This window comes from Vulpes vulpes, chromosome 14 (genome assembly GCF_048418805.1).
Source record: "Vulpes vulpes isolate BD-2025 chromosome 14, VulVul3, whole genome shotgun sequence".
Classification (NCBI taxonomy): domain Eukaryota; kingdom Metazoa; phylum Chordata; class Mammalia; order Carnivora; family Canidae; genus Vulpes; species Vulpes vulpes.
Window position 1 is genome coordinate 90736675 of NC_132793.1, and position 72089 is coordinate 90808763.

Genomic DNA, 72089 nt, shown 5'->3' on the forward strand with positions numbered 1-72089 from the left:
GAGGAAGGAGAGGCCACGGGGATGGGGGGCAGGTGGAGACTGGACCCGCTTGTAGGGCTGGCCTCCTCACGAGACCCAGTCCAAACCCCAGTGGCCAAAGGGGCCTGAGCATTCCAGACCCCATGCATGTGTCCTTGTTCATTTCAGGGAAACACTTCTCATGGGGAGTCTTGGGTGACAGCAGGAGGATTTTGGTGCTAGAGCCTCAGACACAAGTGACAGTAACTCCATGAAGGCCTACAGCTGGTGTGCTTGGGGTTTGAAGAGCAGAGCAGGCTTGCCCTTGATGAGGAGGTGGTAAGGGTAGGGTGACCAAATGTACCAATCTGTCTGGGAAGGGACCACAGGGCATGGGCAAATATGACAATTTGGTTCCCCTGGATGAGGGCAGGTAATAATCACTGAGCAGGGCACCAAGGCCCTGGCTAGGTAGGAGGAAGTAAGTCTCCATCTCTGGGATTATCTGGGTTTAAGCATATAAATTTCCTTCACAAAAATCAGGTAAAAAATAAATGCTCCCAAAGCACAAACACCAACACAGACACTTTTCCTCTTAGTGAGTTTATCTGGTATATGGGAACTCTCATTTTTTGCTGAGAGCAGCCACTTCTGATTTACTCTTCAGTTTAAAGAATTTCTTGCTCCTTTCTCTTCCTGGAGAATCGTGGTGTTAGAGCTGAGGTTCTAGGTCTCAACTAGGAAAGCAGCTGTCTGGGGAAGGACCCTGTCCCAGGATCTGGCCAGTGCTATGTGTGGGTCACACGACCAGTGAGAGGTGATGGCTGAGCAAGGCAGGTGCTTACGTGCCTGACTCAGACCAGACTTGAAACAATGAGCCATAGTCCAGCTCACACCAGCATCTACCTTGGAGCCAGCTGGGGCACTTATCTTGGAACCAGGCAGGCTCATTCTTCTAAAGGGTCAAAGACCTGCTATCTATAGCCAGGTGAAGCTGGAGAAAGATGAAGGTTAACATGCAGGTTGTCAGGCTCCCACCAACTCAGCTCTTCTCTGTGAGACTTCTGTATTGTGATCAGAAGCACATACAAGACCACCAGTGAGCCCCTTGTTCAATGTGGACACTCTTTAAGACATCTCTCCCTGGCAGCGGGAATTATTCTTATTTTCATTTGTCAGGGGATTGTTATGGGGCTGGTTGTTCAAAGATGGCCTCAAGCACAATGCAGTTCATTGTCTTAAAAACTCCACTATCATGTGGCAGGATCCCACCACTCTCTTAGGGGAACAGCTCTTGGTGTCTGCAGCCAGCCTTGTGTGTTGAAGATAAGTTATCTACTGACATCATTACTGAGGTTTTCTGTAATGTCAGATAAGATAAAGGGAGGTATTTGTTGCTACAATTTTCCCCAGCACCAGCATTGTGTGTTTACCCAAAAGAACCAGATGTTGAATTAAGGATGGAATAACAAACACTGAGATTTGCTTTTAAATCCACCTCTGTGGAAGTGGGTTCTATTAAGAGGTTTACAGAGAGGTTTTGACTTTAGCCTCTCCCAAAAAATATAAAGGAAATGAGAGACTTGCTTAATACCTGTAAATACACATACACAGACTTCTTAAATTTGTTTTGATTTAGGCAGGACAAGAACATTATAAAGGTGCTTAGGTAATTAAGCGGTTTTTCCACAATCTTAGTTCTCTTGGGACTGTAAAACCTGGTTTGCAATGATGCTGTCAGGCAGTGAATATTCAGCATACTTTCTTGTATGGACTCTTATGGACATCTAGAATTTTCATAATCATGCCATGAACTCCTATGGTTCAACATTAGGGTTTTGCTTTCAACTTGCTGGACTGTAGTGACTCAGGGGCTACATAAAATATGGAATTGTTTTGCTGAAAGCCTCTCTCACTCTTATCTAGTTACTCCCCATGGATATTTCAGCTTCCCAAAGACTCATCCTCTGAGTTCTTCGAAAAGTGGGATGAATTGGTGATGACCGTGTGCCCTCTCTTGAGTCCCCAAGAGTATAATACTCCCCAAGAGTATAAACAAGGCAAGTTTTCATGAACTGCCTGGCCTGGGGGGTAAAGTCCCCAGTTACGACACAGAGCATCTGTGTATGTGTGTGTGTGCACGCGCCTGTTTGCATGCTGTATTTTGAAATAAGCTAATTAACTACAGATCATAAACCTTTATACTTTATTTTAATAAACTCAGTAAACCAGTCCAGGCAAGTCTGAATATTTGCAGTGATAGAAAATACAAATAAGCTATCCTATAGTGAGTGAGGGCTTAATCATGCAGACTCTCAGATGGATTTTGGCATCTTAGATTAAAAGACAGAATAAACCAATCAACCTAGCATCTTCATGTTAGAGCAAATTTGTGTATGTAAAGGACACAGTAAATACTATGTCTGAGTAGTGTGTAGTGTCACTGTTACTTTGGTTTGGAAGACATTATGCCCTTTAGTCATTAAAAAGACATGGGGAGGGAGAATAGGGGAGTGAGTGTAAAGACCATTGTAGCATGCAGTAACTTTTTTATAAAAGAAAAGATAAATTCCTGGCATATACTGCCTTCAGTTTAGTAATTTGATAATTATTAAAAAATAAAATAAATAAAATATAATAATATAACATAATATAATAAATATATTAAAATATATAAAGAGGCGTTTGGGTGGCTCAGTTGGTTAAGTGTCTTGATTCTTGATATCCACTCAGGTTGTGATCTCAGGATCATGGGATCAAGCCCCTGTGTAGGGGGGGTGGGTCTGTGCTCAGTGGGGAGTCTGCTTAAGATTCTCTCCCTGTGCCCCATCCCCCCACCTCTCACTCATGTGTGTGCTCTCTCTAAAAAAATGTGTGGGGGGGGGCAGCCCGTGTGGCTCAGCGGCTTAGCGCCACCTTCAGCCCAGGGCGTGGTCCTGGAGACCTGGGATCAAGTCCCACAATGGGCTCCCTGCATGGAGCCTGCTTCTCCCTCTGCCTGTGTCTTTGCCTCTCTCTCTCTCTGTGTGTCTCTCGTGAATAAATAAAATCTTTAAGAAAATGTGTGTGTGTATATACACATACACATGTGTTTATATATACACATATATGTATATATATACATGTATAGTATATATATAGTATATACATGTATATATACATGTATAGTATATGTTCATATGTATATATATATATAAGCACATATATATATATAAAACAAAGATGATAAAAACAATTATTTCCCTGAAACCTCTACTAGTGTTGTGCTATTGTTATTGTTTGGGGGAAGACAGTTGGAAGAAGTTGGCAGAAAATGGCTTCTAGCAAATTCTTGTGGATGCAGGAACCCATTGTCTGTTTCTACCTTTTGTAATAGAACTGACATCCTTCCTTGACTAAAATAGACCTAGGTCTGAAGGTAAAGAGTGTAGACAAAAGGTGAGAAATAAAGGTGTCTATGTGCATGCATGTGTACACACACGTGTGTGGATGTTCACATGTGTTGGGGGGAGGACAATCGCCAAGTACAAGGGAAGTGCCTATTGTTTTACTTGTTTCCACTGGCAGATGCTGCCTAAAGCATGTCTCTTCCTGTCCATGTAAGACATCTTGGTTTTCTGAAAATGTGAGCAGGGATGAAATCTCCCATCTGTGAATACAGCAACAGCTCTGCATGAATTCAGTTACCGTGATGTTCTGGAAGTTGGTGCTGGTCATCACTTTTTATCTGCTTTCATCCCTTTCACAGTTATTTGTTTTCCTGCTTCCTTTCCTCCTTGACAGATTCATGTCTTTTCCTAGGGAAAAGCTTCTTAGGTTAGTGTTTAATGACTTCTGTGTAAGAGTTCTCCTGTCTAGAAAAATCTAATTGTCTTAAAAAGTGAGTCTACTTTATAATATTGTATCGTTAAGTATGCATTTTACAGTTAATTTTTTCTCAGCTTCCAGTGGGCTTTTCACCTCAGATATTAAGAAGCAGGACTAGAGGGACACCTTGGTGGCTCAGTGGTTGAGCGTCTGCCTTTGGCTTAGGGCATGATCCTGGGGTCTTGGGATCAAGTCCTGCAACAGGCTCCCCCCAGGGAGCCTGCTTCTCCCTCTGCCTATGTCTCTGCCTCTCTGTGTCTCTCATGAATAAATAAAGTCTTAAAACTGAGGGGGGTACTTGGCGGGATGAGCACTCGGTGTTATGCTATATGTTGGCAAATTGAACTCCAATAAAAAAATATATATATGTATATATATAATAAAAATCTTTTAAAAAAGCAGTTAGACTAGAAAGCATTGATGCAGGGACAGGAATAAGGAAAAAAAAACCTTAAGATTTAACTAAAAAAATATGCAGGGCAAATGCAGTTTCTTTCCTGCATAATTTGTATTAAAACTTACCAGGTGCTAATAATTTAAATAGCTCGAGATGTTTCTCATTGGCTTATAGTTTCATCACAGGTATATTCTGTTCATGTATAATGTAGTAGCTTTCTATATAAAGTACTCAATTCCTTGGCAAACTAAGAATGAACCCCTAAAAGTTTGTGTGAACCTGCATTTGTGTATTTTTGTCCATCAAAGGTAGTTCTCAAAATCAAAACCAAAACATTTCCAAAGGTGACACGTTTTCTTTGCAAATTGCAAAATGAAGTTTCAAAGCCAGTAATAGCCAAGTGGTTTCTTTCAACACATCTGAGCTGAAACACAAAGGCACAAACTATCGATGCAACTCCCATTGATATTAAAGGTGATAGCCTGAGTGAAAAAGCCAATGGCAAAATTATAGAGATGGAGATGTGATTAATCAGGGAGGCGGGAAGGGGAGGGTGTCCATGCACAGGTGTAGCCCAAGGGAGTTTCTTTGTGGTGATCGGAGTTTTTGTCTTGATTGTGGTGATGATGGCATGAACCTAGACACGATAAAATGTCATAGGATTATACACAAAAATATATGCAAGAACAATGACTGCATTCAAAAACTGGCCAAATCCAAGCAAGTCTTGAATTCCAGTGAATCGTAGGTAATGTGTGTCAATGTTGGTGTTGATTTGGGTCATGTTATTATAGTTATGTAAGATGTTACCTTTGGGGGAGACCAGATGATAGGGATGCAGGATTTCTCTGTACTATGATTACAGCTTGTAGGTCTGTAATTATTTCAAAATATGAAGTTAGGAACAAATCCCTCTGCCGAAGAAAAGATTCCAGCTACTAATTAAACATATTTATGAAGCAATTTAGTCAAAGACTGCTATCCTTTCAGGAGGCAGGACTTTTAGACAGAAATGCAGAAGATTCTTGATTTAGCCTATTCTTAGTATCCAGTTCTGCAAGTCTTACACACTGTGTAACTTAAAGTATTACTGTTTCTGTGGCTTCTATTAAAGTAGTAGAATCAGGAAATTTTAGAGTGAGCAGAGATCTTACAGAGAATGTAGGTCAGACTTTCAGGTTACACCTCTGGGTTTTAGTATCCTCGTTTGTAATAGGAGGGCTTTGTCCTAGAAACTTTGTTAATGTCTTGCCTAGTTTAAATTTTAGAACCCACCACTTCACAACAGAAACTACAGAAACTTTAGAGGTGAACTGTTTAAGTTTTGCCTCAATATTTACTGCATGAGACAAATGTCTTAGTGTCGATTGCCAGTGCAGAGCCACAAACTATTTAATGCTATCTCACATAATATAAACACTTGGAGAGTAAATTAGCAGGGCTCTACCCCTTGGCTCAATCTGAGAATTTTCCGGGAGAGAGAATCTGAGTAGTTTTCTTGCGAAAACTTATATATTCCTTGTACAAGACTTATGGCTTTTATCCATTTGAAACGAGAGGTTTACTTGGGTCAGTGTCTTCCAGTATGGGCCCACTGACAGCTCTTCAGATCCACTAAAACTAATCCCAGGGAAACACGTGGCCCATAAAACACAAACATTTCAGAAGTTTTAAAAAGTAGCCATTGTCATTTGGGAATAAATGAAGGTATAGCTTCTTCAACAACCAAGATAGCTTAGGCATATTTACTCATGTTACCACTTTTCTTCATGGAACTCTAAAGACTGATTTCCTTGGGGAAGCTGAGCCCACAGTAAAACGAGGCTCAGATGCCCCTCAGGGCCATCCAACCCAGTGACAGGATCCATATACAAAAGGATCTTAATTTAACAGCAATTACATTTTGTCTTACAGTACTGATTTCCCCTAAGTCTGTAACAATTTAAGTTATAGTCTTATAAAAACAAAGCAGAAACAAAACCAGCACCTCACAGCATTAGTGTCATCATTTTATTAACAAAAGGAACCCATGGGGTTCAAACCAGAGTACAAAATACAATCTTTATTTTGTTTCCTGTGGGTTAAACTGTTATATTTTTAATAATAAAAATAAAAAAGCTTTCATAGTTAACTTATCAAAAACAAAACCCCTGCCTATTGAGTTTCTTATTGTGCAAAACAAAAACATAAAAATTAAAGTTCCACCCATGGAAAGATTTTGTGTGTCAAAAGATGCACATTTTCAATTTCAAAATTTTTGCATCAAAAAGAAAATTCTAAGGCCACAGTTTCTTTGCAAACTAAACAACAGAATAACAAGCAAATAGCAGCTAAATTTTTATCTTCATTCCCAAGAATTCTGTTGCAATGTAGAATTTTCTACATTCATAGAATAATTTCTTGATTACAAAAAGGTATGCAGTTTCAACCTACTGCTTAAGGTTAGATATACTGATACCAATTCGATAAGGCAAATCATACCTTTTAGCTACTCTTTTAAGTGCTACAAAATCAGCTTTGCTTTAGAATTTTGTGAGCACAGTTCATGATGTCTCCATTACAGGTGATAAAACAATCCTAGGAAGGCTTCCACTGAGCAGTTGGAAGCAAACTACTTGGCTTTCCACAGGGGGCCAAATAACTAAACTTTCTTCCTTCATACCGTTTTACTTTGTTTCTTTCACTTTATTTTGATATCATGGAGATGGACAATGTCTTGACAAGGCGTGTAAACTACAACTCAGAAGTCAAGAAACAGCCAAAGATGGTTTTTTTAGAGTAAAAACAAAACTGTTTAGATAGCACTTAAAAACACATAACATGTATAAAAATACACACACACAAGAAGCAAAATTTAAAAAAGGCACTAAGAACCAAAGCAAGGAATAAAGTTCTGTGACTATTTCAGTACCACAATTACTGGTGTAACAGATTTGCACTGTGATTTTAAATAGTGGCTTACAATGAAAAAATTGCTTAAGATGCTTGCGTGATTACAAAGAGAGGTATGTCTGGAAAGGGGAGTAGTATACAATTACCTAATGCATGTAGAAAAAAATCCCTGATCAGATGGCCAGCTAACTTCTAAATACAAAACCTAAGCTTAGAAGAATTTTTGTATTTGTGACTGAATATACTGATTTAAAAAAAAATGACTCGCTCTGGTGAATGAAGTATGGCATTCTTCATGGGAAGCACCAGGGTTTCTTGGTAAAAGCTGCAGGACATGGAGAAAACCAAAGTATTTGGCAGGTCCAAAATTTCTATCATGGGAATCCTTACCTCCCTTCCACTTAGTGTCCAGCAGTCAGGGAACGAACAAATGAAAAGAAAACCAAGTGAACATGGGACAGAGGGGACAGTAAAAACACTGCTCAGACTTCTAGCAGCAACACAATCTTGTTGGTCGGAATATCCTGAGATTAAACGATAATAAAATATTGCACCAAAACAATAAAGCAAAAAAAAAAAAAATCACAGTTTAAAAAGAATTACTAAAGGCTTGGAATTGGAGTAACAATGCAGAGCACAGTGACTGCCACTGGTAGCCTTCAGTCTCTTGGCAGGAATTCAGTTTGTCCTTTTTAAAACACATAGTTATTTGTACCCTCTTTTGATTTTGCATTTGTTTGGAAATACCCTTTGGTAGACATATACTGACTTTCATCTAATGCTAACCTTACAGGTTTTTCCCTTGGTCCACCTACAGATTTAGTGAGGGGTTGGAGGAGAGCGCTACTGCGGATTAGCAGAAACCCCACATAAGGCTTATCAGGCCCAGAGTTGTAAAAGGATTCTGATAACCCCACTAGAGGTAGGTTAAGAAAGGCTTTTGTTGTTTTGTGGGTTTTTTTTTTTTTTGGTATTTTTTTCTGTGTAGTTACCAAGGCAGCCTGAGGATGCAATCTTTTTTTCTTTTTTTTTCTTCCCTTTCTTTTTCTACTATGATCCCAGGAAAATAAGACATGGGGAAAATCAAACACATATCCAAAGTATTTAAAGGGTAAGAAGTACAGCCTTCAACAAAACGTGTTCTCACACTGAAATTTATCGCTCCCCTCTGAACTGACATGCCTTGCAAAGAACTCTTTCTTGGTTTCATAATACTGTACAGCCAATTTATAAAGTGAAACTGTATACTTCATTAGGACCTCATAAAAAGGTTCTTTCAAGGACTTTAGTCCTACAGGACATGGTAAGAAACCATGAAGATGCGCAGGGGTCAGGGTCACACTTTGTATTTAGAGTGGGCCTTTCTCCTAGTTGTACACCCATCTGTGTTGCTAACTTCTTCAAAATCAAGGTTCCCAAGCAGTCCATTATCTCCTTAAAGCTTAGGGTAACTTCTGTTCCACCTGGAGAAACCTTTTTAAAGTGACACTCGTGTAGTGTTTTCACTCTCCACACAGACTCTGGTCCCCAAGGTCAGGTGCAGGCACCCTTCACTTACTCCATCGCCATCAGGACTTCCGGGGCATTGTCTTCATGTGACTTTTCATGTCTTCTTCACTGCATTATTTAAAAAGGACACGTGACCATATCATAAACTGTGCAATGATCTCCTTGGCCCACTGGAAAGTTCACATATTCTTTAATTTCTATCATCTTCGATCTTGATGTTCATTTATGTTCTTACACTAATCTTCTCTCTTTTCCAAAAAGGCAGGGGTGGAGGGGGAAAGAACCCATATTCTAATTTGATGATGAACACAGTGATTTCCGAAATTTGTTCAGAGAATGAAGGACACAGGCTGGGTCTCTTCTACATCAGTAGGATGTGGATCAATCTGCAAAAAAAAAAAGAGCACACTAGGATTACTATTCCAACACTGTATAAATAATCTTAGTATCTACTTCTAATTATATAGTGGTTAGAAGCCAAGTTGCTATAAGCCTATTAATAAGAAGTCCCAAGGGGTCACTTAAGTGCCCTGTACTCCATGGCCACAGAAAACACTTTAAAGGTGATCCGTGGCACTCTACGTGCATGCTGTAGTTTTACAAGGAACATATTACAGAATGAGGTAATTGGATCAGTGCTGGTCTATCATCACCAGAAAATCTCTTTAAAAATGTATCCCTTACCAGTTAGGAATCAGCAGCAGATAACTTACAAAGGATTCTCTCCAGAAGGCAAACTAAAAATCTCCATTTCTTTTGTTTTGCTTACCTCTGAATAAAGAGGCGGAGGCTGGAACCTAAATTCCTGTATGCAGGCGAACACTGGGCAACATGCTTCCCCCTCACCTTCAGGGGGTTGAGGGTAAGGAGGCACATGTCGACAGAATTCCTCCTCTGACACGATGTCTGCGTAATTTGGTGGTGCTGCAGTGAAAACAAGAGTTGGGTCCTCAGAAGTCCGTGCAAAAATCAATTACATCCATCTTCTGAATTCTCACCAAAACAAGAAATTCAGCTAAATCTGCAAACAACGTTTTCTCTTTCCCTCTAATGAGCAAAGTTTTATTTCCATCATGACTGAACATCTTTAATTGACTCTGGTTTTGTGAAATCACTACTAACATTTATCATATGCTGCTCTTGAGAAGTGTATGTTATAGTGCAGATAGAAAAAATCAGTGAAATGTGGCTACAGAAAATACTGTATCCTGCTTCTGACTATTCTTCGTTGTCTTACTGTTAATAAATGGGAATCAAGAGATGAAGACTTTATTCTGGCTCTGCCATCAGCTGCTCTGTGTCCTATCCGGCCAGGCTCTCAAAGTCTCTTCCAGGAATGCTATTTCATAATTTTCAGTACTCAAGAGAGTCAGGATAGCTGTAGCGGCAGGAGTAAGTGCCATCATCCGAGCACGCCTGGTCTTACCCGGCTCTTGGCCCTACATGTAAAACTTCACGCTGAAAGAACCTCGGAACCCCGTACCTTCAGGCTGCTCTGGCAGAGTCAGCGTCAGCCAGCTCATATCCATACTGAACTGGCTGGCAATGCTGGAGTTTCTGCTGCCAAAACCGTTAAATGGAATTGTGCCAATCACCAAGGGCAGCTCGAGCATCAATTTTTTAGCACCAGGAATGTGAATATACACCTAAAAGGTCAAAAAAAAAAAAAAAAAAAAAAAAAAGAAAAGAAAAAAGAAAAAAAAGGAAAAAAGAGACAAAAATGTAAGTTAAACTTCCAATTTGTTTTTTCACAGAAACAAATGTCTTTGTTGCCTGCCACCACTTCCCCAATACAACTGTAAATGATCCTGACCAAATAAAATGAAAGCAAACCAAGTGAAGAGCAGAGGAAATACAGTGACTGCTCTGTGATGGGGAGCCACAACCTCAACATACTGCATGTCAGTGAGCATGGCTTGCATAATCGTTACAAAAAAAATTAAGCATATCTTTTCAATATAACAAACTTATTTAATGAGTGTTATTTAATTAAATTTCTTAGGGGGACAGTTTTTGATTAAGAATAAAGGCTAATCCTCTATGCTTCCACAGTCTGCTATAATGCTGACATAAAATGACATGGCCCTAGGTCTTAGATGCACATATTCGTGGGAACATGGCACAGTTACAGCTCCATTCTACATACTTTTCACATTAAGAAGATCTCCAGTTGGGGCACCTGGGTGAGCATCTATTTGCCTTTGGCTTAGCTTGTGATCCTGAAGTCCTGGGATCAAGTCCCACATCAGGCTCCCCACAGAGAGCCTGCTTCTCTCTCTATGTCTCTGCCTTTCTCTCTGTGTCTCTCAGGAATAAATAAATAAAATCTTAAAAAAAAAAAAAAAGAAGATGATCTCTGCTTACAGCTAAGGAGTAGTCTACTCTGATAATGCAGCAATCCAGGATGGATGGGGTAACAGGTGGAATTTTTAGAGTCTTCCCATTCCATGTGTCAGTGCCCCCAGAAGCGATGTGGTTCCCTCGCACGTTGGCAACCATGTGCCGGACACTCTTTGTTCTCCCACTCGCCAAATACGTCTGGGTTTGGAAAATAGCAGCTTTGGGAACAATCAACCGAGAGGAACAATTCTCTATCTCTGCATAGATTGGAATGGCTTCTCCTAAAAAGAAAACAAGAACATTATCAGAGGCATTTCTGAATGTTCTCACAACAGTGGAAGAGAGCCTCTAACACATAAAAGCAAATGTCGCAACGTGACTTTATCAAATTGAGAACTTTGATGGAATACTTCTACTGTGAATCTGTGTCAGACATCTGTGAATTCACTGCAGGTCACAGTAGATACTATTTTCTAATTTTTGTGTTATTTGCTTTTCTAATGTAACAATATTAGGTTGCCAATTATGAAGATGTGTAAATGACAAGTATCTATAAAAAATTAAGACATACAAATAAATGACCCAGTACTATTTTAAGTATCACTAACAAACTCATTAGTGCCCATCAAATTAAAATGGCCCCCACAAGAGAACAAAGACGTTGTCTTTAAAAAGGAACTGATGTTAAAGCATTAATGAAACAATGAAGAGAGCAGCTGAGTTTCACATCTGCCTTACATGTTCACCATTATGCTGTTTGGTACCAGATATACCAGATACATTTCCACTGAGCTGGAACCCTGGAGTGGGTGCCAAATCCACAAACGGTTGTTCCAATATCAATCTGACTGTTCAGGCTGTTACTGTTCTACACTCTTACCCCCTATACTTGCATACATATTTGCGGACCAGGGTCAGAATGCCCAACAGGAAGTCTGTGCTACAATAGTGCTCTTCTGAGCAATGCTGCTCCAGCCATTCTTCTGCAATGTCAAGTAAAACACTAGCATTTTCCCACTCTTCCAGTTTTAGTCTTTGTTACTAAAGTGAAAGGACCAAAGTCAGGAAACACCAGGAGTTTTGTTGGAATTTACTCATCCACTCAAAAGTACTTATGTGTCCCATTATTTATATGCAAAACAGAAAATATGGTACTATCCATGTTTTAAGAGAATATGTACTTCATGAGTTACAAAACACACTATTTATTTAAAACATACTATTTAAAATCACTTAAAAGTAGCTAATAAAATGCGTGACTCCTTCCATTTGGACTTTCAAACATTTTGCTTACCATTACAGTATCCTTTTCTTTCAATTTTGGCACTCAGTGAGACAGGACCAGACGTGAAAAACCAACAGCCAACCATTTTCTCTTGAGTTTTCAATACAGGGGTCTTGAAAATTTCAAATAATAACATGGCTTTAATTAGACTAGTAGAGGACTCACAGAATTTAAAATTACATCATTCTTTATTAAATAGTTTTCTTCTAGAAAACAAATCAACTTTTTTTATCCTATGACTTATTTATATCATGATACAGTATATTAGGCAAAATACTTGCTAAAACACAAAGCATTGAAAAAAAATCATTCTCTTTTCAGGAAAACTAAGATGAATTGTCAGACTCAAATTCGGTAGCACCATCCTATTTTATCCCATAATCATTATATTGCTGGGAAATGTTATACTTTCCCTTAAAGTAACAGTAAAAAATTGCAGTAGTAACTATTAACATGACCGAGTTTTTTTCTTTTTAAGACTTTACCTGTAGGTTAGGTAAAAGAAAAAATGATATAAAATCCATCAGAATCTTCTATTTGTTTTGTCATCTAAAATGTAAAGGCAACAAATAGCCTTTTTTCTTGAATTCAAAAATGCCTGACTAGGCAGAAATTTCAAGAGTCCTTAACTTAGAATGGTTTTGGCGTTTGTTTGATGGCAGCACAACATACCCAATGTAATGGACCCACAGATTATTGAACAGACCTCCCCCAACCTTCTATTCTACGGCATCAAGAGAAAAATTCAAAAGCTCAGTTTAAAAGATGCACAAATGAATGGCTCATTGCAAAACCCAAGCTGCGATATTTTTTTACCTATAAAAAGAGTATTAAAGGATTAGTCATTTCTCTTTTTGGCAAAAAAATAAAATCTCCTTAAATCATTTGCCTTAGCTTAGAAAGAGCCAGCTTCCTAATTCTAAGTAGTTTTTAAAAATAGAAGACAGTATTGTCAATTTGCAAAAACAAAACAAAACAACCCCCCCCCCCCCCAAAAAATAAAACAAAAAACAAAAAACAAGGTGTTAAGTGGATGGTAAGTAACTTACAGCTATAACTGTCAGGTGGGTGCTGGCCATTTTAGGATGTTGGCCACAAGGGGCCACACCACCAGGGCCTAACTGTTATACTGCCACCCTCTTAAAGTGAACATTAGAGTGAAGTCCATTCCATTTTGGAATGGAAATAGAGTGAAACACCTTCAAACTCCGGTTTTTTCCCCTTATCTTTAAAAACACTGGCTAGGAAAAAGAAACCCTCAATACTAAACATACATCTTTGGAACACCAGTATCATGATGGAAAGTTTAAATTATCCCAGTATTTTCTATGAAGTTAAAAAAAAAAAATCATTCATTCATATTTAAATGAAGAACCATTAGGTCCTCATAGCTATCATGAAAGTACAAGGTATAATTTTATATTATTTTGATAATATGGGTTTAGATAAAAGAATCTAGCTCATTAGCTCCCATCTTGCCTATTCTGTTGTTACTTATAGCCTAATCTTTCTTATCAGCCTACAGTATTTCTGGTGATTATTAGAAGTTCAATGCTTTAATGTGGCCAAATCTGTCATAAGGAAATGATAAGAGAAAGGCTCTCCACAGCAGCTGCACACACTTACTTAATGTTAGAAAATGACATGCAAAATGGAAGGATACATAGCATAATGGCCTGAGCCTCAATAACAGGCTGAGCATGATTAATACTCTTCCATAATTACTGTTCCTCAACCTGCTATTATTGAAGAGTTTAGAATACTACAGCCCTGTGAATGTGGCTGCTCTGGTAAAAGTAACCACTCTCTGTGTGCATTATTATTATTAAGCCTTATTAATGCATTTCAAGCCTGTATAACTTTTTGGCAAAAGCAGCCCTGAACAACGGAGACATAATCAATAGTATTAACACACACAATTTGTAATTTGCCCAACCAAGAATCACACATTTATAGTGAGGACCCATGGGTTAGAAGATTGTATCCGAATGTGACGGGACAGACCAGCACTATGCTGGCTTGATGCATACAACACTACTGGAAGGGAGGGGAGGAGAAAAAGGAGGAGGAAAAACTTACTAATAATGCTGGTGTGTTGACATCAATGTGACTGATGACCTGGAGCTCCCGCTTCACGCTCTGATCAGGTACCTTGGGTCGTTCCAAAATGGCTCTCACACAGTACTGAATACTTCCATATTTCCCGGTGAATGAGGTTACTAAAGGTCTGAAACGAACCAAATTTAGAAGTTTATTTTTCAGTTAAACACAGCTGGAAAAAAAACCTTAAAATGTTGGTCTGAGTTAAAAACAAACAAATAAAAAGAACGTGAACAGGATAAGTCTATTGAGAGGTTATTCAAGATAAACGGGCATCACTGAGCGTTAGAATACACTTGGTACCCTTGCATCTATAACAGCATACAGCAGAGAAAGAAAAATCGCAAAAGTAATATGGTTTCACTTACTCAGATGGAAGTTGAAAGCTAAATGGAAATTCATGTTTTCCAGGCTGTAGTAAGAGGATGCCTTCACCTAAAAAAGTAAATACATTTAAGGTTAGTATTAGATCAAGAATTTTCACAGCCTAAGTCATGTTCTTTTAAAAGGAGGTTTCCCTGGCTATAGCATCCAGGGTACTCCAAAAAGTACATTAATCTTTAAGATTTAGAACATTTAAATTTCAATTGGTTTCTTCCAAGTATAATCCATTTCAAATCATATAATGCATACAGTTTCTATCTTTAAAGAGACCAACCACACAAATAATTATCATAAAGTGTCAGAGCCCAGAGTTCTCATGTATATATATATGCACATGTATATACTGTATTTGTATACAAGAACACATATATGTATACATACACACATATATACACACCCAACATGTATGTACATATACACATATACACTTGTTCAACCTACTCCAGCATAAGGATACTCACATTATATTATTATAAACACAAACCAATACCATTATACTAACATTATAGCATACTACTGTACTAATATGGGATACCAAAATTAAATTGGATCTAAAACTCAAAACATCTCTTTATTTTGGATATGCCACAAAAATCAGATTCTGTATTTTTTGTGCAAAAATAGAAAAAAGATGAAAAATTTACTTGGAATATTGCGACTACTGAGTATAATACCAAACTGCCAAACCAATAGGACAACTGACGAGATAAGAGTCATGCATTTACACTTAAGCTGTACCAATTAATTGGTGATTAGTTAATTGGTGGTTAAGTTAGGATACAGAGTGGGGTCTGCCAAGCAAGGCCATCACTCCTCCCTCCTGCTCTGGGTCTGGGTCAGCCAGCTCCGTTTTACCTCATACAGAGACTTAGCCCTGCTTGTCAGAAGGCCAAGATGAAGGGTGTGGATGGACCAGAGGCACTGCTAGGCCCCATGAACACACAGACGATCGGCATCATTCAGATCCAAAGCCAACTCCAGGGCTGTCATTTGGTTAGACAGCTCTGCAGAGATACTTATCAACTTCCCCTTCATTTTATGCTCATCAATTCAAGTTTAGAACTAAACTCCCTCATCAAGGGTGGCACGATTCAGAAGAAGGAAGTGCAGCACAGATGAGAAATTTCTTCGAGATTTGCTTGGTCAGGATACTAAAAATGGACATTTCTACTGTAGCCATACATTAAAAAAAAAAAAAAAAAGAAAAAGAAAAAAGACACTTAAAGGGCTAGTGAAATGGAATATTTTTTCACTTAATTATTAGAAACAAGGTAACATCTCTACCTTGCACTTTTAGAAAACAGATATGCATTACTGGCCCATTTAGTCTTTTGAATCCATCCCCAATTTTCAGCAGATAAGCTATTAGGGGGGGGAAAGTAAAATATTTACCACAGAGGGTCATTCAAATAGAAATACAACACAGGTGGGTGACTTGGAGGCAAAATGAACAAGTGACAGGGGCAGGAGGCCACATTAAGCCACAGCCACAGCAATGGAGGCAATCCCCTGGGCTTGGGTGCGCCCCGAGCTGCCCTCCCTGTAAGACTCAGCACTGTTAGAGCAGTGCTATCATGTAAAAGGCTCAAGGCAACTCTCGTCCTCCTGAGAGAGCTGGGCTGGAGTTCTCATGTGTAATCCTTAGAGACTAACTGAATATAGGACAACCAGGGTATTCCACAATGTTTAAAAATGCGGACTTCATCTGAGTTCAAACTTTACAGGGCTTCGATGGCAGGCACTGTGGATACAAAGATGAGTAACGTCAATCCTCAAACAGACCGTGGGAGGAGAGGAGGCTACAGACTCCAGCACACAAGCACAGAATGCTGGAGCCCGTGAGGGGATGGTTCCTGCCCTGGACCTGAGAGCTGGCAGGGGCGTGCGTAGGAGAGGGTTGTAGGTCAGGACAGCATGAGGCTGGGCACAATGGGCACATGTGGAGAACACGGTTACTTGGGAAACTAAGAGAAGGTAAGAGATAAAGTTCTCTCCTCACAGAGAACTTAAATTAACGTAAGAACTGTAACATTCAAAATGAGACTTTCACTCTGTGCATAAATAGGAACAAAAATTAAGAAAGCTGATAAACAGAGGTTGGAATCAAATCTTAGTTTTCTTCCTTTCTCTCATTAACTATTTTTTTTTTTTTTTAATAAAAAGTTTCAGGGCAGCCTGGGTGGCTCAATGGTTTAGTGCTGCCTTCGGCCCCGGGACGCAACCCTGGAGACCCGGAATCGAGTCCCACATCGGGTTCCCTGCATGGAGCCTGCTTTTCCCTCTGCCTGTGTCTCTGCCTCTCTTTCTCTCTGTATCTCCCATGAATAAATAAATAAAATCTTTAAAAAAAAAAAAGTTTCACAAGCTGAATCATGTGCCCATTTCTGCTTCTGCTCTCATGGCTCATTACTTCTGCCTTATATACTAAGGACTAGAATGTTCCAGAGAGGTGCTCCATTCACTAATGATCTTAGAGCCCAAGCTCCTAATTCAGGGCACTTGGGAGCTAAGAATATTATTACAGAGTCAGACTTGGGCTCAGGAAGGATGAAGGACTCCCACAAGGCTATACTGCTCATGGGTGACCAAGTGAAAACAACACTCTGTCTTGTCTTTCTACCATAATTCCTCAATGGAAGAGGAAGAGGAAAAGGAAGAAGAAGAAAGAGAAGAAGGAGGAGGAGGAGGAAGAGAAGGGGAGGAGGAGGAGGAGGAGGAAAGAAGAAGATCAATCACAATGAGAGCAAGTAGTTAGATTAGATGAAGAGTGCCAAACAATTATCTGGGAAAATTTCCTGAAAACAGATCTCATAGACCCATTTCCCAAAAATTTGGATTTCTAAAAATCTCTTGAGGTGATTGGAATTCAGCTAGGTTTGGGAAATAAAAGAACCTGAGAATCCACAACTATGTAAAGTTGCTAACTTCTTCCACACTACAGATGTTAAGAGTGATATTTGTTCTTTTTTCCCTCAATGAGATCACCTAAAACTGTGATTTTTAAATAAAACATAATTTTTGCCAATATCAGTTACAGCATCTTTTAAAAACAAGTTAAAAATCTTCAAGTCGCCTAGGCTTAGACATTGTATCCCATCAGAATGAAAAAGCAAAATCTAACTTGTCAATCAAAACAGTACTTATCAGACTAGATTTTACCAAAGCAATTTTTTAATTGTTAATCCCAGGCCCAACTGCTATTAATCTCATTTCTGTTTACTCAGTAGTTATGGGCTCAGAGATACAGAGTCCAAAGTCCCAGACAAAAAAAAAAAAAAAAAAAAAGAAAGAAAAACCCAACAACCAACACTTTACTTCTCTCTTCCCTGACCCTTGACTCCAGTCAGCCGTGTTGACAATCTGTGCTGTCCTTGACCATGGGGGGAGGCATGTGTGGGCTGCTACCGGAAACCAGACTGAGGAAAGGGTCACCCAAAGCACTGCTACTTGTGAATCCAAAAGAAGGTTTTGGTTCCATATATATTTCTTTCTCACTACAATACTTGGGATCACTGGATTCTCACATATCTTGAGGATTCAACTGTGAAAAGTCTATTTCCCCATGGTAGGATCAAGCAATACTGCACATACTATTCGCTTTGTGTAAGACACAACCAAGGTTAAAACATTGATATGCTGCTGCCTTCTGCTCTTCAAGGGAGGGGAACTTCTATCATCATGTCGTTTTATAGATAAAAGCTGAAGCTGGTAAGGCAGAAAGGTATAAAGTAGCTTCCACCAGCTTCATGAAGATCAAGACTAGTATTTTCATCATCAAGAAAATCAATTTTTCCCTACTTATTATACGTAATTATATAAAATCCTGTATTTTTATATACAGTATATGTACGGATGAAACAACTATGTCGTGGGTTCCCACATGAGCACTTGGAAAAGCCCGACACGACTAACTGGACTTCACAAGAGTGGACAGGAAGGGTAAGCATTCCTCCAGAAACTTGAAATGCCCAGGTACCCCCCTGTCTCCAAAGGCCTACTTGGGGGGAGCGGGGGCGGGGTAGGAGAGGAAATACGTTGCAAGGAAACAAAAAGAAGCGGAGAATAAAAGACAAAATATAGGGCAGAGGAAGAACTCTTAAGTTACTCTGCTCCCAGACGAGGAAAACCAAGTGTGAGGGTCAAGAGTCACTTCCTCTGAATTCCTAGGGCTCAGGGACTACTTCCCCCTTCCCAAGATTGAGGTTTTGCTAATTCATCATGAACCAAGAACGAGTGTCTACGTACGTCCAGGATGGGAAGGAGGGGAGGCCCAGGGAACACCTGGACTGATCGACTGATCGGGCTCTCCATCCCTCAGGCCAGCAGGGACAGCACCTCTATCTTCAGAGCCTAGATTTCTGACCGCTCAGCACAGGTTCCCTTGGCAACGGTTCCCTCCCGCTGCGGTCCTGGCAGGTCCCGGGACGCCGGGCAGGGCCCAGCGAGCCGGGGGCAGGGCCCAGCGAGCCGGGGGCAGGGCGCCCGCTGGAGGCGCGACGGCCCCGGGGCTCTCAAGTGTGAGGGGGCGGGCACTGTTTGTTACCCGCCCGCCCCGGCCACCAGGCTGAGCTCCCGCCACCCACGAGCGGAGCCCGCGCCCCCTCCCCGGCCCGGCCCGGCCCGGCCCGGCCCTCGCTCACCGGCCGGGGGCTCGCGCAGGCTCAGGCGCACGTTCAGGTACTCCACCTCCGAGGCGGCGGCCGGGGCCGCGGCGCCAGGGCTCGGGCCCCAAGCGGCAGTGGCTCGGCCGTGGGCCTCCAGGCGCAGCGAGCGCACGGCCACCGGCTCGGCCGCCTCCAGCAGCACGTGGCCCGCCACCGTCTCGCCGCTCGAGTAGCAGCCCTTGCGCTCGTCCTCGAACACCAGACCCAGGCTCTTGACGCGGCCCTCGGAGCCCACGGCCGCCACGGCCCCCGCCTCGCCGCCCATCCCGCCGGGCGATGCGGCCGCGCCGGGGCGGTCGGCGGCTGCCCGGAGCCGGCGTGGCGAGCTGACCGGCGCCGCTGTCACTGGCGCCCGCCGCACGCCGAGGGCCGCCGCGGCCGCTGTGCGGTGCCCGGTGGAGCCCTGGCGCGCCGCGGGGCCTACCGCTTTAACAAACCCAGGTGGGACTGGAAAGGGGCCGGGACAGCCCACCCCCGGCGCGCGCCCATTGGCCGGCTGTGCGACCCGCCTCGTGCCGATTGGTTGTAAAGGGCTACTGAGTCATTTCATAGGCGCTCCCACGCACCGGATGGCGCAGGTAGGCAGTGCGTGATCAGGCCGCGGTGACCAATCGGGACACGCAGGCGTACACGTGCACAGGCCGCTTATTGGCTGGGGCAAGGCACAGTCCTGGGGCCCTGGCCAATAGGGAGGCGGTGCGCCCATGTGGACAGATAGTGGGAAACAATATTTGTCAGGGAGGGGGCGGAACCGGGAATCTCCGGCTCGCGGAGTGTCGGCCGTTCCCCTGGTTACGAACGGGGGCGGGGTTTCTGGCCGAGGGGCGGCTCTTTGCCCAGGTCGTGGGGTTCGCCCTGGAATATGAAGTAGTGACTGCCAACGCCCTTGTATGTATGATTTCATCTGCAGTATTCGTGGGGAAATAGATGCCCTGCAAAATGGGACTCAGCTATAATTCTCTTGTGAGTTTAAGGGGGCGGCTGTCTGGAAACCTTAATGGGTACCTTGGCAACCACTGACCTCCAGGTTCCCCAGCCTCGCCTCTTGGGGGTTTCGGAATTCCCAGGCTGAATGGGAGCTGCAGACTGGAGGGATGAAGGCTGTGATTCTCAATCTGGTACGACCCCCCCACCCCCACCCCCAACCGAGCTGTTCACCACGGCTCACGGTCTTTCCAAGCTGGGAATGGCCCAGAACACTGACTCTACCTGTTGTAAACAAGGTCATGAATCAGGTTGTTTCTAAACAATATATGCTCTCCAAGTTTCTGCTCCACCCAAAAGGATTTCCTGACCTCCCTGTCATAATCCCGGAAGACTTCCAGGCGCCTTGATGACTTGTTCTCCACACCTCCACCTCCTTTCGCCTGTCCTCATTTTCATTTTGTTCTTTAATATTCCATTCCTTTTCTATTCTGTTTTTTTTTTTTTATACCATCGTAGCTAACGTTATCTGGCCATTTTCTAACCCTTTTAAGTCCCTTCCTTATTAAAATTCCAAGTTTGTGAGCAGTTATCACGGAATGATTGCCCTTGAATTAAGATTTTTTTAAATTTTATTTGTTTATCCATTAGACATACAGAGAGAGGCAGAGACATACGCAGAGGGAGAAGTAGGCTCCCTGTGGCAAGCCAGATATGGGACTAGATCCCAGGATCCCAGGATCAGGACCGGAGCCAAAGGCAGATGCTCAACCACTGAGCCACCCAGGTACCCCTCATATTGAGATTTAAAACCTTTCATGAAGTAGCTATCCCCCCCCCTTTTTAAGGATCCCAAATGAAAGGTTGCTTTACTGCCTTCTTTTAGTTTAAATTACTAACGTGGAACTTTACTAAAGCTTTACAACCTCCAAGCGTCTTCATCACTTCTGAAAGGAAGTGGAAAGGGCCACAAATATCTGCATACGTTTCTGAAATAGCTCTTATTTTCTCATCACTTTATCTCGAAGAGTCTCCATATGCTATGACTTGGCCACTTTTCTTTATAACGCACCTCACCTTGTGTACTTACTTGGATATTTTTCATCACTATCATTGGAGTGCACTGTCCGCATTGCTGTACCTTTGTTACCTAACACAGACTGTAGGACACAATCAGCACTCGATAACCTTGACTTGATTGAATCCCAACCTATACAGTATTGTTTGGCTCTGCAATAAATGAATGGTACTCTGTTTCTTACTCTACTATATCTTAATCCTCTCTAAGCAGATGTTCTTCTCTATCTCCACTCCCCCCTTCCAAATTAAGTGTATGAGAAAGGGGAAAGGGTAACGCCCCCCCCCACTATGCCCAAAAGGCAGAATTGCACATATGTAGGCATTCTATGTTAAGAAAGATCAGGCTCTCTTTGCTACAGGTAGCAGAATGTACAGCCAAACATTGGCTTAAACAGTAAGTATATTTCTTGTTTACATAACTGGAAGTCCAATGGCAGGTGCTGTCAGGGTTGGTTCATTGGATTCCACTACCATACTCAGTTCCTTTCCTGGTAGCATTGGTTACCACAGCTCTCATTACTCTTTTTTTAAAGTCATTTTTTAAAAGATTTTATTTATTTATTCATGACACACACACACACACACACACACACACAGATGCAGAGACACAGGCAGAGGGAGAAGCAGGCTCCATGCAGGGAGCCTGACATGGGACCCGATCCAGGGTCTCCAGGATCACACCCCAGGCTGAAGGTGGCGCTAAACCGCTGGGCCACCTGGGCTGCCCAGCTCTAATTATCTCAAAATAGAATTTAAATAATAAAGTAGAGGGAGTCCATGCTCACCAAAGGAAAAAAAAAGTGAATTTTTTTTTCCTTTTCTTTCTCTCTCCTCTCAGAAAGAAAATATATTTCCTACATGCCCCCAAATAGACTTCTTATATGGTGTTGGCGCAAACTGACTCAATCTGTGCACCCATAGGTCATTAACTGGCAAAAAGAAAGGAGACTTACAGTTCGCTCTGATCAGTGATTTTTCTCTGGGGGCTAAACAAAATCATAGCTCTGTAGCAAATGGCTGTTATGTGGTCAATCTAGAGCCGTTCGACTGGCTTAAGTGGGCCTGGCCATATTTGCTATAGAGCAGAGCTCTCTCAGCCAAACCTTGAAAAAGGAGGATATTAAAAACTATTCTACGACTAAGCACCTGATAATTACATGGTGACCCACTTCATTCACAGATAAAATCCCATTTTTATTGTGCATACATTTTTATGAGTATCCATCCAAGTTCGCTAGCATTAATATGGCAGCATATACCATATTAAAAAATAAAGAATCTAATCTGACAATCTCCATCATTTAATTTGTGCGTTTAGACCATCACATACAATGTAATCTTTGATATAGTTAGTGTCAGGTGTATCATGTTATTATTTGCTTGATTTGTGCCTCTGTTTCTGTTTTGCTCTTTCTTTATTCTGAAGTTCTTTCTTTTTTTTTCTTAAATATTTTATTTATTTATGAGAGAGAGCTAGAGAGGAAGCACTAGCAGACAGAGAGGCAGAGGGAGAGGGAGAAGCAGACTCCCCATTGAGCAGGATGCCCGATGTGGGGGTTGGTCCCAGGACCCTGGGATCATGATCTGAGCCAAAGGCAGACATTTAGCCGACTGAGCCACCCAGGCACCCCTTTATTCTGAAGTTCTAAGTTCCCGTGGGAACATTCTAGGTTGAAGAGTTTTCTTTAGCATTTGTTTTGGAGAAGGCCTGCTACAAGGAATTCTTTTAGTTTTCTTCTTCATTACTAAAAGACATGTGTGCTGCATATAGAATTCTGAGTGGAAAGTTCTTTTCTCTTTGCACTTGACATATGTTTCATTGTCTTAGGAGAACTTTAGTTTCTAGTGAGAAACCAAGCCATCCTTCAAATTGTTGTTCCTATATATGTAACAGGTTATTTTTTTCTGTTTGCTTTCAATATTTTTATCTTTAGTTTTCATAAATTTGAATACAATGTGGATAGGTTTGGTTTTCTTTGAATTCATTTTGTGTGGAGTTCTTGCCACTGTATATTTATGTGTTGCACCAAATTTATGTTTTCTGTTATTATGTCTTCCGATTTTTTTCACACCAATCTCTTTCTCCCCTCCTTTTGAGACTTAAATATGAATATTAGATTTTTTTTAAAGATTTTATCTATTTATTCATGAGAGACACACAGAGAGAGAGAGAAAGAGAGAGGCAGAGACACAGGCAGAGGCAGAAGTAGGCTCCATGCAGGGAGCCCATGTGGGATGGGATTCCGGAATTCTAGGATCATGCCCTGGGCTGAAGGCAGGCGCTAAGCCACTGAGCCACCCAGGGATCCCCAAATATTAGATCTTTTTGATATTGTCCCATAGGAACTTGTGACTCTAAGTTTTTCACTCCCCACCCCCCCGATGTAGAAATTGGGTAAATTCTATTGATCTGTTTGCAAATTCACAGACTCTTTGCTCTGTCACCTTCATTGTATTATTCAGATCATCCAGTGAATTTTTTATTTCAGATATTTTATTTTTCAGTTCTAAAATACTCATTTAAAGGAATAGTTTCTGTTTCCCTGATGAGAACATCTATCTTTCCATTCATAAGGAATGTCTGTCTCTTTGAGCATGACTATAATAGTTATTTAAAGATTTTTGAAAAAAATAATACCTGGGTAATTTTGAACTTAACATCTGACTACTCCTTTGAGAATCAGTCACACTTTCTAGTTTTTCATATGTTTAGAAATCTTAGATTATATCTTAGACACTTTGAATATTACATTATATTAAAATCCTCTGGAGAATGTCAACTGTTTTCATTTAAGGGACAGTGAACTTGGGTGTGTTCAGACTGTTGTAGACTCACATTCTCTGGGCAGTGGCTCCAATGTCAATTCAGTTCTCAGATCCTTTGCTGTTTGGCTCTGGATCTTTTATCCATGTGAAGAGCTCAGAATGAGCCCAGGACTTCTGTCAGTTCATACACAGAATTAAGGGATACTCATCTCCATTTCTTTCCTCTCCAGTATTTGTCCCATTTTTTTTATGTCTTCCAGGGGCCCCTTTCTTCAATCCTCTGGATAGAAATTTGCTATTTCCCTAGAAGTTTCAGCCACAGATCTTGACAAGTTGTACAACTGGGATCACTCTAAAGGCAAAACAGTAAGGAAAAGAGAAAAAGGTGTGGATGCCCCTAAACTTCAGGGGTCTCTTCCATTTCCTCTAGCCAGAAAGGCAAATTTTCTGCTTAGGTTTTAGGTAATGCCAATATGACCATCTCACTGCAGCTCCAGGACCAGAGCCACTCTTGGGGCAGGGCGGAAGAAAAAAGGGAGAGAAAAGAAAAAAAGAAATCTAGGTGAATCCATAGTGATACAAGTAAATGATTACATAAATAAAGAGATGGAGGAGAAGAGTCATATCTTCCTTATAGCTGAATTCCTAGTAAGTGAATTTCTTCCCTTGACTTTGCACCAGACTTAGTGATTTGTTTTCAGCCCAGAAAACAGATTAGCCAGATTGACTTTATCAGTGACCATTATGTTGGTAACATTGTCCTCTTATAGGATGTCATGAAAACAGCACATCCCTCCCTTTGATATTCTTCCCCAAACCAGTAACTCCAGTCTAAGCAGGAGCAAAAGATCAGGGAAACTCAAGGTCAAGGACATTATACAGAATATCTGATCAGCATTCCTCAAAACTCTAAAGGCCGTAAAGACAAGACAAGACTGAGAAACTCCCAGACATGATACTAAATGCAATATGGTACCTTGGATCGTATCCCAGGACAGAAAAGGACACTAGTAAATCCACATGAAGTTTGGCATTGTGGAATAGTAATGTACATGTAATAACACATGACAATTGTACCAATGAATAGTTGCTGAGTCTTAAAAAATAGATTGTGATAATGTAAGTTGGTAACAATGGGGTAAAGTGAGTAAGGGGTGCATGAGAATGCTAGACTATCTTTGCAGATTTTCTGGAAGTTTGAAATTATTCCGAAATAGCAACAGTGATTTTTCCCCCATAGTCTCCTGCTTGCAGGAACCCTTGTTCTTGGTTCTCTGACTACAAGATAGGGGAGCCCTATGATATTTTTGCTGCCCATGGCTGCTTTATAGTTCTACAGTGGGGTCATCCTTGATTCCAAGCCCGGAGGTAAAAGAAAACCCTCCAGACACTCAAGGTGGCTTGCTTTTTAAGTTTTGACTTCCCTTTCTAAGGCAGTGCTCAGATACTTGCTATTCTTTCTCCTTTTCTTCCTCCTTCCTCCTCCCCTTTTTTAAAAATTTTCAGAGTTTTAGTTATAAACACTGGCAAAGAAGTGTTCTCCTGTGTGACTCTTCATTTTCCAGCATTAGAATTCATTTTTCCTGATCCTTCAGATCTTAAAAAGGTAATTAAAATGCTGCATAAGTACCAACACACATTCCTTATCTTTTTGAAGAGTAGACTCATTCCTCTTGTTTTTTGCCTCACTGTTTTTACCTGGTAACTCTAATTTGTGCTCACTCATACCTTGATTTTTATTTGGAGGCTGCACCTATATGCTTGCTGATGTTTGAAACTCAGGTGCTACCTGAATTGGAAATCAAGATCAAAGCAAAGATCTCTAGGAAAAATAAGGACCTCACCTTACCGAACATTCACTGAATATCAGCATAGGGGCTCAACATGTGTAATCCCTTTAACCTTACAACATTTCCTGTGAGGGGGCATTTTGGGATAGAGATTCAAGCTTACAGACAGGGAACCAAAGTTCAGAAAATGGAGTGCCTTTGTTCCCTTTCCATTGTCACTAAGTGACAGGGCCAAGGTCAAACCCAAGGCATTCCATTTGTAACATTACTCTTCAGTATCATGGTTAGGGGGAAAAGAGAAAGGAGGGAAGGGAAGAAGGATGGAAGAGAAAGGAAGAAGGAAAAATGATTAATTTATTTTGATATGAGGAAAGAAGAGTTGTTCACCACTCCCAGCTGGGGTTCCCTACCAGCACAGTTTGCATGATATTGACGTTGAGGGGTTCCCCTCTATGTTAGGATACTCTCCTGGAAATGATTAGCACTGTGCTGCAGTATCTGTTTCTCCACCAGCCTAAAGTGATCCTCTACCTTCTTCCAAAAATGATTGGTGGCAGCTGGAGAGGAAATAACTGAAATGAGCTTTTTTTGTTTTTTTTTCTGGAAGGAAAGTTTGAAGGGAGAAAGCATATGGGGAAATAGACAACTGACCTAGGACTAGGAAACAACAACAAAACAAGCCCAAAATATGACCAATAAAGAAAATGCCATGGACAAATTTGTTTGATCCTCCCATTTGTGGAGAGACAGAAGTTCCTGTAAGAACACCAGACTTGGGGTGCCTGGGTGGCTCAGTTGGTTAAGCATCTGCCTTCAGCTCAGGTCATGATTCTGGGATCCTGGGATCCTGAGATCCTGGGATTCTGGGATGGATCTAGCCCTGAATTGGATTCCCTGCTCAGTGGGGAGCCTGTTTCTCCCTCTCCCTCTGCTGCTCCTCCTGCTTGTGCTCTCACTCTCTCTATTAAATAAATAGAATCTTTTTTTTTTTTTTTAAGGAACACCGAACTTTTTGCTACAGATAAATTATTTTGAATAGCAGAAAGGTCCTGCCTTCTTCCTGCAGGGTTCTTGCATAGGTAATGTAGTTGAATGGTGATAGCGATAGAAATGAGCAGAGAAAGGAGTTGTTTCCTGCAAATGAACTGATGGTAGATTATAGTTCCATTACTGAAACTGAACAGGCAAACATAAAACCAAGACAAGTAAGATAAGTAACAATTAAGGATCTTAAATAAACATAGTTAGATCCATATTGAATGCAGAATCGATAGGAAGAGCTCATCTGTGACCAAACATCATCTGTTCTATCTAGTTGTCCTTTACAACTATCGTTTTACCCCACAGGCGTCTGCTCTGAACAAAATGACCACGTATGGATTTCATAAGACACCTTCTTGCAGATATTTGGGGGCTTATGAGGATTTCTAATTGAATTCAAAAATAAAATTACCAGTGTAAATTATAAAGCTTTATTACACTGTAAATGGTAAAAACGCTAAAAAAAATCACTTTATGAATCAAGACTGTTTTCCAGTGGACTCAAGCAGAGAGCATGTGAGTGGAGTAGAGTTCCATGCTCCTGTTTTGATCCCATTCAGACCTTTCCTCTCTGGTCTGAAGCCATAGCCACCATTCCCAGCTTAGTATTTACTTTTGCAAGCATATGTGCGTTTATATAGTTTTATATGTTTGTTTTACACAGGTATGCACAAGCACATAAAGTCATACTCTAGTTATGGGCTCTGTACCTGGGTTTTCTTCACTTCCAACTATGTTGAAGCCTGTTTAATCAGGACGTAAAGGTCTGCCTCAGAGTTTTTATGAATAACCTAAGATTTCATGGTGTGACTACACCATTGTTTGTATAATCACAGCCCGGTAATAAGCATTTATGTTCCCTTTGCTTTGGAACTCTTAATAGTAATTTTGCACACACCCTTCTGTCAGTCTCTGCGTAATTATTTCCCCTAAGGTAGAAACCCGACAGTGTGATTGCTGGGTCAAAGGACATGTCATTTTAAATTTAAGTAGATATTGCCAAACTGCCCTCCCAAAAGATTGTACCCTCATCATCAGTGCGTGGAATCACTTTTTATCTTGCCAACATTGGATAAAAAAAGCCTAAAATTTTTGCCAATCAGTTGGGTGGAAAGTGGTATTTCATTGGGGCTTAAATGTACCTTTTTATGAACATGAGTGAGAATGAACATATTTTCATTCTATTCTGTTCTACAAAATGGCAGTTCATCTTTCTTGCTTTTTTTTTTTTTTGAAGGTTCTCCCTTTACCATGATTATGAAAACTTTACCTATATTTTCTCCTTTTGTTAATTTTTTTACCTTAAGCTCCTTAAATCTGAGTATGTTGTAAAGAAAAGTATTTCTCCCCAAAGAGATAGCTAATTCCTCCAACATAATTTATTGTAATTTATTATTTCCTTTTTCCACTATATGGAATATTCATTTTATCACATAATGAATTGACATAAATCCATCGGTCTTTTTTTTTTTTTAATTACTCTCCCTTGTACTGACCCATTGTCCCTGCATCAAAACGTTTTTGTTCATTTTAGGTTCTTCTGGAGTAATTTTTTATTATTAGTGGAGCACATAATACCTCATTTCTATTCTCTTCACATTTTACTTTGGCTATTTTTATGTATTTTATCTTCCTGAAGATATGTAAGACTAACTTTTCAGGTTTCCATAAAAAATATCTAGATATTTAATTGGAATAATGTTGGAAAAAGTTTGAATTTATCAGTTAAGTTGTAGAGAATTAGAATTATAAATATTAAGTTTTCACATCCAAGAGCTTATGTGTTCTTCAATAAAATTTTATCTTTTTCTTCATGTGGGTCTTGCACGTTTCTAGTGCAGTTTATTCAATATACTATTTTGATATAAATGGGATTTTTTTTCCTCCTGTACATTTTCATATTGGCTTCTGCTAGCATATCGGAAGACTATTGCTTGTACCTGCTCCTGCACCTCAGCACTCAGTGGACTTTCTCCATCTGTTAGATTCCAAGGCCCATGAAGCCCTCTCAGGTTTTTTTCAAGGGTCAAGTAGATTCCAGGCAAACGGGGTAACTAAAGCATAACAGTATAAACATGATAAATCCTTTCATGTATTCCAAGTGTCAACTTCTCTGTGTCCTTTGGACCACTTAGGTTACAAGGGAGCACAGTATCAGGCAAGGCAGGGAAGACTTCCAGCTCCCCACATCACAGTCAAGATGGCTAGACCGCTTGGCCTTTGGCATTGGCTCCAGGGCTACAAGCTGCTGAGTGGGCGTATTATGTGATGGATGTTCAGAGGCACGTGGAATGCAGATTTTCTGCCTCATTGTGAAGGCCACAGGGCCAAACCTTACTACTACTACTACTATTACTACTAGCACCTCCTCAGTAAAATTGAGGAAGGGACTAAGTTCTCTGGGCTTTACATGTTAAATGCCTTCTTTGCTGTCTATGCATTTCTTGTGTTAAATGGAGCATTCCTTGAGGTGCCTAGTATACAATAGGGGTCCAGTGAGTCGGGGCCCTCGTTGTTGTTCGTAAGATGATGGTGGTGGAGACAGGGTTTGAGTATGAAAAGCCTGCTTCTGAGCCCTGGCTCTGCTGCTTCCTGAAGGCATAACCATGGACAAGCTATTTGCATTTCTTAAGCTTCAGTTTCTTCAAAGTTGGTCTAGTCACAATTAAGATCCAGGGAGAACATGTAGGTGTTCTCTGTGAACTACCTTATTTCATGCAACAGTAACTAATGATTTCATTTCTGTCATTTCTTCCTTCTAGGGGAAAGAAAAAAGGTCCCGTTAAGATGCTGAGAAGTATGTTTTATTAGCTCACAACAAAATCACATTTGTGGGCAGCCCCGGTGGTGCAGCGGTTTAGTGCCGCCTGCAGCCTGGGGCATGATTCTGGAGACCCTGGATCAAGTCCCACATCAGGCTCTCTGCATGGAGCCTGCTTCTCCCTCTGCCTGTGTCTCTGCCTCTCTCTCTCTCTCTCTCTCTCTCTCTCTGCATCTCTATGAATAAAAAAAATTTTAAAAAAGGAAATCTTAAAAAAAATAAATAAAAAATAAATAAAATCACATTTGTAATTGTAATCTTTAAAGGGAGCTTCAAATGTCACTTGTGCCCTGTGAAGAATTTTAGAATTTTGAATGACTGGATTTGTGTGTGTTTTATTTTTTTATTTAAAAATATTTTATTATTATATAATATATAAATTATTATTTATTTATTTGAGAGAGTGAGAGAGAGCATGAGAGAGAGAGAGAGAGAGAGAACACAAGCAGGGGAGGGGGCAGATGGAGAAGCAGACAGACCCCCATAGAGCAGGGAGCTCTATGCAGGACTCTATTCTAGGACCCTGGGATCATGACCTTAGCTGACGGCAGAGGCTCAACCAACTGGGCCACCCAGGTGCCCTTGTATGTGTTTTAAACATGTTCTCAACTAGGCCATTTCCCACAAATATATGGAATAAGGATCCCAGGTAGTAATCCAAGCTGTGTGCTCAAATTGTAGTCTAATTGCTCTCACAAATCTGAGCATCACAGGACACTACTTTTCAATGGTATATTGAGACCAACTTACAACCTTGATTTTGTACCTCAAGCCACACCATCATGGATTACTTGGGGAAACAATGAAGAACTCTCAGTTGCATTGGGCCCAATATACTTTGAGTCTCATTAGCAGAGTTGAAACAATCCATTTCATTTATTCATTGCACTTAGGCTAGCAGAGAGGTAGTCCAATTATTGTTAATAAAGAAAATTAATTGATTATCACAAATTTTGAGTTGGGGTCAGGTTTTTTCAAAGAGGGAGAAGGGCAGGAAGAGAGTGAGGGGGAATATTAAGCAGGCTACAGATCAGCATAGAGCCCAATGTGGTGCTTGATATCATGATCCTGAGATCCTGAGGTTGTAACCTGAGCTGAAATCAAGAGTCAGATGCTCAACCCACTGAGCCACCCAGGTGGCCCTAGAGTCAGAAGTTTTTTAAAATTGGACATGGTGGGTTGGGGTGTGAGATTAATGTTTCCTTGAAGGAAACCTTATTTGCTGAGGCACTGTTTCTACAGATTCTGCAACCAAACAGTGGCTGATACACACCTTCTAGAGGACAAGCCAGACACTAACCAGCCACCAAGGTGTGGCAACCATGTATCTCTCTATCCTTGAAAACCCAAAATGAAGAGTGTGTTGTAAAGCCATTAGAAGTAATGAATGTTTCCAAGTGGAGCTTTAAGACTGCCAATTAGGTAATTCATCACATTTGTTACCAATACCCACAAGCTTTAAATTTGCTGCTTAGTAATTTTCAAAGATGTAACTTACTTTATGAGTTGACTGGAAAAATCCACCCCTTCAAATGCATATGAAAATGATATGCACACATGGATCAGAGGTCGACTTCCAGGCAAGTAGCTTGGAGATACTTATGTTTACTAAACACCAAGTGGCTCACCTGAGTTTTCACACCCACAAGTGGTGAAAGGCTCTGTGAGTGAGGTCAGAGGCAATGTCCCCACCCTGTTTGTGAAAGACCTTTGTCATTGATGGAGGAGGGATGACAGAGGTGAAGATTCACAGTTTATTGGCAGGTGTTTCTTAACCTTGGATTTTATGTTTGTGTGTGTGTGTGTGTGTACATATGTTCCAAGTTTCCTGCTTAGGACAGAAACAGGATTGTATCCGAGGGAAAGGGTATGAATAGAAGACATTCATCTCATACTGCCCAAGTTTGGGCACACCTGCTTCCTGTACACCGAAGCAGCTGAGAGGGACAGGGGAGAGCAGATTAGTGATCACTGCTTACCCCAGACTCAGTTCCGGACAAAATCCCCCTAGATCAGTGATTCTAAACTCAGGATGCACTTTAGAATCACCTAGAGAGCTTTAAAGAAATACAAATATTTGTGGGAGTAGGGCATCTGGATGGCTCAGTTGATGAGGTGTCTGGCTCTTGGTTTTGGCTCAGGTCATGATCTCAGGGTCCTGGAATTAAGCCCCAGGTTGAGCCCTGTGTTTGGCTCCTGCTGGACTTAGAGTCTGCTTGTCCCTCTCCCTCTGCTCCTCCCTCCGAGTACTCTCTGTCTCTCTCTCTGGAATAAATAAAATCTTAAAAAAAAGGTGGGTGCTTGGACTCCACTCAGATCAATTGAATCATAGCCTTTGACCTGGTCACTAGTGTTTATTATGAGCTCCCTGGTTATCTCCAGCTTAAATAGCACATCTGGTGTAGGACCATTCATTCTTTCAAAGATGCGTTAGTTCTCATTGATCCCCACCAATGGGAAGCAACCCGGTTATCATCTTATTTATTTAGACAATGGTTTGGTGAAGGTCTTAGGTTATAGATCCAAAGAAAAAATAAAAATGTATGGAAGGTGCCAGGTGTGGGTTCTTAACTTGAGGTCCACAAGATATAGGAGTTCCAAAACCCCCTTAAACTGTATGCCAAGCTTTGAGCATATGTATGTCTCTATATTTGACAGGTGGGGAGATAGGGAGAAAGGGTTCATTCCCTTTAGAGGATTCTCAAAGGAAGCCACAGACAGCAAATATTTTAACTGCTGACAAAGCACCTTCATGAAATTCATGCCTACACAAAGACATAGACACTTAGGTTTCTTTTTTTTAAAGATTTTATTTATTTATTCATGAGAGAGACACACACACACAGAGGCAGAGACATAGGCAGAAGGAGAAGGAGGCTCCATGTAGGGAGCCTGATGTGGGACTCGATCCAGTGTCTCCAGGATCAGGCCCTGGGCTGGAGGCAGTGCTAAACCACTGAGCCACCCAGGCTGCCCCACACACAGTCTTGAAGAAAGAAAGCCAACAAGTGGGAGGGTCCCCCACACTTTTGCTTTTCTCCTATTCCCACTATCTAACTTCCCTGGTCACCAGTTCCTGGTGCCTGCGACAGCTCCCACTGAACAATTCCAACCCAGAGAAAATCATCTTTCCTTGGTATACCTCAGCATGGCTGATTGAGTGCAATCTTCTCAAACCTACAAATGATGAAGTAGAACAAGTAATCAAGATGATCAAACAATGAAGGAAATCATAGCAGGTCACATGGAGAGTCTCTGTCTCTGTCTCTCTCTCTTAAAAATTTCAGATGGAGAGTCTTAATTCTTACTGTGCTCATGCTCCAAATTTCTGTTCCACTCCCCATATATCTTAACTGGCTTCCCCCCAAACCTCCATCTCCACTTGGCCCAGGACCCTCTTACTTTTGGCTACATGGGAACATTCTCATGAGCCAAAAGTCCCTGGCAGATCAGTAAGAAGCTTATCATTTCTGAAATGTGGGATATGCTTCATGCCTTCCGCACCTTTCAACTTCAGTCTGTTTTCAAAGCAAAAATGGAGTGAGTTCAAAAGTAGGTTTGAACTCACATGCTAAATCCTACCAGTTGATAAGGGAATCCTAGCAGAACTTCTTGAATGGAAATGTGCATTTGAATCCCAAGGCTATCTTGCTCAAGTGCAGATTCTGATACCCCCTGAGAACCACTGTACATGGCAAGATCCAAAAGGATTCTGTTGAGGATGACTCTGAGGTTGGGACCTGTTGGCTCTGTCTGCTGCAGAGCTGGAGATTTGACAGAGCCGGTGACTCCTCCTGTTTCAGATGATCAGCCCTGCTCCCTGCTAGAGCACTCTGCAGTTGCTGTGATGTGCCATCCCAGTGGGCTCTGTGATTTCCCTAACATTGCTGATCTCATTCTTCCCTTTAGTCCAGGAAGATGACCTTATCCCTACAATCAAGAACAGCTCACATTCCAGTGCTGCCTTCAGTCTGCTGGAGAGCCGATCTTGGCAGCTCCTTGCAAGCTCACTGCCTTCTGCTGATTGGATGGGTTTGAAGAGGAATTGCTGCTCCAGTTCATGCAGGATGACCAGAGACCTGGTGCTCCATGAGCATCAGTCTGTGGCCCTTCCCAGCTGTCTTGTTTCTTGCTCCCACCCAGGCACCTGCTTTTGTTCTCTGCTGAGTCTGAAGCCCAGTCCTGAAACCTGGGTGTGTTCTCACCTCCCATCTCTCGAGGTCTGCCTCTGATTCTGTTGGTCCAACCCGGATGGAGCATGGAGGTGAGATGCTGACTGCAGGTGATGATGAACTTAGACACTGAGACACAATATTTTGCCCTATTTTCCCAGATTCCTGCCCCTGGGACTGATGCCAATCCCTCCTGCACCAGCATTAGCTCTGCTGCTTCGATTTGGTGAGTCAGACGTCCCTGGGTCTTGCTGTTCCAGCCCTGGAAGCTGCTAGCATGTTCATTTATTGCTATTATTAGTAGTACTAGTAATAATAAAAAAGCAGGAATGATTAGCATTTATTCAGTGCCCCGTGCTGTAAGCTCTGGACTAAGCATATCACATTTGTTGTTACATTTAAGTCTCAAAAGAACCCTAAGAGATAGTTTCTGTTTTTGTCACAATCACTCTAAAGGGGAAGCCGAGGCCCAGAAGTATTAAGTAACTTGCCCAAGGTCACTCAGATAGTAAGAGTGGAGTGAAATTGAAACTCACAGTTTTCAGACTAAAAGGCGGTACTTCTAACCACTCTGACATACTGTCTCTGCTGCAAGTGCCACGCCAGTCCCTGATTGACAACTGCTAGAACTTCAACCTAAAAACAAAACAAAACAGAACAAAACAAAACAAAACAAAAAGGAAAAAAAGACCCAAAACTCAAAATGCTAATGAGTTTCTTTTAGAAGCTGCCTAATGTCATCGGATCCTGCAGCGTTTGCTCCTGCGTCTGATTCTGCAGCATTTGTCTCTGGGCTCTGTGTAAGCAAAGTTCTCAAAAGTTTGTGGGCACACTTTCTGCATATAGATGACTATTCACAGTTTAAATACCCGAGGAGGGAGTTGATACCTTCTGTCATCCCCGATTGGTGTAGGGAATTAGTAAGGAAACATGACCAGCCGTCAGTGGAAATCATTAAGTATTTCATGCCCAGAGTGATTGTAAAACTATAGTACAATAGATGAGCTAATAGAACCGGGGCCTGCAGCTGCCATATGTCAACGGGAGGCAGGAGCCATGAGACAGTTGCCTTCCTAGCCTGAATATGAATATTTGGTCCAATTGCCAAGCACTTTGGCCTCTCCTGGCACGTGAGAGGCCTGGCATACAGCAGCACTGCCACATGGAAATGCTACTAAACAATTCAGCCCTTACGGAAAAATCACATTCCAGAGTGGTTTCTACAGTGTTTATTGCTGCTGCTTTGCATTTGTATTACATTTGTCCTTAAGGATGTTTAAGGACTTTTTCAAAGGGTTTTCTGCATGCTAGTCATCATCTGAGGGATCTCACGGTACTGTTTATGGCATCTTCTGGTTCCTGCTTTGGCAAGGGACACTTACTTCCTAAGCAGACCATGCAGGCCTATGCTGAGTGCTGCCAAGAACCCTCTGGCTGCGTTCTCCGGGGGTCAGCAATAGAAACAAATTCTGGCTGATTATAGTAGGAAAGGAGGGTGCTTATTGGAAAGTACTATGGTAGTTTCCAAAAGGAAAATCTGAGGAAGGAGACACAGGGCAAGAGAGGACGTAGACAAACTCAAGAAATCTTGACATCAGGAACTAAAGCGCAGCCATTTCACATTGCTCATTGTTGGGATGAAACCATTTCTTCTTCCTCTTGAGTCAGTCAGTCAAGATTCCTGGGGCGGGGAGCAGTTGACCTTCCTTCTTTCAGTCAAGGGACCATTTTGTTGTGGTAGCTGTTTGCCAAAGTGGCCTTGGTTAACCCACTCCTATTAATTATCTCCCTCTTGTTATCCATGCCCCCTCCTTCTTAAGTAGGCTCTGTGCCCAATATGGGACTTGAACTCATGATTGCAAGATCAAGAGCCCATGCTCTACAGACTGAGCCAGCCAAATGTTTCCCTACTCCTTTGACTAATGTGACTTTGCAGGATGTTCCATCCAGGGGCAGGTATTTATGTCTCCACCCTTGAACCTGAGCTGGCCCAGTAGACCTGCTTTAGGCAAGAGTAGGTGGCAGGCCATTTCTGAAGCTGGGCTCAATGGTCTCAGGAGCTTCTGCTCCCTTTCTTGGAAGCCTGGCTAGCATGATGGAGGATGAGAGGTATGGAGTGGAAGCGAGTTGTCCCAGCTGAGGTCATCTTATCCAGTGTATCTACTATCTACTACCATGAATCAGATTATTTCCCAAACTAGCGGCTTAAAACAACAATGGCTGTTGATTCTGAAGTCAGGAATCCAGTTGCAGCTTAGATGGGAGGTCCTGGCTTGAGGTTTCAGATAAGGTGTAGGCTAAGCCAGTAATCTTCTGAGGCTGGAAGATTCACTTCCAAGGTGACTCCCTCCTCATGGCTGGTGACTTGGTATTGCTTATTGGCTGGAGGTGTCAGTTACCCCCCCAGCAGGGCCTCTCTCCAGAGGCAACAAAATGGATCCCCCCTGTCCCTCCCCACCTCAGAGCAAGCAATTGAGGAGGGCAAGCTGGAAGTGGCAGTGCCTTTGAGGCCCTAGCCTCAGAAGTCTCCTACCTTCGCTGCTCTGCCACATTCTGCTTGTTAGCAATGAGTCAATATGTTTGGCCCATATTCAAGGGAAGGAGAATTAGGTTTCACCTTTTGAAAGGGAGAACATGAAAGAATGTTTGGACACATCCTAAAACCACCACAAAGAGCGAGCCTCCAGTGACCCCTCCGACTGACTATAGATGCATAGGTAAGCCTCCAGCATCAGCCTGGCCAGCCCATATCCACAGAACTTCCCCCCTAACTTGCAGACCCATCAACCAAATCAGTGCACGTTTTAAATCTCTAGGTTTGGGCATGGTTTGTTATATAGCAGTAGTTAATTATTTTTTTTTTTTTAGATTTTATTTATTTATTCATGAGAGACACACAGACAGAGAGGCAGAGACATAGGCAGAGGAGAAGCAGCAGGCTCTCCAGGGAGCCTGGGGAGCCCAGTGTGGGGGAGCCCACACTGCAGGGAGCCCAGTGTGAGACTCGATCCCAGGATTCCGGGATCACGACCTGAGCCAAAGGCAGACACTCAACCTCAGAGCCACCCAGGAGTCCCAGCAGTAGTTAATTAACATCCTTACCGAGACCATATGCAGTGAGGGAAGGCTAATTTTTCCAAAGGAGGGTCAGGATGTTGCCAGACACAGAAGTCTGTTGAAATATTTGTCTTTACAGAACCTTGATGGTTCTTTTTTTTTTTTTTTTTAAGTTTTTAAAAATTTATTTGAGAGAGAGAGAAACAGAGCATGCACACACAAATGGAGGCAGGGAAGGGTAGAGGGAGAGAGAGAGAATCCCAAGCAGACTCTAAACTGAATGTGGAGCACTTAACCAGCTGAGCCACCCAGGCTCCCCAAACCTTGGTAGTTCTATAAAGCATGGCAAGGTAGATGTTATACAGTGAAACAATCATAGTAGTAGAAGCATTTCAAGGTCCAGAGTTATCCCAGATTCTAAGCTTCCAGAACACAAATGTGATGTCTACCTTGAGTAGCCCTGCAAAGTAGAGCACAGTGTAGATGCTCAGTGACTGGCTCTTGATACAGGAAGAGGATGACCCTGGAGGTCCTTCGGAAGAGTTAACCATCTGAGCATGCATTTAAAAGCACAGTAGGAGTTTCTGAATTACTCAATAGTAATTACTGAATTCTTCAGAGGGCTTTGAATATGCAACACATTGAAGGTGTGGAATAATGGCATAATTTAGAAACTAGTAGTGTGGAATTCCTATCACCGGAGGAAGCACTGGTGGAGAACAAGTATAAAGAGGTAGGAAAGGGACAGAACGTCACAAGCTTTCCCCATAGTTGGTCATTCATCTTCGTGTTCCCAGGACAGTGCTAGTTGATGCTTGCTGCCTGGGTGTAATTATTGAAGGGCTCCCTTTCACTGTCAAAAAAAGTCCTGGTTTGAGCAATAAATTTTATGGTCAGCGTGATCCTGTGCTGTGATGAGAAGAACCAGTGTCCACAGGTCAATCAGTGACTGGGCTTTTTGCTCCACGATGAAACCATGAAAAGACACCACTTTTTTTGAGTTGAGAATACATTTGCAAAAAAATAAGAATCAAGGAAATTATTTCTAGTGAGTAATTGCCAAGGCAAGACTTTTGAAAACACCTTCTTAATCCTGTTTTCCATAAGATTATATTTTAATGTTTTACATGGCTCCTTGTTAGGAATATGAACTTCATTTTAAATATGAACTGACAATTTTCTTTTACAGTATGCACAAATTAAAGATTTTTATGACACCACCATTGTTTGGAAAAGTTGTGTAAGTACATTTTTTTCCTGATCAGAGAAGATAGTCACAAAAGAAACCTCATTGTTTTTTCTTTTTCTATGTACTATTTAATTCTGAAAGTGATACAGAGATTTACAATAAAAGTTATTATTCAATCCTCTCCCAATTTTCAATCAATCCCTGAGTGAGCTAATGGATTTTCTTACCTACAAAGTTATTAAGGTATTGTCTTATATTCTATATTTTTATTTATAATATTGTTATGTTTGGGCTTTTAAACGTGGGTATTATTGGGTATGATATAAGAACTAATTTTGTATTTTTATTAAATGCTTTTAATCACTAATTTGAAATAGCTATCTATATTTCCATAAATATATGCTTAATTTTGGGATTTATCTTGTGTCCCATTAATCTACATACATATTTTTGCATTTATACACCACTATTTCAACTTCTATGACTTTTTATTATGTTTTAATATTTGATAAGACAACATCTCTTTTTGTTCTTGTTTGTCAAAAAATCCTTATTGGTTTTCATGCATTTTTTTTTCTTTCAGATGATTTTAGAATCAGGTCATTGGGTTCCTGTTTTAAAAATTCCTGTGGGGCACAGGGGATTTTTAGGGTAGTGAAACTATTCTATGTGATAATGTACTGATGGACATTATACATTATGATATTATGAATTCATGAATACCAAAACAAAAATAAACTGTACAACATAAAAAGTCAATGTAAACCGTGGACTTCAGTTAATAATGATGTGTCAATATTGGTTCATCATTTGTAATAAGTATACCATATCCATGAAAGATGGTAATACTAGGAAATGGAGGGCAGGAGAAAGGAATATATGGGAACCCTCTACTTTCTACTCGATTTTTCTGTAGTCATAAATTTCTCTAAAAAATGAAGTCCATTAATTCAAAAAAATTCTGTTAGAATTTTAGTTGGAGGCTGCACTGATTATTTGTGGAGAATTGCCATCTTTAAAATATAGTTTTGGCATCCTAGAACATTAGTTCAGGTCTTCTTTGATGTCCTTCATTAGCATTTTATTGTTTTCTTCAAGTACATTTTTTTTGTGTTTTCATTTTATTTATTCCTAGGTATTTTACAATTTTGTTGTAATAGTGAAAAATATATCTCATTTCTACTATGTATTCCTATGGCTATCTCTGTGATTTAAGAAAGATGATGATTTTTAGTGTAATTGAAAGTAGTTTATGAATATATACCATGTTGTTAATTAACTTCATTAATCACTAATTCTGAATTGTTCCAAAATCAAAACTCTTTTTAAAAATGGTTATTGTGAATTTTCTTTTTATGCCATATCTAGTGTTGCATTAAACACATATGTAGGTGTGTGTGCTAAAGACAAATATTTTCTACATTGAATGCAAAGTGTGGCTTTCCAGGGACTTTAAAGATTTTTAACTCTGAGAACAGCAGTTTTGTGATGAGCTACAAGAGAATTTACATTATTTGTCAACTGTAGTATTGCTTATGCACTTCCTTTCAGTCCACAGTTACTAAACAGGGTACAATTACAGTTCTGGCATTCATGATTCAACTCAAAATCACATTGCTACATAGACCACGAAGTGATTATATAACAATACTTTTGAATATGTGAGAGGAATTTCAACCCACTTCCTGAATGGTAAATAAATCCTCTCACATATGCAGGTATATTAGTCATATATTTAGATTATGTTTTTTTGTCATTAAATCAAAGATTTTCATTTCTCTTCTTTATCTTGGTCAGATGTTTTTATAGTTATTACCTATTTTTAAGTTTCCTATACAATTTTTATACTTATAGTTACTTAAAGTTTATCTTAAATTTAGATTGATACATTATCCCTAAGTTTCAGAGTAAAATTAAAGCAGAGAATAAAGATATAAGGGTAGGTAGAATCCAATCTAATATGATTCCATTTTTATCCCTTTTGCTAGCTTATTGATTTTAAAAAATACATTTTTACTTATGCAGCCTATTTTCAAGTGATAATGTACCAATTAACTTACAGTTAAGGACACTTAAGCTAATATCTCCCTGTAGTTTTTGTGTTATTGTTGTAATATATTTTACTTTTACATATGTTATAAACATTACAGAACATTGTTACCATTTTTACTTTAAATAATCAATTATTGAGACACTTGACTGGCTTAGTCAGTAGGGGGATGCAACTCTTGATCTCAGGGTCATGAGTTCAGGACCCACATTGGGCATGGAGGCTACTTAAAAAAAAAGAAAGAAATAAACAACCAACTGTCTTTCTTTTTTTTTTTTTTTTAAGGCTTTATCTATTCATGAGAAACACAGAGAGAGAAAGGCAGAGACACAGGCAGAGGGAGAAGCAGGCTCCCTGAGGGGAGCCTGATGTGGAACCCGATCCCAGGATTCCAGGATCACCTGAGCCAAAGCCAGACGCTCAACCACTGAGCCACCCAGGCGCCCCCCAATTATCTTTTAAACAAAGAAAAACACCTGTTTACCCATGTAGTCATAGTTTATAGTGTTTTCATTCCTTTTTATAGATTCATTTGTATATAGATCTATATTTCCAAATGGTATCATTTTCTCCTCGCTAGGATGACTTCCTTTAGCATATTTATAGTGTCTGCTGCTAATGTATTCTTTAGTTACTGCAACCCTGAGAAAGTTCTTATTTTGACTTCTGTTTTTGAAATGTTTTTTCACTGGATTAGAACTCTAAGTTGCCAGTGTTTTCTTTTACTACTTTACAGATGTTGCTTCACTGTCATAATACCTACATTGTTTCCAAGGAGAAATATGTTGTCATCCTGACCTTTGTGCCTCTGTATATCACACGTAATTTCCCTCTGATTAATTTTAATATTTTTCTCTTTATCAGTGTTTGAGAAGTTGACTATGATGTAGGTTTCATTGAGCTTCTTGGATTAATGAGTTTAGAATTTATGTCACGTTTGTAAAATTTTCAACCATTATTCTTTTCAAAAAATTTTAAACATTTTATTTATGGGGCACCTGGGTGCCCCACTTGGGGTTTGGTCTCATGACCCCAAGATCATGACCTGAGCTGAAACTAAGAGTGAGTTGCTTTAACTGAGCCACTCAGGCACCCCTCAAATATTTTTTTCTACCCATCCCTATTGCCCTACAATTAAACTTAGGCTGACTGAAATTATCCCATGGCTCCCTGGGATGTCCCTTTGTTCATTTTTCAATCTTTCTTTTTTGCTTTGTTTTGTTTTGGATAGTTTCTCTTTTTTATGTCTTCATGTTCACTAATCTTTCCCCCACAATCTCTAACCTGCAGTTAATGCCATCTAGTGTATCTTTTAGCTTATACATTGTAGTTCTCACCTTTGGATCTTTGATTTGGATCTTCTTTATGTCTTCTGTGTCTGTGTTACTTTTTGAGCACATGAAATACAGTATAATAAATGTTTTAATGTCTTTGCTAATTTTAATATCCATGTTAGTTGTGGGTCAGTTTTAGTTGAGGTTTTTTTTTTTCACATTACAGGTTGTACTTACTTTGCTTCTCTTTGCATGCATGGCAAATTTATTAGATATCAGACACTATAAATTTTACATTTTTTGAGTGCTGGATATTTTTGTATTCTAAAAGATCTTGAACTTTGTTCTGGGATGCAATTATTTAGAGGGAATTTAACTGTCACATCTTTATGATTTGTTAGGAGGGACTGAAGCAGTGCTCAGTCTATGGCTAATTATTCCCCACTACAGAGGCAAAGCCTTCTGAGCAGTCTGCCTAATGCCTTTTGAATCAGGAGGTTTTCCAATTTGGCCAGTGGGAACAGGCATCATTTTCAGTCTTCTATGAATCAGAGCTCTGTTACCTCTACTACTTCCAGGTGATTCTTTCCTCAACCTTAGGTAGTTTCTTTGCACACATGCACTGACTAGTACTAAGCTGAATGCTTGAGGGAGGACCTCAGCAGATTCCCATAGTTGTATCTCTGACCTGCTCTCTTCTCTCTATTAAGCCTTTTTTTTTTTTTTTGTGAGTACTTCGCTTTCCTTTATTAAGCCATTCTATAGGCACTAGCCACCTTGGTCTCCCCAGACTCTTAACGTTGTCTCTTCAAATCAGGAAGTCTGCCTGTTTCTTCCTTGGCTCTGTTTCTCTGCTCTATGAATCAGAAACACTCTTCAGGCAGTAAGCTGCAGAAATCACAGGGCTTTCATTGCTGGTGAGAGTATCAATTTATGCATACATTTTGTAAAAGAATTTGTCATTAATTTTTAAAATTGAAGGTGTGTATAATCTACAACCTAGGGATACACTTGAAATACCTAAATGTGTTCAAGTATTCATAGCAGCAATGCTTATAATAGCAAAGTTTTAAAAACAAGCAAAGGCTCATTGATAGGAAAATGAATGAATTGTGATATATTCATACCATAGAATCCTGGGTAGCAATGAAAATGAGTTCAGGGCAGCTTATATACCTCAATATCGACAAGTCTTATCACAGTGTTAAATGAAAAAAGAAAGTTGCAGTAAAAACACAGCATCATACCATTCGTTATAAGCTCAGAGGCATATAAAATATATTGTCTAGGGATTCATACAGTTTGACAAGTTTGAATTCAAACAAGTGTATGAATCCCGATTCATACACTTTGACGAGTTTGTTTGAATTCAAACAAGAAAGTGATGCATACAAATTTTGGAAGACTAGTCACTCCTGAGAGATAATGGAAGAGAGGGAGGGGAACAGGCATAGAGAGGAAGAGGGTATAACATATCAGGTTGGGGCAGGCTTCAAAAATATTGCTAATGTTCTGTTAACTTTTGTGGAAGGTTTATGAGTATTTTACAACTATTTTTATACCTTATACCTTTATATTATTTACTTGTTAGCATGTATTAAATATTTCATAATAATAATAAGTTAAATAAATTTTGCATTCACACTAGCTATATAGGTAACAGAATTTTAATTGTTTAAGCTAATCTTGTTCAGCCTTCTAAAAGAGCTGTCCTTAAAGCTATAATTTATTCAAATGCATTATAAACTAATTGAATTTTAAGATGGTGTTTGGATGTCTCCAGTTCTTGAAAATGATTGTGTCTTTTGAAAAGTTACCTTATGAACAACCAATTAAAATATTTAATTGAAAATATTAAACTTACATTGACAGAAAGTATAAACACAATCAACTTCCTTTAAAATGTCTGTTTGGAATAATTAACATGTCTTTTGAAAATGAAAATTACAATCTTTATTGGTTTAAAGATAAATTCCTAGCAGTAAAATTAAAATACAGTTATAATTCAAACTGTGTTGTATTCATTGGTTTTGTTTTTAACTCTAACATTACATTAAAAAAAAAATATATATATAGTAACGCCTATGTTGCTAGAACTGCCAAAATGCCAAAAAGTATACTCATATAATAATAACATGTAAAATCAAACAAATTTGATGTGTATGCATTTGTGTGTATTGGATGTAACATCCTCCCAAAGCTAACATCTTTAGGGGTAAAAGCAGTATCATGATGAATCCAAGAAGTCATGGCTTTGAGTCTGCAGTTAGGTATGCTCCACCCTGGGGCCTTTGCACATATCATTGTCTTTGGAATGTTCTCTTTCCCCAGGTATCCTTATGGCTACTGTCCTCACTTTATTCAGATCTCTGCTCACCTTGTCAGTGAGATCTCCCTTGTAACACATCTAAAATGTGACCCCTAGTAGTTCATATCTCCTTATCTGCCTTTATTTTTTTCCCCATAGCACTTATTGTTGTCTAACATACTGTTTATTTTATGTAATTCTTTTCACGTTTGTCTCCAAATAAAATTGTCACAAAAGACTCCATTGTTAATCCTTATATATCATCGTGTCACATTAGTAAATTTTGTACATATTTTATTAGGTAAACAAATAAATATATGCTTTTAAAGGTTTAGAGGTGGTATGGACAATTTTCAGAAACCATATGAAAGGTGACTTACCCTGAAAAAAAAGTGATAATTTGGCCAATTCCAATAAGTGTAAATTATAGCTAAGACAGTTATCTTTAAAAGGAAAATGTCTTTAATGATATTGGAAATAAAGTATCTTTACTCTGTACATGACTAGGGCTCTAGTTAGTGTGACTGTATTCACATGGGAAAACTCTTTCCAACTTTACGTACCTGTCTATGCCCTTGCTTCTTATAATGTAAGAAGACTGGGATTCTTCAAATCACATTGCTTTCCTGCCAGCTGCCTCTGTGATAGGTTTTTGTCAAATGGATCCTGGAGAGAGTCTGCAGAGCTGATGGAGGGGGAGACCTGACTGGGTTCCTGTGGCTTTTGTATTTGGTTCCTTCTTGCCCTGGTAGTTCCAGCTAATTAAAGTTTATGTAATTTTTCTCACATGTGCAGAATCAGCTTCATGGCATTTCCAGGTCACCAGCAGGCCAGCACCTCCTCTTGAGATGTCTGGGTCCAGGTGCACAAGACACACACAGACACACACACACACACAATGCAACTTTCACAGTCTTGAGTATTTCCTTCTGTGGTGTTTAAGGAAGCCTAAATCTCTGTAGGATTCTTTTTAATTCCTTGGACCCTCTCTTTCATATACATTCTTCATTCTCTCAGTCCTATGGCTTTGCTACATGACTCTCTACTACTCTACCTTGCTGACTCAATGTGAAATTCAGCAGTTCTTTGCCTTCCCCTCAAAGAGGGTAGAGGATGGAAGAGGGGTTTACGTTAGAAGTTTACATTAAAGATTTCTGTTCCCAGAAGTTCCTTTCCATTTGTCTCATCCATGGAGGTTTTTGCTTTATGTTTTTTAAAAAAGCAGTATTGTTCAGGGCATAGAGATGCATGCTTCGTATATGATCTTGGTGGATTATACCTCTTATCTATATTAAAAGCATTTCTTTCAAATTCTTTGTTGGTCCTCAGACTTTTGTATCCATTCCTATTCTTTGCCCCACCTCTGCCCCTCACTGTCTGATGCGGTGGGGGGGGGGGGAGGGGCTGACATGGTGAGGCTGTGGTTCCCAGGCTCCTTTGTTGGCTCATTTTCAGATGGGTTTGGCCAGTGAGAAGCCCTGGAGGGGGATAAAACTGGAGAAACAGAAAAGCTAGGGTACTTATCACCCCTTCCTTTCTGACTCCTGTCTCAACTGCACTTCCTTGTGAATCTACCCTCTGCCAGACAGTGATGCTGGCACCCCCAGGTACTAGAGACATTGACTCTCTCCTGGTATAACCACACTCTCCCTTTACTGATATCTCAGCACCTCCACACCTAAAATAACACCTGTAGGGGTATGCGGGTGGCTCAGTGGTTGTGCATCTGTCTTTGGCTCAGGCTGTGATCGGGGTCCTGGGATCAAGTCCTGCATTGAGCTCCCCACAGGGAGCCTGCTTCTCCCTCTGCCTATGTCTCCGCCTCTCTCTCTCTGTGTCTCTCATGAGTAAATAAATAAAAATCTTCTAAAAAAATAGTTCTCTGCCCCACATTCCTGCTATTGAAGATCCTTAAAGTGGTTTCTGTTTCCCTGGTTAGACCTGAGTAAAACACCGTTTCATGCTTTCTAATTTGTCTGGTATGGATGTTGCTTTGTTTTTTCTTTTTGTTCCTATTTACCTGGCATATCTTACCAGCCATAGCACATATTCCTGTGTTATGGCTCTTCTTGGTTTAGTGCTTTTGTTTTTGAACAGCATAGAGCTGGATTTTACTTTTTTTTAATTTTTTTTACTTAATCGGAAAGAATTGTTTACTCTTAAAAGGTGAAGTTAACCCTTTAGCATTTATATTGATTACTATCTTTTTTATTTGATTTGATTACTATCTTATTTTATAGCCCTATAATTACTGTATTTATATTGTTCCTTTAGTCCTTTTCTTGATTTTTGACTGGTTGATCAAATTTTATTTGTTCTATTTTACCTGTAACAATTTGGAATTTCTAATCTTGTTTTTAGGCATTGAGATAATTTTTTTTTTAGATTTTAGTTTTTAGAGTAGTTTTAGGGTCACAGCAAAATCAAGAGAAAAATACAGATATTTTCCATATACCCCTGCCTCCACACATACATAACTTCCCCATTATCGACATCCCACACCAGGGAGGTGGATTTATCACAATAGATGAACTTACATTGACACATCATAGTCACCAAAACTCCATAGCTCATACTAGGGTTCACTTTTGGTGTTGTATATTCTGAGTTTGGGGAATTGTGTAATGACGTGTATCCACCATTACATTATCATAGAGAATAGTTTCACTGCCCTAAAAATCCTTTGTTTTTCACTTAATCTTCCTTTCCCCTCTGACCGCTGGTCTTTTTCCTATTTTCACAGTTTTGCAATTTTCAGAATGTCATAAAGTTAAACATACAGTATGTAATATTTTCAGATTGGCTTCTTTCACCTAGCAATATGCATTTACATTTCTTTCACTTCTTCTTATGGCTTAATAGCTTATTTAATTTTAGTTCTAGAAAATATTTCATTGTCTGGATGCGCCACAGTTTATTTATCCATTCACCTACTGAAGAATATCTTGGTTACTTCCAAATTTGGGCAATTATGAATAAAGCTGCTATATACATCCATGTGCAGATTTTTGTGTGGACATAGTTTTCAACTCCTTTGGCCAAATACCAACGAGTATGATTGCTGGATGTTATAGTAAGAACATGTTTAGTTTTGTGAGAAACCATCAAATTGTCTTCCAAAGTGACTGTACCATTTTGCACTCCTACCAGAAATGAATGAAACTTCCTTTTGCTCCAACATCCTCACCAGCATTTGGTGTTGTCAGTGTTCTAGATTTTGGCCACTCTCATAGGTGTATAGAAATATTTTATTGTTTTAATTTTCTCTTCCCTAATGACATGATGTTGAACATTTTTCCATATGCTCATTTTCCATATCTATATATTCATTGGTTCTTTTTTTTTTAAAGATTTTATTTATTTAGTCATGAGAGATACAGAGAGAGGAAGAGAGGCAGAGACACAGGCAGAGGGAGAAGCAGGGTCCATGCCTGGAGCCTGACGTGGGACTCTAACCTGGGTCTCCAGGATCAGGCCCTGGGCTGAAGGCTGCACTAAATTGCTGAGCCACCTGGGATGCCCCATTGGTTCATTTTTTAAAGGTATTTGGCCCATTTTAAAATCAGGTTGTTTGTGTTCTTATTGTTGAATTTTAAGAGTTCTTTGTATTTTTGAAAAATCTTTTATCAGATGTGTGTTTTATAAATATTTTCTCCCAGCATGTGACTTGTCTTCTCATTCTCTGGGGCACTGTCTTTCATAGAGCAGTTTTTAATTTTAATGGAATCCAACTTATTTCTTTCATGGATTGTGCCCTTGGTACTATATCTAAAAAGTCATCACCATACTCATTTGTCTAGATTTTCTCCCATGTTTTGCCTAGGACTTTTATAGTTTTGTGTTTTACATTTAAATCTATGATCTATTTTAAGCTAGTTTTGGTGAAGGGTGTAAAGTCAGTGTCTAGATTAGTCTTCTTCTTTTTTTTAAGGTGAATATCTAGTTGCTCCATCACCATTTGTTGAAAAGACTATTGTTTCCCTTTTGTATTGTTTCTACTTCTTTGATAAAGATCATATACTTATGTGAGTATGTTTCTGGACTCTCTATTCTGTTCCCCTGATTTATTTGTCTTTTCTTTTGCCAATGGCAAATACTAGATTTATAGTAAGTCTTGAAGTTGGATAATGTTAGTTCTTCAAAATTAAGCTGTCTATTCTGGGTCTTTTGCCTCTCAGTATAAACTTTAGAATCAGTTTTTCAATATCCACAAAATAATTTGCTGATATTTTGATTGAGATTATGTAGAATCTGTAATTAGAGTTGGGAAGAATTAACATCTTGACAATGTTGAGCCTTCCTATCCATAAACGTGGAATATCTTTCCATTCATTTGGGTATTCCTTGATTTTGTTCATCAGAGTTTTGTAATTTTTCTAATATAGCTCTTGTACATATTTTGTTAGATTTATACCTAAGTATTTAATTTTGGGGAGGTGTTATTAAAATGGTATTGTGATTTTATTTTTATTTTTTTTAAAGATTTTATTTATTTATTCATAGACACACAGAGAGAGAGGCAGAGACACAGGCAGAAGGAGAAGCAGGCTCCATGCAGGGAGCCTGATGTGGGACTCGATCCCGGGCCTCCAGGATGGCACCCCAGGCTGCAGGCGGCGCCAAACCATGGTGCCAAACCGCTGCGCCACCGGGGCTGCCCGGTATTGTGATTTTAATTTTAAATTCCTTTTTATTCATTGCTGGTATATAGGAAAGTGGTGGATATTATATATTAACTTATATCCTACAACTTTGATTATAATACCTTATAGTTTCTATTTTTTTTATTTATTTATGATAGTCACAGAGAGAGAGAGAGAGAGAGAGAGAGAGGCAGAGACACAGGCAGAGGGAGAAGCAGGCTCCATGCACCGGGAGCCCGATGTGGGACTCGATCCCGGGTCTCCAGGATCGCGCCCTGGGCCAAAGACAGGCGCCAAACCGCTGCACCACCCAGGGATCCCTACCTTATAGTTTCTAGAATTTAAGATCAATTTTAAAAAGTATAACATGCATATAGAAAATTGCTTAGATCAAAAGTGTGCAGCATGATTTTTCAAAAAGGTAGCACACTATGTATCAGCATCATAGAATATTCCTTATTCTTTTTTCAGCCATATTTCCTTTCCAAAACGTACTCCTAAATTTTTATATTCTTGAGCCTATGTTTTACTGTCACATTAATATCTATAATCTCTGATGAGAATAAAACCTTTGCATTTCTAAAAATTTCAATTTGTCTTCCTCTGCTTCCTAAGACCCAGGTTTGATAATATTTGTAATTCTAAAAATCATTATTTTAGCTCCAGATTTTTAAAAAAACCTTTAAAATTTTTTATTTTTAAAATCTAATTCTGTATTTTAGAAACTTAAAATTTTTATTTATTTGTCTTGTTTATAAAAGTATCTGTTCTGAGCAGTTGCATTAAACTCTAGAAATGCATTGTCACCCTTGTTTTGATATAGTCCTAGGGTTTACTAGTTGCCTTTACCTCTAGTATTTTTTATATCCAAGGTTTTTCTCTTTTTTTGGATATGTACATATAGTTTTTAATTGGCTAGAATATATAATGGAGTAATATCCTTTTCCAGAAAAGAAAAATCTGGGAGTATATTTTCTGAATCCTTATACAACAGAAGAAATATTTAGTTGGTCTTTATGTGCAAATGATAATATGGCTGGCTAAAAGATTTAAGGTTCACAACATTTTCTTCAGAACACTGTAGATATTTCTTCATTGTGTTTTTAGTCTTTAGCATCTTACAATAAATTAAGCATGTTTGTTTCCCTATCCTTTTAAATAAAATTGTTTTATCTTTCTAAAAGTTCTGAGTAGTATTTTTTAGAATTAACTTTTAAATTCAGAATTAATAGCAGGATATATCTAGTAATATGCGACTCCTTTCAGTACTTCTTTTTGGCATTTAGGTGGCACTTTAGTTATAAAAACTCAAGTTGTTTTTGAAGAATTCATATTTCTTTTGTCTTTTGCTTTACATTGCCAAATTGGACTTTTATTTTTTCATTTCATATTATTTTTTAATTTTATTAATTTATTTGTATTATTATTATTTTTTACAGAGTGTACAGGTGCAAGCAGGGGGAGATGCAGAAGGAGAAGGAGAGAAAATCCCAGGAAGAGTCCATGCTGAGCATAAAGCCCAATGTAAGTTTTGATCCCATGACTCTGAGATCATGACCTCAGCTTAAATCAGGAGTTGGATGGGTAAGCAACTGAGCCACCCATGTGCCCCTCAAATTGGGCTTTTAAATTACTATTTGGAGGTTAACTGTACATTTTATTATCCTGTGCCTCACTATTATTCTATGCCCTACTTTATATTGTGCTAATTGTATTTTTGTCTATGAATTTTTCTTTTTACTTTGTTTATTATACGTCTTTACCAGCCTGCTCTTATATGAATGCCAGATTGCCTTCAGTCTCAGATGGAATATTCAGACTTTTGGCCGTTTTCTTCTCTTCCCTTAAAGTCAATGCTGTTTCTTTTGGGGACCATTTGTTTTGCTTTTATGCAGTGACTTCTCACCTGGATCCTGGCCAATAATTTGATAATTATTGGTAATTTTTTAAGCCAGATTGAATGAAATCCTCTTTGCTCCGTTTTAACCACACCCAGCTAGCTGGGACAAATCAGCCTAGTATATATGATTAAAATGTTGAGGCAGCAAGGCCTATCTGATGATCATGCTTTGACATTTTGGAAATACATCAAGACTGACCTATTATTACTAATACCTATCATGTGGCAACAAGATCTTTACTAGGTGCTTTAGTATCACTCAGCACTACATACAAAAGATATCCAATTTGCAGTCTTGGTCTTACCCATTACTGAGCCTAGGAAATCAAAGCTGACTGGGTCAGGAATCTGAAGCAGACCAGTCATCTGGTATATCCAAGAATTACTCTCCTGCCTCAAATGTTGAGTTCTTTATTCAGCTGTGCTGTATTTCATCCTGCTTGAATGGGGCTTTCAACCCGGACTGACCATGACTGACCCAAGGTGACTTTCTTGAGAGGCTTCAAAGCTATTGCAGTAATTCCAGCAGCTGCCTGGGATCATGTCCTAATCCAGAGTGCTTGAGCAGAAAACTCCTTCTATTAGCACTAATTCTCTGTCCAGAAGCTTCAGACACTCTGACCTGGTGGTTTGGGCTAGTTCATCGGACATTGAATAGAACGTTTACACGCAGTAGTTTGCTTACTAACTACTTTATTGAGGGGTCAAATTCTACTTCTACATCACGGACTCAACCTTTGCCCCACAAAATCCTAGGTACTTTGGTGGCCCATGGCTGAGGTAGAAGCAAGTCTCTCGATTAAGGCAATTTTATGGCAGTATTCAGGGGGTGTTAGTGTTGTCAAAGATTATCTCTCTTTTCTTAAATCTACAATAAGAATGGGCTACCTTCTAAAGAAAATAAAAGGGTAAGGTTATTTTGAACTATTATCATCAAGGATTAAATCTCTACCTAGAATGGAATGAAAAGACACTTAAAAGATGATGTAGCAGTTGAAGGAAGCAGTTTTGCAGATTGAGAATCAGTAACTTGGGATGCCTGCCTGCCTGTCACTTCTCTCCAGAGACTCCCAGGCCTGTCTTTCTAAAGCAAATTATTAGAACTGGATAAATTGAAGCCCTACATCATTAGTTGAGGGTAGAAATTTAATGTGCTATAAACAGTTTTAGTGACTATGGGGTTTGCTACCTATGTTTCAGTGGTAGAAATGTTTAAATATTTAAATTCTTGACTTTGATAAATCCATTAATAATGTATAGTCTATTGACATTTCTGAAGGTCTGTTCCACCCCAAATCCTAGTATCTGATGAATAATTAATACTTAAAGCTTTTTATTCTTCTCCTGCTCCCCTGCTAGTGTCACTCTATTTTGGACTATGGTTGGTTGCAGTAGGAAGAATATGAATCTGGTCAACTTTCACATTTGAATCTCAAGGCTAGAGTGATGAATTTGGTCAAGTCACTTCAGAATTCCAAGCTTCTGGAACTGACAGTGAGGATAATAGTATGACCTCTAATAATGAAGGAAGTAATACCTACTTCACAGGGTCAGGATTAAGAGTAGGGTCTGGAATTACATTGCTTGAGTTTGGATCCCTACCGAATGCCTAGCTGTGTCACTCGTTAATGGCACTAATCTCTCCCCAGCTCAGTTTCCTCATGTAAAAATTGAAAACAATAATGATATCTTCTTCATAGGGTTATGATGAAACATAGGTGCATTAGGCTTTATTTTTGAGCTTAACACATTATAAATATCCTGTAAATTTTAATATTTTAGGATTCTTATAATTATAGAACTAAAACAGTTATTGGCTTTTCTTGTCTTTCTCACTCTCATACTTCATTTTGTTCTTTATTTGTTCTGTGCAGACTGGGCATAATCACATCCAAATTATCTATTGTTTTTCTGTCCACCCCACATGTTGTTGGGGAATCCAGATATAACCAAAACAGCTGCCAAGCAGGCAGGCAAGGGGCATCTGAGAATCTGGAACAGGGCAGTTTGCTGGCTGTATCATGATTGGAAAGTTTGCCAAAGAAATAGCATTTATTGCATTTTTATCCGATTTTTATTTCATGTCCTTCAAAAATGTTTTATTCTTTTTTTAAAGGTGTGGTGTATTTTTCTATATGCTGTATAGTTTATTTATCTTATTGTTATTGTGAGTAGTTGTTCTTTTTGGAATATAGCTCTCAAGTAGATTATCCTGGCATAGGATGATGCTACTGATTTTCTATACATTGATTTTCAGCCCAGAAACTGTTATTTTTTTAATTCTACTAGTTTATGGGTTGTTTGATTTATTCTGTTTGATCTACTGCATATTTATTATTTTGTAGACCAAGGGTGTGCAGACTTTTTTTGGAGAAGACAGATGGCAAATATTCTTGTCTTTGAGGGTCATGCAATCACTAATAACTCTGCAATTGTAGATCAAAAGCAGTCATAGGCAATACGTAGACCAATGGGCGTGGCTGGATTTGGATTATAATAGGCTTGATTTAGCCCAGGGGCTGATACACATAATCATTTTTATTTATAAATAAAACATTTTGTTATTATAGATATATCTTAAGCCTTTGCTTCTTTTTTGTATATTTTATGGACTAGGATTTCTAGTGTGGAATTCTAGTATGGTATTTTCATCACTATTTTTCTAGTGATGCCAATAAGTGGGAACTCTTTTTTTTTTTTTAAAGATTTTATTTATTTATCCAGGAGAGAGACAGAGAGAGAGGCAGAGACACAGGCAGAGGGAGAAGCAGGCTCTCCATGGAGATCTGGATGTGGGACTCGATCCTGGAACTCCAGGATCATGACCTGAGCCAAAGGCAGACACTCAACCATTGAGCCACTCAGGCATACCAGTTGGGAACTCTTGACTATTTCCTGACTTTATGGGGATTCATTAGAAAGTTCGATACTAAAAATGACATCATCTTTGGATTAAGAAAGTTTCTCACTTTGCCAAAATCATTGATACTAAATGTTTATATTTACAACTTTCCTGCATCTGTTGAGATAATCATATCATTTTGTTCTTTAGGTTGATTGACTTTATTATTTGAAATATCTTTGCCTTAGTAATATAAATCCAACTCATTAATGATGTGTTAGTTTTATATATTATTGATTTGACTCGACACTATTTTGTTATAGTTGCATTTATGCTTGTAAGTGATTTGGGCATTTAGTTATCTTTTGCACTGGCCTTTACTGGTTTGAGAATAGGGTTATAATAACATTAAAAAGAAAAAGTTGAAGAACTTTATCTATTTCTTTATTCTGAAAAAAAGTTTGTAATAAATAGAGAGTTTGGGCTCTGTGTAGTAAAGATTATCTTGTGAAATTGGTTGAGGAGAGAGAGGTTTTAGACTGCTGATTCAGATTTACTTAATGGCTGCTGGCTTGTTCAGAATGTATTTGTTTTTGAGCCATTTGGTGATTAAAATATTTTGGGGAAATTTGGCATTTCATCATTATTCTTATTTATTTATTTATTTATTTATTTATTTATTTATTTATTTATTTGACAGAGAGAGAGCACAAGCAGGAGCAGCAGGCAGAGGAAGAGGGAGAAGCAGGCTCCCCACTGAGTTGAGAGCCCAAGTAGGACTTGATCCCAGGACCATGGGACCATGACCTGAGCCAAAGGCAGAGGATCAAGTGACTGAGCCACCCAAGCACCCCTCATCATTATTTTCAAATGGATTGGTACAAAATTATTTATATTATTAACATAATAACTTATCTATAGCCATGGGTACACCCAGCTGGCTCACTTGGTAGAACGTGCAACTCTTGATCTCAAGGGTTGTGAGTTCAAGCCCCGCATCTGGAGTAGAGATTGCATAAAAAAAAATTAAAATCTAAAAAAAAAATTATCTCTAGGTGTTTCCTTTCCATTTCTGGTTATGCTAATTTGTGGCTTCTCATTTATCTTGATCAGTCTTGCTAGAGATTTATAAATAATACTCACTTTTTCAAGGAACCAGTACTTGATTTTGTTGTTGTTGTTCTTTTTTTTTTAAAGAAAGCAGTTTTACTCTTATGCCTAGACCCTTTCCACTACCTTATTTGGACTTGTTTTTCCTCCTCCTTTAATATCTGCTTTGGTTGGATATTTCATTCACTTATTTTCAGTCTTTTAAAATACTTATTTTTTTTTAAAAGATTTTATTTATTTATTCCACACAGAGAGAGGCAGAGACCTAGATAGAGGGAGAAGCGGGCTGCCTTCAGGGAGCCTGATGTGGGACTCCATCCTTGGACTCTAGGATCATGCCCTGAGCCTAAGGCAGCGGTTCAACTGCTGAGCCACCCAGGCATTCCCTTTCATTACGTTTATTAAGGGGCACCGGGGTGGCGCTGACTCTTGATTTCAGCTCAGGTCATAATCCCAGGGTCATTAGATCTAGCCCTGTGTCCGGCTCTGTGCTGGGTGCAGAACCCGCTTAAAGATTCTCTCTCTCCTTCTCCCTTTGCACCTGCCCCGTCTCCCCTACTAAAAAATAAAATAAAATAAAAATAAAATAAAATATTTCCTAAGGCTGCAGCATTTCCTCAAAGCATTCATTTAGCTGTATCCTACAAGTTTGATATTTGCTATCATTTAGTTATAAATATTTAATGATGCCTTGTAATTTAGGAATGGGTTTTTTAGTCCCCATTATATGGTGGTATTTTAGGACTTTTGCAATAAGTTTTAATATTATTGCATCGTGATTAATATCTTCATTGTATCAATTTGGAACCATGTTGAGACTTCCTATGTAATTCTGTGTAGGTTAAAAGCATCTGTCTATGTTTCATGTATTCTTTGGGGGTGCTAGGTTGGTGTGGGGTCAAGGATCTGGGAATTCAGGTGCTGGCAGGTTGAAAGATGCTGTGGTTGTGGGTGCATCAAGGAAGCAAGCCTGTGTATGTTTGTCAGTAGTCTTTAGCTTTCTCATTTGTCAACCTATCAAACTTTATGATGCAGATTTCTGTAGTACACCGTATTGCATTTTTACATTCTATACCTTGGCATCAGGTATGTATTTTACTTAAGGACAATTTACAAATCAAAACAGAAACTTGCAATAAACTCCCTTTACAGTTTGTGGTTATAAGAAGCCTCAAATTCCCTAAGGCTTGATTGATAAAACATGGCATTTTTCCTATTCCTACAATAATGTTTAGCAAACTTTATGACAGAGGGAAACAGCTGGTAAAGTGGGTTCATAGAAAGGTGAAGGTAATATAGCCATAAAAAACAAGAGGATAATGATTTTAAAAAGGATATTAGTTGTAACAACACCATTAACCTTTTGCTTCAAATTATTGAATGTGTGGTCTTTTTTAGAGGTCTAATCAAGGGTTTTCAGTGACTGCAGTGTGGGAAAAAAGAAGAAACAATATAGAATTTGCTGTAATTTTTCCCCTTCAAATTATTCTTTTCCCTAATCCATTAAGAAATAAGGATGATCGCTGGGCTTGGACTTATATTGAGAATTGATAATTTGCTTCATAGTGGAGAAAATATTAAAGGATATATAGATAGAAAGATATAGATAGAGAAGACTTATAGGATATTTTATATGTGTGTGTATACATATTATATACATAGACCAGAATTCAAATACTTGGTGGCAAGAACAGATACCATTGCTGAGAGGGAAGGCATTTTTATAAAGCTTAAGCACAGAACAATATTTCTTATCCTAGGTTTATAAATCCATTTGGGATTTCGAATGCCATTTGGGTGATAGTTTAATTTAGTTTAAATTAGAATGAGTCTCCTTTTAGACTTTGTTAGACTTTGTGATTTTACAGCTGACGAAGGTTGCATGCTTGCTGCAAAGGTGAAATTAATTGCAGAGTGAACAGATCAATGAAAGCTAGATAATGTAAACATTAGTGGGGCTAATTTAGATGAAAAACTATAACAGAATTTTTGTTGAGGGAAGGGAGAATTATTGAGACTAGGGGCTTTTAAGCTGGTGTCGAGGGTCACATGGTTGTTCTTGGACTAGCGAGGTTTTGTGAACCTCTCCAGATAGTAGGCACAATTTTGTAAGAAGATACCTGTGTGAATTGCTTTGGGAGAAGGTCTACAGAGTTCAGCAACTTCTCAACGTTAGGGGGGTTATAGGTCTCTAACCCCCATAAAGGTTAAGAACAAATGATCTAGAATGTTTTTCTGTATTTACCTTGTTGCCTGGTAACTGCTACATTTTCTGCTTCTAGAAGTTTTTGTAGCTAAACTTTTGAGATTTGGTGCTTCTCAGGTCTTTCCTCTTCTGGAAGAGGCTGTTATATGTCTTCTTTGGTCACCTTCCTGCCTTCTTGAACTTACAGGGAATTTCCTTTCCAAACCGACTTTCGGGATACATGGTCCAACATGTGAGGAGCACTTGGAAGTTTGAGAAGATGCAGGAAGATGGGACAGTGAGGCGGTCTGGTCCATCATGGAAAATCTATGGCAAGGCTCATCTAGATGCATGAGTTCCTGAGCTTTGTGTGTATAAAATATGATCCAAATACAGTTGGCCTATTGTTAAAGCCTTTTCTCATTGTTTAAAACTTAATGCAAATACTGCATCTCAAACCCTATTTGTTTTATATGCGATTCCTATTTAACTCTTATGTTTCTCTTTGTCTATTTTTTTTGTCCCATTTTTGTGACCTGATTTTAGGCTAGATAGTTTTCAACTTTAGGATGTTCTTGTTCTTTTTGTTCTGGGTTTCATTGAGGACCTGGGGAAAGGTACAGAACTTTTCCTCAGAGATGGACTCCCTCATATATTTGGGGCATATAATTGGAGAGCTTCCCTAAATCCTTTAAAAGCCATGGTTCCCAGAGGAAGAACTCTTGGTTTTGGCTCGGCACATTTCTTCCTGGTTATACTGCCTGTGATGTGGGTAACTCCAGCCCGGGGTTCCATAGTGATCTTTTTCAAAGGCCAGTGTGATGGTTTTGCACCCTTGCTGAAAACCTTCTAGTGGCTTCCCAGTGCTTACAGGCTAAACTACTACATAAAACCCAGTCTAATCCATGTGGCTGAATGCTTCTCATGGCCATCTTATTGTTTACCTCCCCAGCTGTCCTTTACCTCACTCCGTACACTCCAAGGCACACCTGCCTCTTACTTGCTTCTATGATGCACAAACCCTGCCCAGTGTTTTTCTGAAACTGCCATTCTGTTCTGGTCCTGGAATTTGTCCTCTCAGCATGGCTGGCTACCCCTTGAGTATGCTTGGTGATCACCCACCCACCCTTCAGGATCCATCCATCTCTTCGTGAGTGAGGCCACTCTGACACCCGCCCTGCCCACTCACACCTGTGGTATGGTGGCAGTTGGTTCTTGGGTACCACCATGGGTCCTTGTCATTGTTGTTCTCAGTACACTGTGGTTCATTAATTTGTTTATGTGTTTATATGGTTACTATAGTCAGAAACTAATTTTTTATTCGTATCTATAGCCCAGTTCCTAGTAAATTTCCTTTCAGTCAACTTCCTGTTCGAATTTTAGCTTTGTTGAATGAATGTTTCCTCTGGGTTTGCTAGGTCCCATGGAGAATTCATTAGCAGGAAAGATTACAAAATTTGAAGAGTGAGTCATTGGTACAACCACTCTGATCCAAGACAGTTTATCCAGAGAACAATTATTCATCTCCCTCTTTTTCTCTCTCTCTATAATTTTTTGGAGTAGTATTGTGTGAAAAGAACATCTTATTGTTTCTGAAAGAACTAATTTCAAATTCTGGATCTTCTGTTTATTATTAGGTGACCTTAGTGGAAGCCCATTGTTCTACTTAATACTTACCCTCTTCATCTCCAAATTGGGATATTAAATATATCTTCTCTTTTTATGTCATAAGAAAGCTGTTAGTATGGAAATCATACCTGTATGCATAAACTGCTTTGGGTAGTGTGACATAGAAGTGTTAGGAACATTAGTTAATCACGTGCTGCTGAGCTTATGGAAACATTACATTAATTTGAAAGTGAATGCCAAGTGAGAGTGATCAAACAGGAATAGAAAAGAAGCATCTTTGTCCCCACTTTCTCTTCTTGTACACATTGCAGGCATCACCAGTGGATAACAGAACTCTGTCCGGAAGGCCACACTGTTTCAGACTCCTCCTCGTGAAGTCATTAACCAGAGTTGGTGACAAATCAGGCAGTCATTAATTGGGTTAAGCTATTAATTAGAGTTGGCTCAAGAGATAAAATGTAGGTGCTATTTTTAATGCTAGAGTGTGTGGCCTATGAAAGAAACAATGAGTAGGAAAGAACAGTGTTAATGATTACAAGTCCACGGACAAATGCACATTTCACTGCCAACAGCAACTTTGTCTTTCCATTGTCTTGTTCATAATGGTAGGGTTTTGCTTGGGCACATGGTTCCTCAAAATCAAAATGGGATATTCTGTTCTATTCTTTGCAGCAGGATGTGGCCATGGAGCATGAGTTTTGGCCAATTGGATGGAAGCTGCAGTGTTGAGTGGCAGTTTCTGGGAACTGTTCTCAGGGGGCGGTTGGTGCCAGCTCTGTGCTCCTTCTCCTCGTCTCTTTCCACATTCTGCTGCTGGCATGTGGACTTACCCTGAGGAATGATGACAAAGCAGAGTCAACTGGAAGAGCTCATGTCCCTTGAGGTTATTACCAAGTAGGTCCTGTGGACTAGCCCCAGACTAAACTTCTCTTTTGTTTAAGACGCTGTTAAATAGTCATTGAAATCTGCTGAGAGTCTGCCCTTCCCCATAACGGTTTATTTAACCGTTTGTTTATTTAATTCCCCCCATTAGGAGTTCTTAGCACATTAGGATAGGAAGGCAAAACATATTTACTGTAGGAATAGTAAGGTGAACAGAAAGACTTTTGTGCACTAACCAGGTTGGAAACCACATGTTGTGTTGATGTCCATTGGGACAGTTGCCCAAGTGGCAGCAGGAATGTGATGATGTAATTGGGATGTTGGATTTTGCTTTGGGCCCCCTATAAGTTGTCTGAAAATTTTCTAGGTACATAGGACCCCAGTTTTCTATTAAAAATGATGTGTACTGGGGTGCCTGGCTGGCTCAGTTGGTTAACCATCTGACTCTTGGTTTTGGCTCAGGTCATGATCTCAGGGTCATGGGATCGAGCCCCACATCAGGCTCCATGCTCAGTGCAGAGTCTGCCTGAGATTCTCTCCTTTCCCCTTCCCTGCCTCCCTGTCTTCTCCTCTCCACACCCACCTACCCTGTGAGGTCTCTCTTTCTAAAATAAATAAAAGCTTTAAGAAATAAAAGAAAATAAAAATTATATGTACATCTGAAGAAAAATGGGGAGAGGTTCATGCCAATGTGGGAGGTGGAAGGTATGAGGGTGTGGGGTGGGGTCAAAGCCAGGAGGAGCCATTGTGAAACCAAGATACATTGCCACCAATGCTGGGGACTGACCTATTAGCTGGCAGAGGCCCGGTGAGGGGATTTGTTAACAAGGGATGGCAGATACATGATACCTTTGTATTGTGACATTTCCATATTCATACACATAGTCCACATGCCTCATAAATTTTCAACGGTGAATAGTTTTCTGCATTCGGTACGTGCTGCTCGCTTTAAGTTTCTGTCACAGAGCTCCACTTTCGCCCTTGTCTTTTATATATTCTGTTTACGTTTGAATATCTATATTTATACTGACTACAGTAAAAAAAAAGTATATAATAGTCATTCAACATCAAGAACAGCTTTTTATCTGCTTTGTCAGAACATCATTTAAACAGCTACATTCTCTTAATGCACAGTAGTTAAATAAACTCCAAGATTCTTATCCTGCAATAACCCATTAAATCATCTTAAATACTATGTCATAATGACAACTTGATGCAACCAGATGTGATATTTGGGGATTTGAAAGAAATACTTTTCTGAAGACACAGCCTCTTGATTTTACGTTCTTGAGGCCGTTTGCACAGCTGTTAAATCTCACCGTTCCACTTTCTGTGGGTGTATATCACTTCTGTTCTGCCTCACGCATGGCATTTCTAAAGTGCAAACGAAATGTTCCCCAGGACATTGTGATATCCTCTTTTGAGAAATCTGCATTGACCATGATTTAATACTCAACGTATGATTTTCTCGCTCTGGAAATGCTCAAATAACTGTGATCCCATTGTGACACGAGAGCATTAATATCAGGCCTTGCAAGATGCCCCATGGTCTGGGTATCTTGGTCAGTCAGTTGAGACCACAAGTCCAGTATTCATCACACCCCAGCAGATAGAAGACACAGGACTTGATTACTGCACAGCTGAAAACTACAAATTCACATTTGGGTTAGGAATTACCTAACAATTTTTTTTTAACACCATCAAAATAGTAACCCGAGAACTCCAGTTTCAGCCCTGCAATGAATTATTTATAAAAGGTGTAAGCTTCATAGTATTTGAAGTTTCCATGTCACATGGGATCAGAAGTGAACTTTTGAACTTCTGATTTTATCAGCTGATATAAAAGTTGGCACATTTCAAAGTTGGGTATGTGATGAACCATCAAAGAGAGAGAACCCATTTGACAACCATGTTATACATCGTGTGCAGGGAAAGATAATGCCACCATCAAGCAGGAATCCTAGAAATTAGGTCATAACAGGCAGTGCAAGTGGGCCCTAATGAACCCAGATTCATATCTGTGGTGAAATTATATACTGGGTAATGTCCTCGGAAAAGCTGCCATATTTTAGTCTGGAAAGAAGCCCATTGCTGATACAACAAATCAATTGATAAGAAGTGTCTTTATTGCACTCAATAAAAAAACAGTGCAACCCCAAATAAACATACACGGCTCATAAAACAAATTGCTCACCTAAAATGAATTACACTCTAAGTTTTTTTTTAAAAGTAAATTACACAGAATATTCAGTGATGTTTCCATCCGCTAAAGAGTAAGATTATAAACAGCACTAAAAGTAAATGTTTCCACGTTTCTTTTTAGTCTTTTTTGTTGTTGTTGTTCAATCTACAGGATTACCAAGAGCAAAATGTAAAAGAAAAAAAAAAGTGGTAGAAATGGCCTGTTTTGTGAAATATAGGAAAAAATATACCATCTGTGATTTAGCACAGTTCTCAATATCCCATCTGTGATCTAAGCACGGTTCTTAACAAAGGCTGCATCCATTGTAGTTCAATATGATTTTTTAAAAAGTTTTTCTAAGAAGACTACTGTGGTAAGACACTAGTATTTTTGGTATGGAGTTCCTTCTGAATGAAACTGTTTGTAACTATTGTAAGAACTGGCAAAGGAAAGCAGGTTGGAATAGGTTTCAAGTTAGTCACCCTCCAAAGGCGGACAACACACTAAGTGCTTGTAGTTAGACTATGCTCCGGCAAGAACTCTTCCTCTTAAGGCCTTTGGCACAGGAAAAATAGTCACCAGCACTTTAAGAAATTTTTAAAAATTAAGAAACTTAAGTCAGAGTGAGGGGGCACCTGGGTGGCTCAGTCAGTGAAGCGTCTGCCTTCGGCTCAGGTCATGATCTCAGGGTCCTGGTATTGAGTCCCTCATCGGGCTCCCTGCTCAGTGGGGAGTCTGCTTCTCCCTCTGCCCCTCACCCTCCTCACGTTCTCTCTCTCACTTTCTCTAAAATAAATAAAAATTTTTAAAAAGTCAGACTGAAGGAGTGTGGGGCACAAGGAAGAGTGTTATTTAATCATGTTGTGCAGAGAGGTGCCAGAGCCAGGACTTTGAAGGCAGAAAGAAATTTGGATGGCTGACATGAGCTGTGGTATCACAGTGGGATTGAGATAAAGGGGTCACATGTTAAAATGTGGTTTTAAAATTGATCTGCCAGATAAATGATTTCTTTTTCAGACCCACCTGAAGACTCACATGAAGACGTATCTGAGATGTAGTCTACCTTTTCCCCTTTGGCCTTACTGCCTCCTTAAGTGGCCTCTGTAAAGCCCAGAAATTTGTGTGTTGGCTGTGTGCTTGTATTTTTTTCTCCCCCAAATATGAATATTGAAATATTTAACCTGGAACCACGGTGTTACATAGAAAACATTCATTTTATTTTCTTCTTCTGTAAGTGTGACAGTTTTAACCAAGAGTGGCCACATTGATTCCTTTTCTTTCCCTAAGTCTGTCTCTTCAGTAGAGGCTGAGGTGGGGGGTGCATTTTTTTCTTTTTTTTTTAATAAATTAATTTTTATTGGTGTTCAATTTACCAACATACAGAAAAACACCCAGTGCTCATCCCGTCAAGTGTCCCCCTCAGTGCCCGTCACCCATTCCCCCCCACCCCCCGCCCTCCTCCCCTTCCACCACCCCTAGTTCGTTTCCCCGAGTTAGGAGTCTTTATGTTCTGTCTCCCTTCCTGATATTTCCCACACATTTCTTCTCCCTTCCCTTATATTCCCTTTCACTATTATTTATATTCCCCAAATGAGTGAGAACATACACTGTTTGTCCTTCTCTGATTGACTTATTTCACTCAGCATAATATTTACTAGGGCGAACCTCAGCCTCCCCTTCTCTGGGCTTCACTCACAGGAGAGCTCACTAGAACATTTCCCTGCCGCAGGAGATCTGCAGATCCAACCCCCTTCCCCCAGCCCCCCTTCTCTAGAGATTTCCTTCACTTCATCTGGTCTTGGGTATGATAAATGACACAGGGCTCTTGGTGGCCTATATGCAAACTCAGAGAAAGAAAAAAATGGGGGTAGGAAAAATAGTATTTCCCTTTTTAAATCTAAAATAATAAACTCATAAAAAATAAATAAAATAAATTCAATTGATTCCTGGGGCTTTTCCCATGAAACTGTCTCCTATTAGAAAGGAGACAAGATGATAAATTATGGGGGAAGAATTTTCGCAAAGGTTTGTCATTGGTTGGTAATAATAGTAGTGAGGGCTAAGATGGATCACAGCTGGCTGGCTCTCAATTCATTGAGTCCAATCGCCCGCCATTGGCAGCTGCGCCCAGAAACACAAGTGTTCGTGATGTTTCTATTACGTGCAATTTGTCCCCAACCATCCCAATGAACAATTAACGCTGGGACATCTTTGCATTTGGCTAAACTACAGATTTATGTTTGTACTTCCTACAAGCTCCTGAGAAAAATAATTATTGCTTTGTTTGTGTGGCCTTTTATTTTTTTGTGCTTTATTATTCACTTTTAGGTGTCCTGATACTCACTTGGGTGCTGTTGCTTTAAGGTATAAATTATACTGTAGAATTCTTGGGTTTCTATTGGAAAGCAAGCTAATGTTTCTCTTATCCTTAATTTTATTGGCTTAAAAATTATTTTGTATTATGAAAGCAATGCAACAACATTTTTAAAAAGTATGCAGAAGAAGAAAAAAACTATTCATGGGCACGGACAGGGGTGCAGAAGGCTGTGTGTTGTAGTATTGATGGCAAGAGTGAAAATCTGAGAACAAACTAAATGTCCATCAATAAGAAAACAGTTACATAAATGTTGCCATGAACATGAACATGTTGCAACTATTAATAAATAAGGTAGATTTTTGTGTACTGATAGAGAAAGTTTATTTTTCAAGACCAATCTTTAATTGAAAAAAGAAAAGTTGGGGGGCACCTGTGTGGCTCAGTAGTTGAGTGTCTAGCTTTGGCTCAGGTTGTCATCCCAGGATCGAGTCCCACATCGGGCTCCCCTCATGGAGCCTGCTTCTCCCTCTGTCCCTGTCTCTGCCTTTCTCTCTGTGTCTCTCATGAATAAATAAATAAAATCTTAAAAACGATAATTACCACAACTAATATTTGGCGAGAGCATTTATCATAAAACTGTTAGACACTGTTCTAAAGCAGTTTGTATGAATTAACCTGTTTAATCCCCATAGATCTGTGAATTAGGCTATATGGTTACCATTTTACTGAGAAGGAAACTGAGGGACAGAGATGCTAAGGAAACTGTTGACACTCACACAGTGGTGGACCTGGGATACAAATCCAGAGAGATGGCTCCAGAGTCTCCATGGTGGTTTTTACCACACTGCCCCAATGATAATGGATCCTTAATTGCAGAAACACATGATACTGTCTGTCCATCTGAGTCTGAATTTTGCACAAAGGAGGTCATACCATACCTGCTACTCTGCACCTTACTTTTTCTCCTTTAAAAAAAAAAGTGGGTTTTTTTTTTCATAGTTTATTCAAAAGACCCTTATTCTTTTAACATATTTCAGAGTTTTCTATTGTGGGGATACAATTCTATTAATAAATGCTACAGTCATTTTCTGTTTCTTTTTTGGTGCTGTTTTTCACTTGTATTGCTTTATGTTTTCTCCCTCTTCTGGGGTCAGTTTTATACTTTGTATTTCTAGAAAATGCTTTATTTCCTTCTTTTCTGGTATTTCTTTCCTTTCAGTTCTTACCTTTATTATCCTCCTCTATTATGTGGATATATTTTATTGTTGTTGTTGTTGTTTTTAAGATTTTATTATTTATTCTTGAGAGACACAGAGAGAGGCAGAGAGGGAGAAGCAGGTTCCCTGAGGTGAGCATGATGGGGGACTTGATCCCAGGACCCTAGGATCATGACCTGGGCCAAAGGCAGACACTCAACCACTGAGCCACCCAGGCATCCCTATTATTGTTTTTCTTAACTTTTGAAATTGGATTCTTAAGTAATTCATTGTTACTTATTTCATTATGGAAGTTTTTAGTGCCATGAATCTAGACAAGCACATTTTTTCCCTCTGATATTCTGCTTTTAAAAACATCCATGAATAATTAAAGATATTGTTTAAAACTTCCTAGTTGGTTGACTTTTTCCTTTCTAATTCACACTTAGATTTTCTGCCTTGTATTACACCTCTTGTTCCTGCCCTGCATGTCCTGATTGTTGATTATTACATCTTCATATTTTATATTATCAAGGTTGATAGCTTTTCTACTCCTATTTCCCAGAGTAATTTAGTTTTAATTATTTATTTAAATAAATGTAATGCCCATACACAGCATTTTGTGTCCCGAATTCAGAACTAAACACGATAATTTTGTTCATTATCATTTTCGATGAAGCATGGGTACTATTTTACGTATCTCATAAGGAACTTGGTTCCTTCAACACTGGATGTTTAGATTGTTTCTCATTTTCCTTTCTTGCATGTTATACTGCAATCACTGTTTTTAAGGATTTATCTCCAATCTCGCATTCTCCATTATTTCCAAAGTGAGAGCTCTCACTAGGTGGGATTGTGAGTTGAGTGGTCCTTTGGAAGCCTCAGGGATAATTTATACCTCTCTGCGTCGGGCATCCCTGACTTTTGCAGGAATCGTGCTAGACTGCCCCCTTATGGCAGCCACTTTTACTGCAGGTGCATTTCCATTCCCTGGTTACTTCTCCCATTGGGTAGCAGAACTGCCCCTGGAATTCAGTGACAGACAGCTCTCCTGGCAGTGAGACAGGTTTCTCCTTATTTCTAGAACCTTTTTTTTTCCTTGGTGTTCAGCATATTCCCTGTACTGAATCTCAGAACCTTTCCCCAAATTGTTCCTGAGAGTTGAGATGGACTGCATTGCTTTAAGAGAAATGTAGAATTTGGATTCTTTCGGAATCCACTCTGGAATCATTTTTTCCACAAGGTAATTTACATGTCCCTCTCTGTATGAAAACCTACCTGCTATGTTTTACGTTCACACAAAACCCTGCAAATATTTTCATCAAGTTATTACCTCAGATATAACATGGTACCTTTGTGCTTTAAAAAAGGCTTTCTTGGGGCGCCCAGGGGGCTCAGTTGGTGAAGCATCTGCTTTCGGCTCAGGTCATGATCCTGGGGTCCTGGGATAGAGCCCTGCATCAGGGCCCCTACTTAGCAGGGAGTCTGCTTCTCCCTTTCTCTCTGCCCCTCTTCCCCCCTCGTGCTCGCTCTCTCTCTCTCTCTCAAATAAAAAAGTCTTTAAAAACAATAAAATTAAAAAATATTAAAAAAGGCTTTCTTAGGTAAAACGAAGGCTTTCTTATCTATTTTCAGTAAGAAGGGGCAGCTGGGTTGGGGCTGCCTTGACATGCCCACAAGTGAGGTTAGGGAACAATCTATTGCTATGGAATAACTTTTTTCCTGCATTGGTGTTGGACACAAGATGACCCAGACTGAGCTCATTCTCTTGTCCCCAGGTGGCTTCAAGCCAGTCCACGGGGCCCTGCCCTTGGCACTTCCTGCTACCTTACCTTCTACGCACTGCCAATTCTATCTGCCTCATAACGCTCAATATCCAGCAGCACCCTGCCTGGCCCCAGCTGCCTCAGGATCTCCCCTGGACTCCTGCACCGGCCTCCGACTGCTCTTCTCCTTTCAAACCCACCCTTTCAGACCCTTACTTGGCACAGCAGTCTGGGGAATTTTTCTACATGAAAATTTTTTTACTTAAAAGCCTTCTGTAGTTAGTTACTACAACACTTGTTCTTAGGTTCTAATTCATTAACAGGACAGGTTATGCTCTCTGTCCTGCCCGTGGATTTTTGTGCATGCTCTTTCCTCTTCTGGAATAGTCTTCTCTCTCTTCTCTGTGTGGCTAAATCCAACCCATCCTTAGTCTTGACTTTAGATTTTACTTCTCCAGAGAAATCTCTCTGCATTTTCCAAGTTCCCTGGATTTATGGCTCCTATGGTTCCCTGTCCTGCACTTGTCACATTGCTTACTTTCCGGCTGATGAGCCCCTAAGTGAGGGGTATCTTGGTCTCGTGTGTTCTATCAACTAGAAATTTTATCTGACTGCTAGTAACAGAGACAAACAGAATAAGATATAAAGGTATTTTGTCTCACATATCACAGCCCTGAGAAAAGTATCTCAGAGCTGGTGTGGGGGTTCCACATGCCCACTGGAGAACCGTGTTCCCTCTATTGCTTCCGCATCCTTAGTCCTTGTCTCTCATCCTTAAGGGCACCTCATGGCCCAATATGGCTGGCGGAGCTCTTGCCATTACAGCCACGATCCAGACAGGAAAAAAGAAGAAGAGAAGGACAAAGAAAGTCTGCACAGGTATTTGTCTCTTCTTGAAAGAGTTTTCTCATAATCCTTCCTAATAATATCTGCTTCCGTCTCATTAGTCAGAACTTCATTACATGGTGATACCTAGCTACAAGATCAGTTGCGAATTTGTCTTTACCTGGGTATAATGTCACCCCCACTAAATCTGGGGTTCTATTCCTGGGAGAGAAGATGGGAATGGGTATTTTCAAACAACCAGTAACTTCTGCTTCTGCTTTGCCATTAGAGTATCTCAAGGTCTACCTATTTGGGTTCCCAGTAGATGTTTATGAAAGAGTGAATGTGCCTCACTCCAACCAAAAGAGGAGACAGCACTGGACATAGAGGGTAAAAGAATTGAATAGTTAAGATAACAAATGTTATCCTACCCAGTCAATAGAAACCATCTCTCTTAGAACGATGAGCATGACTCACCTGTACATGACATAGTGACACCTGATTCCTTGAGCTGCTCTTTGCTCTGGATCCTGCACATGGAAGCAGGTAAGTGTGGCAAAGAGATTCCTGGACTTGGAGTCAAAGTTAGGGTTCTAGGCTTTGCTCTGTAACTAACAAGCTAGCTGGCTGTTCTCATCACTTTTCCCTTCTCTTCCTTTTTTAAAAAATGTATTTATGTATTGGGGTGGGGGAGGAGAGAATCTTTAAGCATACTCTCCCCTGAGTGTGCAGTCTCCACGGGGGGCTCAATCTCATGACCCATGAGATCATGATCTGAGCCAAAACCAAGAATCAGATGCTTAACCAACTGAGCCACGCAGGCGCCCTGTCACTTACCTTTCTGAATCATTTTCTTCATTTGTAAATTAGGGCCTGTGCCATCTCTTCTGCTTGCCTGCTTAGGGTAGGGGGAGCCTAAAAATAAAGTGCATAAAGCAAACAGAATGTATCTAGTTGGATTTGCTGCTAATCAATAAAAACCTGCAGGAGTTGATATGGATGGCTCTGCTTTCCTCACTGTCTTCTTATCTTTGCAAGGAGCCTGCATGGAACAGAGCCCCAGCTTTAGCCTTGCACCCCATGCTCTGAGACCATCTTGAGGCTAAGACAGGAAGGGCAGAAGCAGGTAGTTTGTTTTTGTTTTTGTTTCTTTTGGCTGGCATAACCAAACCGGCTTGGTTTTTTTAAATGATGTTAAGATGCCCAGCTTATGAAGACAACAGATACTTATTTGAAAATGAAGGTGGGGAACAGAAAATGTAGAAGACAAATCCCTCATATCTGGGTACCACAGGACTTCTGTGTGTCTCTCTCTCTTTCTGCTACTAATGTACATGAAGCAGAGTTGTGCCATCGATTTCTCAGCAAAGTAGAAAACCACAGAGGCATTGAACAAATGCACGGGTGTGTTTTCTGTTTAATCTTTGTAGCAACATTGGAAGGTAGGGACCTACGTTATTCCCATTTTATAGATGAGGGAACTGTGGGCTAAGTGAAGAGGGTAGGGTGGGAAGGACCAGCTTCCAGGCATTATGGTGTGCTCCTTGGTTAGAAGGTGAATTCTCTGTGGGAGATGCAGGGACATCCACTTGCTCTTTGCACTCTTCATGATAGGCATGCAAAGTACATGTGCTGATCATAATAGCAAAACAATCTTCCAGAAACCCTAATCTAAGGCCATTGTTAGCCTCAACAGTTACTTGTGCAAATTACAAATAGATGATCCCTCTGGGTGTAAGCGTTAGGCACAAGGAAAACGCATCCTCCCTAGACCTCGCTTAGAGCCTGTGGTTTTGGCCTTGGTGCCCACTTGCCCCTTGTTAGGTATCTTGTTCAGTGCACACACTGCACACCACTACCCCTTGGAAGTCCTTGGTTGTGAGCTCCAGGCTCCAGACCCTTGGCGCCTGAATACAGTGGCCCCATCTCCCCTATCCCTGACACTGGAAAGGAGTAGCAAGGGTGGGTCCCATTGACATGGAGGCATAATGACCAACACCAGATACATTCAAGCTTGTGTTTCGTTGGCAGTAACAGGAAGCAATCTCTGAAGTTCCCAAGCACCTGAAGGGGGTGGAAAAGAAGCAACTCTGTGGATAAAATAGCCAGTTGAAATACCCAGAGACAGGCTTCTTTTCTTTCTGGGGATTCCCGGAGTGGCCTTGCTTAAACATGCCCTTTCTTGTACCTTGAGAATAACTGCAGGGAAAATAATTTTATTTGTCCCTCATTATTTTTATGTGGCTAATAAATCACATATAATTCTGGCACTTCTTCCTAACAGCAATTAGAATAAACAATAAGAATCATTTCAGCTGCTTGACAATTAGGGTTCTAATGAGTGAAATGGAAGTCGTGTGATGAGGATTTGGACAATTCATTAATTGGAAACATGAGCACTTAAAAAAAAACCTAATGAAGTCTTTAGCTAAATTATTCAAAACACAATGAAAAATTGGATGGGAGGGACAGATGCCAGAAATAGGCCATATTCTTCATATTAGAGGGGAAAAAGAAAACCTGTGATGAGACAAATCCTAAAATGGATATAAGAATCAAGAGTCAGGATGGTGTGAAACCTTCCCATCACTGAATGGTACTGGCTGTACCACATATTCATATAAAGGAGGCACACTTTCCATCCTTCATCACTTGGCCTGACTATATCCCCACTGGTTAAGTATTTCTCAGCCAAGAAAGATCAGAGAGGTTGGGCCACTTGCCGAGAGCTACCCAGCCAACCGACCCAAATGCCTCTCTCTCTACCTGTCCCCCTTGCCGTTTCCAAGGGCCAAGGCAAATTTTTCCTGAGGTGGACATTTTAGAAATGGTAGAAAGCAACACAGGACGTGCAGGCACAGAGGTATTCTATCTCCTTTTCTCCTTCCTTTGAACATAAGTATAATTTCCTATGTAAAATGCACAAATTTTATCCAAGTCTACAATCCGTGAATATGTGCACGTATGTGCATACGTGTAGCCACTGCTCAAATTAAGAACTAGAACATTTTTCATCATCTCAGAAACATCCACTGTGCCCCCCTCCAAGTGATTGGCACCCCAGAGGCAACCGTTGATCCACTTTTTATCACAGTAGGAAAGCTGGCTTGTTCTAGAGCTTCATATAAATGGAATCGGAGAGCATTTAGTGTTTGGTATCTGGCTCCTTTCACTCCACATAAAGCCATGCTGTAGCACGTTATCAGCAGATCATCCCTTTTGATTGCTGTGAGTGATTCCGGGGTATGAATATATGACAATTTGTTTATCCATTCTGCTGCTCATAGACATTTGGATTATTTCCAGCTTTGGGCTACGATGAATGTGGCTCTGAGCATTCTTGCTCACCCACGTTTTGTGGACATCGGCGTTCCTCCCTACCAGAGGAATTCCTAGGTCACAAGGTGGGCTATGTTTAATTTCACTAGAAAGTGCCATGATTTTTTAGCTAGTTCCTTTTTTCCCCATCTTTCTACATTAGCACTTCATAAATGTTAATTGTTCAGCTCAGACTTTACCCACAGGCAAGAGTCACAAAATTTAGAGCAATCTCATGTCTTTGGGTTCCCTGGTGACCAGTTCCTCAAATCTCACTTTAAGGAAAAACTGCTAACTCCATCAGAGTCTTGTGTTCAAGTTTTGCCTGTACATCTGTTAGGTGTTGAGTGTCACAATTTTTCTTTTCTTTTTCTTTCTTTTTTTTTTTAATGCCGGGGGGTTTTTGCTCAGCAAATAAAAATGAGAAGGCGGAAAGAGGAAAGAGCCCAGGGCAGAAAGAGCCCAGGGAGGCCGAAAGTTCCTGCGGGGAGCGCGCCGCCCGCGGCCTCAGGCTGCCTGGCTGCGCGGCGCCACCTAGCGTCGGCCGGGCTCCGTGCAGGGCTCGCTCAGCGCCTCGCTTGCTCCCTGCGCATGAAATCCCCCGGCGCCCTGGTGACATCTTTTGCCAAAAACCGGAGAGCTCTTCTCAGCATCCTTGGCTTTGATCTTGCATACTTTCTGAGCCTTCTGGAAAGGGCCCCTATAGGCGTCTGGCTCCTTGATTCCGAGCTCTCGCTGTAGCCTGCGGCTCCGAGAGCATGACGACCATGGACAGCAGCCAGAGCTGCGCTAAAATGCAAGCCTGTCCCCCTCTGTCCTTTGCACTGTGCCTCCCCGGGCCCTCCTGGACATCTCTGGTGGGATGGAGTCTCATTTTAAAAGGCCTTTGGGGAAGCCGGGGGAAGGGGGATACTGACACTGAGAACTTACTTCTCTTGGAATAGATGTGCCAGGTTGTGGGGTATTTTAAAGGGTGAAGGATTTATAGGATCTGAAGGAAACCAGAGTATATGTGGGCTATTTTATATTTAATGTTCCAACCGGCCTCTGAGGCAGCTATCATTAACCCACTTCATAAATGGGGAAAGAGAGATTCAGAAAGGTTAAGTATTTTTTCCAAGGTCACACAGCCATTCCAGAAAGAACCAGGTCTCAAACTGACCCCTAGCTCTTTTTCTTCTAGGACAACAGCACTTTTTCTTTTTCTTCCCCTCTCCTCTTTACTTCCTCCCCCTTCTCTTTCACATTTTGTCCTGCCCTCCTGAGATGCTCATAAAATGTCGCTTCTCCTGCTTTAGATGCTGCATGTCGCATGGCTGGGAGGAACTCCAGCTGGCCCTTACAGACCACTGCCTGGTTCCTCACCAGCTGTCCTGAGTCTCCTTGAGAGGCTCAGTGCAACCGTGGGTGTGCCCAGATTTCCACA

General features: G+C 40.1%; 1 protein-coding gene and 1 long non-coding RNA gene across 5 annotated transcripts; one reads left to right on the forward strand and one right to left on the reverse strand.

Moving 5' to 3' along the window:
* Positions 1 to 6218: 6218 nt before the first annotated feature.
* ARRDC4 (arrestin domain containing 4) lies at positions 6219 to 19801 on the reverse strand. 2 transcript variants are annotated; one of them, XM_026002745.2, is made up of 8 exons: positions 19373 to 19801; positions 14717 to 14783; positions 14328 to 14475; positions 12258 to 12360; positions 10988 to 11244; positions 10107 to 10269; positions 9393 to 9547; positions 6219 to 9009 (listed from the first exon to the last, which is right to left on the reverse strand). In XM_026002745.2, the coding sequence occupies exons 1-8, from the start codon at positions 19659 to 19661 to the stop codon at positions 8953 to 8955; spliced, it is 1239 nt and encodes a 412-aa protein (XP_025858530.2). In that variant the 5' UTR covers positions 19662 to 19801; the 3' UTR covers positions 6219 to 8952. The 2 variants fall into 2 exon arrangements, with proteins under 2 accessions (XP_025858530.2, XP_072593295.1); XM_072737194.1 differs by lacking the exon at positions 19373 to 19801 and adding an exon at positions 18978 to 19214.
* Positions 19802 to 20177: 376 nt separating this feature from the next.
* On the forward strand, positions 20178 to 54378 carry LOC112922145 (uncharacterized). 3 transcript variants are annotated; one of them, XR_011997081.1, is made up of 6 exons: positions 20178 to 20514; positions 20972 to 21107; positions 29760 to 34216; positions 40572 to 47893; positions 49951 to 50035; positions 53954 to 54378. It is a non-coding gene; the product is annotated as an uncharacterized lncRNA (long non-coding RNA). The 3 variants fall into 3 exon arrangements; XR_003235394.2 differs by lacking the exon at positions 40572 to 47893; XR_011997082.1 differs by lacking the exon at positions 40572 to 47893 and having other exon boundaries at positions 20178 to 20359.
* Positions 54379 to 72089: the final 17711 nt, after the last annotated feature.

Excerpts from the sequence above, each read along its gene's own strand:
- ARRDC4 (XM_026002745.2), bottom strand. The coding sequence starts at position 19,661 with ATGGGCGGCGAGGCGGGGGCCGTGGCGGCCGTGGGCTCCGAGGGCCGC. Across the intron at positions 14,476-14,716 it reads AGCTTTCAACTTCCATCTGA|ACCTTTAGTAACCTCATTCA; the intron begins GTAAGTGAAACC and ends GGTTCGTTTCAG. Across the intron at positions 12,361-14,327 it reads TCAACACACCAGCATTATTA|ACCCCTGTATTGAAAACTCA; the intron begins GTAAGTTTTTCC and ends GAAATTTTCAAG.